Source organism: Sinohyriopsis cumingii, chromosome 18 (assembly GCF_028554795.1).
Source record: "Sinohyriopsis cumingii isolate HCF-2022 chromosome 18, ASM2855479v2, whole genome shotgun sequence".
Lineage (NCBI taxonomy): Eukaryota > Metazoa > Mollusca > Bivalvia > Unionida > Unionidae > Sinohyriopsis > Sinohyriopsis cumingii.
The window spans coordinates 26,181,754-26,253,842 of record NC_142978.1 but is presented as its reverse complement, the minus strand read 5'-3'; the positions used below and the strand labels follow the sequence as shown (position 1 = coordinate 26,253,842).

General features: G+C 35.7%; 1 protein-coding gene across 1 annotated transcript; it reads left to right on the top strand.

Moving 5' to 3' along the window:
- Positions 1-33,252: 33,252 nt before the first annotated feature.
- On the top strand, positions 33,253-46,758 carry LOC149776257 (lecithin retinol acyltransferase-like). Its single transcript, XM_089942668.1, has 2 exons — positions 33,253-33,510; positions 39,313-46,758. The coding sequence occupies exons 1-2, from the start codon at positions 33,452-33,454 to the stop codon at positions 39,767-39,769; spliced, it is 516 nt and encodes a 171-aa protein (XP_089798794.1). The 5' UTR covers positions 33,253-33,451; the 3' UTR covers positions 39,770-46,758.
- Positions 46,759-72,089: the final 25,331 nt, after the last annotated feature.

Here is a 72,089-nt window from a genome sequence, read left to right as displayed (position 1 = left end):
TTAAGAACGTCATCAAATAGTGGAAAAGTCGAAACTGAGAAATTAACTCTTTGAGATGTACTATATAATGCAAATTACTATCAGAACTTGCATTTTCATTTAACAAAATTGATTTGTCATCAGCAGTTAATTTTCTTTAAACTGACACCACGTTTGACCCAAAAATAAAAATAAATAAAAAATAAAAAGTCTTAGAAAGATACATAAAGAACTTCGTCAGATATTTCATGCATGCCCTTTTTAAGAACGACTTGAACACGTTTGTAATACCATGGCATATCGTGTACTACCTAGATAAATTTATTTTTCTCGAAATCAAAGTGACTTGGCTATTAAAGTCCTCTATCTTATATTTAAACTTGATTGATTCCACATCATTTCCTTCAGTTTTAGTCAGGTTCTATTGCACCATCAGGTTTTTCTAAACTGTTTCATATGCAAAAGTCAAATCTTTCAAATTTGGAGACAGTTGCGGAATAGTATTTATCAGTCTTTAATATCACAAACACAGATTAGTTCTTGCTTATAGTTTCCTTGTCATTCATTACTCTACCTGTGTACTAAAGAAATACATACACTAGTCCTGGGAAAATGTTCGAAGGATGCTCATAGCTGTACGACCGGCTACTGATACTACATCCTTTTTCTTAGCATCGGTTTGATTTCACGTGTTGCTTTACATGTCCTTAAAACTGCAACTGTCGGATAAATTATATGAGTTTCACACAGAATGACGACACAATTTAAACTTGTCATCCAGTAATAAAACAATCGAATTAAGAAGGGACATGATACTTCGCGAACACAAAAATAGTTGTATATGATGCACTTTTTTCCTATTTGAACTATAGTACTTTAGCAGCAGAGGGGGCGAACAGATCGACTTTGGAAGCGTCCAAAAATCGAAATAAGCCTTCCTAAAAAAAGGATTAATAACCTTAAAAATCAAAATAACTAACTACAGAGGCTGCTCTCAAAAGAGTCCCTAGAGTCCCTAGGTTAGAGACTCTCTCAAAGAGTCCATAGGTTAGTTCATCTTATTTCTCCAACTAAAAGCTTGTTAAAGGCGTGTATATTACACAAAACGAACCAACTTGAGGTCATGCCCCCTCTACTGCTATTAATTTATCCAAATATTTTATCAAGTCCAATACGATATCTTGTTCTAGGATCGTGTAAATTTATTGTTATAAATCCACGTGGAGTAGCTTGCGCTCGTGAAAAGAAATTTTTAAATTTAATTATATCCATATCACCGCTGCACCAGGTTTGATGAATATTTTTCATCGTGTGTGTATCAACTCCATTAAATACAACTAAAATATTACAGTTATCTCTGATCACTTTTGGTATTTGTGTGTATCGTTGAGTAACATAAATAACATCGATGTTTTTCGAGGTCTACCTCGAGTAAAATTCCTAAATGGATTTGATTATTTGTCCAGCATCACATCGTCGTATACAACTAAATTATTAATAAATCCGTCTATAGAATCAACTGATGGTGCTTCATCAATATCGGTTATAAACTCGATAACATAATTATCTTTATTTACGCGTTTTTATTAAAATCCTTGAGCACATCATAACATCGTTGATCATCAACTGACGGGGCTACCAAATACAATTTATCCCACTTTAACCATCTCATTATAAGACTGAGTAACAACTGTGTCTTTCCACTTCCAAATACTCCTATTATTATCATTCTGATTGAATTCGGTAACGCAGGATGGTGCTTGACAGGTTCTAGTTTTCTTGTCGCTGAGAAATCAATTATATCCATGCTGTATAAAATATCCATGGATTTATATTGTGTGAAGTGCAGGACGCGCACCCCGACGGATACACTAGCAACTATTACCACAAAAAGTAACAAGTCAGCGGTTACGGGTAAGTGCACGCGGTGTGGTACAAAGAAATTTAAATTTATTCCCGGTGATAATTCAGGGACAAAGTCAGCGTAAAAAAAAAGCAACGAGGAGGTGATATTGCAGCAAAATTAACAAAATTACCGGGAACTCCGTGGGCTAAATACCCAGGAGAAAAACATCTACCAGGATATAATTATTGCGGTCCTGGTATTCGACTCGATATCAGGCTTGATAATCAAGATCAACCGTAACCAGGCGAGGAACCAATAAACGCTATTGATAAAGCATGCCATGCTCATGAAGTTGCGTATAAAAGCAATGATCTAGAACATAGGCATATTGCAGATGTGAAATTAATTCATGCGCTAGATTCTATAAAAAATAAAAATATCAAAGAAAAATTAGCTAATTGGTTAGGAAGATCCGCGATGAAAGGTAAATTAGAGCTTGGGCTGGTAATATATAAATGGAATCGATTTACTATTCCCCAATTGGATACTGGAAAGGTAAAGCAGCAATTAGTAAATTTGCTGATGTAGCAGCGGTTAAACATTCTACTGCTAAAGCGTGGTTATCCAAACAGGCAATATGGCAAATTTACCTACCACCACCGAAACAAATTCAGTACGCGTATTTCGATGCTAGTGTTCCTAATGAAGTTGATATTCTGTTTTTACCACATGATACTGTACGTAGAAAAACGTACAAATACGCGCTAACCGTTGTTGATGTTGCAAGTAGATATAAGGAAGCGGAGCCGCTGTCAACAAAGACAGCTGCTGAAGTTGCTTCTGCGTTTAAACGAATTTATCAACGAGGTGGTCTACAATGGCCACAGCTGTTACAAGTTGACCCTGGCAAAGAATTTCTTGGTCCAGTATCGTCGTTAATGAAGAAACATAATACCAAAATACGACGAGGACATACTGCAATTCATCGTGATCAGGCAATTGTTGACCGATTTAATCGAACGCTAGCTGAGCGGTGATTTGGATATCAATACGCGAAAGAATTTATTCAAGATAAAAGATCTCGTGAATGGGTGCCAAGATTACCAAATGTGATAACTGCATTAAATAATGAGATTACTCGAACAACCAACATGAAACCTATTCATGCAATTACAAGCGCGCACATACCAATACAACGACGCGATTTTTCAGCGCAACCATTATTAGGTAATATCACTGTCAGGTATTTATATGAGCCCGGTGAACTTGAAGGTGGTAAAAAAAGAGCGACTGATCCTATTTGGAGTATTACGACGCACAAGATATCCACCGTGACAAGATCCTCAGGTGGACCCGCAATCTACAGACTGGGTTCAACTGCTCCTCAACGTGGATTTGTACGTGAACAATTACAAGTAATTCCCGAGGATACACAATTACCACCCAAATCACTTAACTAGCACCTCTACGTCGGTTACATTCAAGACAGGTCAACATGATATTTTCTCGTGTATGACCAAGATTGTTATTTGTTCTATCTACGGTAAATTGTCTTTGATCATTTTTCAGATACCGCCATAACATTATGCAATTACAACTTGCACAATGTTTATTCTGTTGTTGTTTCAGCGCATCAATAAAATCAACATCAAGATCAAAATTGCGTTTGTTTTTTTGTCACCTTGTTTATAACCAGATAATTTTTTTCTTATTATGTCGCTTCGATATTCGTCAATATCATCACTAATCACTGACGAGTCCATGACGATTCATCTCAACTGAGATATTTTTCTAATTCGAGACACCGCAAGATAAACTAAGTTCGACCATTCGATACGATCATCAACGATCCAAACAATTGTATCAGTAATAGTTAATCCCTGAGATGAATGAATCGTCATCGCGTATACAAGCGTCCACGGGGATTTATCAGCACGTAGAGCATCTTCAACAACATCAATATCAACTGCAACAATATCATTCAACACAAGATTCTGTTTCCTTGACTCGGTCTGTCCTGGTATATCAATGTCAATATTTTGCCGTCGCGTATCTGCTGGTCGATAACATAACGGAACTAGCAACATTGGAAACTTTTCTCGTTGTAACTGAAACAACTCCCGTTGAAGTGTATCACGAACTATGTTTCTACTTGCAACTAGCAAATCGTTTGGTCGCCACGTTTGTAGAAAGTCTTTCTTGGGTGTTTCTGAAATTATCTCGCGCATTACTTCACACTGAATTTTATTCGGTTGTAGTCTGATTAATTCTTTAAATTCCTTTAATTCTGCATCAGGTGCTCTATGATCATCAGCCACTTCTTCGAAGTGGTCAACGAAATCTTTCAGCCAATCATGTGGTCATGGTCCAACTACGGGTGGTGGTTGACCGTGATCGCCGCACATTATCACGGCAGTATTTCTTGTTAATAACCAATCAAGAAAGATTTTTAATGTTTCTAGCGGTACAGTGCATATTTCATCCCATATTATGATTCTTTTAATATATTTTTTCCCATCCTTAAAGATGTCCATGTATCACCCTTCCATCGGAAAAAGCTGTTATAAGTACATGATTGTACTCCTCGTTGTTTCATTTCTCGCGCGAGTCTGTGTGTATGTGTTAGCACAATCATATCTGAATTCTGAAATAGTTCGATAGCTCGAGTGGTTTTACCAGAACCTGCAGGTCCGTTTAGATAAACCGTTTTGTGTCTAGTTATTGGATCGTATACCGATGGTGCAGAAGATATCTGATTATTTCTGCCTGATTTTATCAGGTAAATATCTTTAACCGCAACACCAGCAGATTGGGAATAATCGAGTATATATTCCTTTTTTATTCTCCACGAACCCCACGATGCACAAGTGTCTATGCTTAATTTTCTAACAGTATTGAATGTTTTTTACTTATATAAAAGGAATCCGTAGCAACTGTGAAAGCGAACTTAGAAACCTTATTTATCATCGATAATAGGTTTATTGAAACGTACGCGAGCATTGAAGATCTTAAATGAGTATAATGCGGTGACTCACCGTCCATGTAGCTCACAATTGTACCTAGTTTATTTCCATTTGACAAGAAAGCTGTTTCTTGACTTTTAAACGTATTTCTGTTCGTTGTATCAGCGATTATGAAATCTAACTCAGCATCATCTATAATCAATCTTGTACAATGTCGTCTGTGATCATATGCTCCTCCTTGGGTGAACTTGCCAATTATTTTTCTACCAAGATCTTTTGTAATTTTATTCTCGTAATCGGTTACATCCGAATACTCCTTTTGTTGTGGTAACCAAACTTCGGTTTGTTTCCGATATGATATAATTGCTTCACTTACTATCAACCGTGTTAACATCGCACAATCGAGCATATACCGTAATAGTACTATTGGTGTCCACATTTTTTCTGAAAAATGTTTTCCAAACCAAACATAACAAATTGGATGAAGTCCTTTAGACATTTGATCGATACGAGCAAATCCAGTCAGGTCAAAATCTGGTAATGGTCCATTTATCGATACTCGCGTCATTTCATGCGTCGGATGACCGAATCTTTTAAAGTATACAGAACAATCTCCGTATCCAAGAAAACTTTAGGGATAACACGCGACCATATCAACTGAAATAACATCTCTGTGATCGTATTTAGTATTCCACAATCCGCCGTGTCCATATTCGACACAACTGGATACTGTGTCATCAAGAAAATCAAACCGAGTTGGTTTCCACGAATTTTTCTTTCTAGCAAAATGAGCGCCAACTGACAGAACAGTAAAACAGTTGCTCAATAGTTCGTCAGTATCATCAGTATATTGCAGTGCAAGATTTTTCATTTTCTCGTAAAGAAGATCTGTTCGATAAATAAGCCCATTTGGTTTCACAAACTGATCAAATTATTTTTTTCTTCCACGCATGATTCGTCGTTAGAACTCTGAAATAACCATATTGACACAGGATCGTTTTTACTTATTTCGATAATAAAATCAAACATGTCTCTGCGGTAAATTTTAACAGTTCGATCTCGTGGAAATATTTTTACTGCGTTAGTCCACGCGTGTTTATTATGATCAATAATTTCAATCGAAGCTCCTTTTGATTTATATTTTGATTCATACAAAATCTCTCCTGTTATCATCGCTACGGTTATTGGAAATTTTAATTTTTTAATTATTTTCCTAACTCAGCGACATCTTGGATAGACGCACCGGTATCTTTAACCATTTCTCCTCACGTGTTTATTATTTTACGTCTTTTATCCGTTAGACCGCTTCCACGAGTCGAAACGGTAAAATGTTCTATTACTCGTTCAGCCACACAATTTATTTTTGAAAATTTCATCGGCGCCAGTTTATCAACGCTAGGTTTTTCATTTATCACATAGATTCCATAAATAACCGCGGTCACAGGATATGCTCGTTCATAATACGGTTTGTCAATACCTGTCAATAGACCTGGTTTGGAATCTTTACTTAGTACGACAGTTTTTTATTACCGTGGACAGGATTATATTTGTCACGGATAATCCAATCATCTGTTTCTGTTAGCACGACAAATTTTATTCTGTAAAGATACTTTCGATTAGCAAGATAGTTAATGATAGTTGTCGCTCGTTTGTCATTCATCATAGCGTCGATGATATCTTTGTTGCGTATAATCTTGAACGTTGACCAGACATGAGATGCACCATCTGTGTGAAATTCTTTCTTGCCGTCGTGAATTTTATTAATCAAACCTTTATTTTTCGGATCAACCAGATCTTGCATCGGTAGGTTAGGAGATATTCAGTCGAGGTTGAATTTATCTGCGCTCGAGGGCTTTATTCGGGATAATCTATCGAATTCGTTCATATTATATTTCAATCAAGTATTTAAATTAAAATATGATGTATACAATGTCTCAATGCAAATGGCTCATGGTGGGTTCATTGATTTGTTGTAAAACATCCTGTAAAAAGGAATTCTGCGGACAACACATGCGAAACGTTCACCTTGGAAGCTTAGGACCAATACCATGTCTGCGATGTGGTGCTGGAGTACGAGGAAAAACACAAATGTGTGCGTGTTGTAGTGGTAAACGATACAGAGAGCTTAAAAGATATTATGACAAAAAAATATGATGTCAGTGACGGAGCTATAAAATCCTTGGAGGATTATCTAACTACGTTTTCAGACAAATTATGATTTAAACAAATAATATTATTGTATAATGGAGCAAAATAAATTTATTCCACATTCTATAATTGTCAGAAGAGAGTACCTGTTGGTTTTATTAATAATCATGGTTATCTATTATTTCCTGTTGGGAAGTAAACTTATCTCTGTCATCATTTCACATACGAGTGTCACAAGAGGTTGATCAAAGATGGTCTTGTAATCAATCATATCAACTGGGTGAAAATTGACAATAATTTATCCAATCTTCGAGCTGTTACACAGAGCGAGAACTTAACATGTGGTAATACTGGGAGATGTAAAACAATTGTAAGGATGGCGGTAAAGTCTACAAATACAGAAACCGGTGAAGAAATTATATTTCAACCATGAACGCGGCTGCGAAATACTTTGATATCTGCATGCCTTCAGTACGTTATATACAAATCCACTTTCTCAAAACATATAAACAGAAAATCACCTTCCAATATTGTTAATGAAATAAACTATCATCACTACCTTAAATTGTATTTATGAACCATTTATTATTTTGGGTGGCAACATTTCCCCCATGTACTACTTATTTTTCGATCATGCGAAAGGAAGATAATTCTCTCAATATAGCTTTCTTCGTAGATTTCCGATTTTTATGGTCATAATTAGTTAATTAATCATCTACGTCGTAATTAATATCAATAATTATACCAAAGAAAGATATTTATACATTTTTAATTCACAAAATAGAAAAATAACGTATTTCACATCGTACAATATAGCGAGTTATTTTTAGATCTCTTATGAGAAATCGAGGCAAAACACGCTGTTTTTAATGCAGATATTTACAGTCTGTTCAGAAATAAGCCGATCTGCAGGTAGTAAAACGTTTGATGGTGCAGTGGTAGTATGTACAAGACAGAACACGCTGTTAGTGCAAGATATGTACAATCTTTTACGAGAAATCTTGGTAGAAACACGCTGCTCTCATTTACAATCTATTCACGAACCGCTGTTTTAATACAGAATTATTTATAATCTATTCAGAAACCGCTGTTTTAATACAGAAATATTTACAATCTATTCAGAAACCGCTGTTTTAATACAAAAATATTTATAACCTATTCAGAAACCGTTGTTTTAATGCAGAAATATTTAAACCGATCTGTAGCTATATAATAACTTCTAAAACATATAGTGTTAGTTGATTCGATAGCTCAGTTGATAACGTATCTGGCCGTGATACTCGAGGCCGTAGGATCGAATCCCATGACTGACAACTGGTCGGTGGTTACGCATATTAGCGATTTTTATAATTAATTGGGGCACCGCCAGCCCCCCTCCGATCAACAGAACACCTCCAACCACACGTCACTGGTGGTAGATACATGTTTTGTATCATCCACGGGCTGATTATTGGGGTGTGTGTTCTGTTGAGAGTAGAAAATAGCCTCATATATGTCTGTGCCGTCCTTAATTAAGATTTCATTCATTGTATATATTTCATTTCATTCATTCAATGTATATGTTTGTGCCGTCCTTAATTAAGATTTCATTCATTGTATATATTTCATATGCCTAAAACACTCGAATGTCATTCATTGTATATATTTATGCCGTCATTCATTCATTGTATATATTTCATATACCTAAAACACTCGAATGTCATTCATTGTATATATTTATGCCGTCATATCCCAAGGAATACACACACTATCACCTGAATCAGTCATTGTATATATTTCATATACCTAAAACACTCGAATAGAGCTTCATAGGGGATATTTTTTATTATATATATATATATATATATATATATATATATATATATATATATATATATATATATATATATATATATATATATATATATATATATATATATATATATATATATATATATGTATATATATATACACCGTATACTAATGAACTACGAAAATATTAATGATGTAATTGTTGCTATTAAAAAATTGGAAACAGATGGAATTAATATATCTGAGGAACGAAATTCTGAAAAAATAATTTCTGATTCTGAAATTTTACAAGAACGTAAAATCCAAGGAATACACACACTATCATCGGAATACAAGTTCATAAAACGGATTCAGGCGGCGATGTTCCGGTCACTAGCTACTGTAGAAGATGATCAAGTGAAGGAATTCGTTCCTCTCTCTGCCGTTTGTAGAAAAAATTAGATCAGAGTTATCCCATGAATACGAGGCAAAGGAAACGATTAGTACTCGTATAAGACAATTAAGAAAAATTATGTTAGATCGTGAAACGATCCAAAGTAACTTCGTTGGTGAAACAACCGAGCACGTGTAATATTTTATTTATTCTGAAATATTATATATTTATTCTGAAATACTGTATATTTATTCTGAAATATTATATATTTATTCTGAAATATTATATATTTATTCTGAAATATTATATATTTATTCAGAAATATTTTATTTTTTCTGAAATGTTCCAACGTTTTTAGTCAAATTTGTTATTTTTTCTGAAATATTCCAACGTTTTTAGTAAACTTTGTTATTTTTTTCTGAAATATTCCAACGTTTTTAATCAAATTTGTTATTTTTAGTCGATTTGTCAAGGAAAATTGATGAATTTTACAATATCATTCGGGTCAATCCTCAAGCGGTTCTCTAATTGATTTATCAATAAATCGTTAAAAATCAGTAAAATTAGCTCAAAAAATGAGATTTTTCATGCGATTTTTATTAATTTTTCTGGTAATTTTCGAATAAAATGAGGATTTTTAACGATTTATCGATAAATCAATTAGAGAACCACTTGAGGTCTGACCTGACGAAAAACTAATTTGACGAATTTTCCTTGACAAATTGACTAAAAAAAAATTGACTAAAAATGTTGGAATATATCTGATAAAATAAAATAAAAATATTTCAGAAAAAATAAAATAAAAATTTCTGATCAAAGATCTATGATAAAAAATCATTATGATAAAAGTCTTTAAGACGAAGATCTTAAGACTTTGCATGTATATTGACAATCAATTCCTCCCCACGCAGGTCAATTAATCGTCCTATGTGGTCTGTGAGTTTAAAATTTATTCGTGTTAACATATTATTATGACACCGCAGATAAACAGGATTGGTTGGTACTTGCACGATCAAATCCCCAGGGGGAATTTTGGTGTGAACGTATATAAAATGTATCCTTGTTGAGCCTGATTTGATTTTCCAAGATCTATTTGATAACTGCCATCGATTACGTCACAAACTAGATTAACCGCGATTGTCGATGTTATATTAACGATTCCCGGAGATACGTGTCTACCGCCGCCGTGTGGATCATTATTATATCTAAGAACAGTTGCTGGTGGGGCTATTTTTTTCACGCATCGATTATTTTAGGAAAATATTCATCAATGATTTCGTTCATGGATTTTATTAACTCAGCTGTACTATACTCGGGAAATTTAAAATTTGGTATATCGGCTTCTGTTAATTTATATTTATTAACCATTTTTTTTTGTATCAGATCTTTCAGAAAATTTTGAATTAACCATCGCTTGAACTATTCGGTTGTTAAAATATTCCATATCTGATACAAGCTGATTTAATATTTCCACACGTGTGATGATTTTTTCACGTGATGACGCTGATATGTCAAAAATATGTTCGTTAAAATATTGATTTAGTTGATCTAGTTGTTTTTTTACATTCTTGATTGATTTCCTGAAAATATTTAATAATATCACTTCGATGAAAACCTAAAGTAGTTGTTTCCCCAGGATTTTTAAAAGTCGATACCTCATTATCACCGATAATAAATATGCTAAACAGTGATTTACTTTTTAAATTACGTAGTAGTTCCCGGCATGATGGATAAATTTCATGATATGATTGCCTATCCGTGACATAATCAGACCTTTTCGGTTCTGGTGGTATCGGTGTTATCGGTGGTGCTATTTCAGGCCAACCTAGTACGGATCTTATCGTGGACTGATAAATATCAACGGCATAATCAGGTGAATGTATCTCAACCGCAGAAGATAACGTCGGTTCATGAACATTAATTGATATTTTTGATTCTTTTCCTGTTATTGATTTTATTCTGCGAGCAAATTCATCATTGATTTGTTCGATCTCATAACTGCCAGTTGGTATTCCAACAACGACCCAATCAGGTGTTCCATCTGGTTTGTTTTTATTAGCAAATACAAATGAATTATTTGCTGTGTACCATTAAATAATCTCGATCTGATATTTGGCCAGCTGTGGTATACTCGTAATTGCGCTAGTGCATTTTCATTAGCGCGAACTGCAGTTGGAAAATTGATGTTCAATTCAGGATTAATCGAGCTTACCGAGATCATCGTGGTCTTGTGCGAGTTTTGTGTTTGTCACGATCTACTGGAGTAATTCCGTCATTATTAATACTCGTACATTTAATACCAGTGCAGTTGTATATTTTAATCATATCTGAAAACTCAAAATCAGAAATTATTCCATCGCTGAGGCTTGCTGAAAACAATACTTGCTATGTGTAATTTTATCATGTAATCGGATAATTTTTCATTCGTGCAAGTACATATTTTTTCGCAATGATATGGAGCACACCTGCAATCGTTGTTGTAACTGAAATACAAATAGTTACAGCTACTGGTGCCATCATTGCCATTGCTGATAATATCACACCGGTTTCAGCAACAACAGCGGAATAAATGATCACGTCGACGATAATTAGTCGTCGTCGATATTTCTTTACTTTTACCGTGTATTGTTCGACTCGATCTTTTAAGTTCGTTTGACATTCACGCGCTTGATTGTACCTAAATCGATTGAGGTACTCATTATATTTTATGCAGTAAATAATTGAGGTGTTTCAGCTACAAATTCTAGACACCACCAGAAAGATGTTGCGGTTAATTTCTTATCAGCTGCTTCCAGAATAAATATTTCTTCGTTTCCGCTATTTAATATAACAGATACAGCCCCGGAAAACTTATCAGTTGAAGGACGCCATGGATACGTTGTAAATATTTCAAATTTTGCAGCACTGAACACAGACAGCCTGTACACGCCAGTGACTGTTGCGGTATATTTGATAGTGTTATTTTGCTGCGACCATGTTGCGAATCCAGATGATAATGTGTATACGATATTGGTAATATGCCCGGGAGTAACCCCGCCGGGAATTTTAATCAAACTGGTTTTATTAACGATCTCAGGAATCCCCGCTACGACATCTTCGAGTGTTTTTTCAGTTGTGTCGATGTTCGTCTTGATATCAACGAGTTTTAAGTCAACGGCGTGCGGAGTGCCGAAGAATTTATCTATGGATTCATCGGTGTTTTGAAAATTTCTTTGAAATCTTCCAAAAGCGCCTACGTGCACATCATACTCGGCCCGCAACGTGGATAATTTATCATCTACGGTATTGTAATTGACGTCAACGTATCTTTTTGTTGCTGCGTCTTCGTCGGATGTTGGATCTCTTAAAACTACTATCTTATTTCCGTTCATGCTGAATTCACCAGTCATTGTGTCACCGGTATTTTTCACGCGATTAGCAACACTTACTGTAATTTGATCTCTGATGGTTGTAAACGATATACTTGAATCCTTGATTTTTCCGCTGTCAGTAAACACGGATATTATCCGAGACCGCACCGAGTACTCGTCGAATTATATCATTCCATTTAATATTGCTCGTTTTTAGTTTTCCGTATCGGTTCTGAAAAATAACAACCTCATCTGGGTCAACTGCAGCCAGGTTCATAATATCAGCGAGGTCATCCTTAGTCGCGTAATTCGACAGATGAACGTTGCCGGACTTTTTCTTAACTGTAGAAGATCTTCTTCCGTAAATATCAACCATTATATAAGATCTAAGATCCAAGATCTGTTTAAAACGAATTGGTTGCTTGTATAATCATGTACGAGTTTATGTGGCGGTTTGGATGATTTTGATATAGCGTTTAGTACATTAATTACTTCACGGCGGCATATTGGCAGATTTGTCATTGTTTGTGTGGGCAGAGTTGAATACCAAACTTGCGCGTGAAGTGGCGCGACATACTTGATAAATTCAATGGGTGGAGCTAACCCGTATGAATCAAAATAAACGATTCCACGTGGATCAACCGCGTATGATGCCCAATGAGTACCAGGTCCTAAATTCGAGTCAAGATTAATAAAACCTGTTTCGAGTTTGTTCGGTTGTTTTGGTAATTGATCTCGCATAAAAACACCTCTGAAGTTTTTTATTTTTAATCGTTTAGCAGCATCAAGTAAATCAAAATTTGATGCTGGAGCGTCTAACGAAGTGATCCTGGAAGCCTAAGAACTCTTCCCCAACGAGATCCCGGTAATCTTAAGCCGCGTACCTTTTTATATCCATTTCCTGTTGCTTTCTTTAGAGCCATTGCAGCAGCTGTTCCAACAGCACCTAACGCGGCTGCTTTTGCTACGGCTGGAGCGGCAGCAGCTATTAACGCTGAAATAGCCGCGAGAAGTGGAAAAATACCACCGGTTTTAACTCAGTCCTTAATCGCACCCGCAGATAGATTAAGTCTGACGCCTGTTTTTGATTGTTTAGCGCCATTGAAATGTTTAAGTTGACGTTCTGATAATGATAATTTATGTTGACCACCCGTGATCTGATCTCACTTTAGTAATATTTTCATTCCGCAGTTTTTTGCTGAATTTTATTGAAGGTTTTTAATCCGACCAGGAGTCAGACTGACACTAACGTGATGATATGGCATTTTATGATAAATAATTGCAACGCTCCAAATAATGATTAAAGATTTTCCACTGGTGCATCAGTGACTCTCATTCGACCACTACCACCTTCAAGTAACATGGCTTTATCGCTGAGTATAACCGCGATTGCTCTGCAATCAACATCACCTGTATTTAATATTGCTTTAAGATGTATATCAACAACAGATTGTTTTGATAGATCAAGATGCTCCAGTGAAAAATAATAAATCGGATACAAAGTTCTGAAATCATGCTGTGATATTTGCAATCCAGTATCTACATTTTGATCACGTCCCATGAATGACATCAAACGATGATATGCAAGTCCTATATGATTTTGTTCATAATTTAGTTGTAAATTTTCTGTTGGTTCTTGTTGTCCGTTTATCCGTAAAGAAATATCTGTGATACCTAGTTTATCAAATATCATACGAGAGTGAACTTGTGAGTTTAAACGATTATGGTTCTGAAACGCAATAAAAATATGCCGTGGTGCAGAAACACCTTGTTGTGATGCTATATGCCATGTAAATTGACCGTTAACGTCAGTTTGTATACAATCCGTGCTTGTTGTTAACCATGACAACAAGGATTTACCACCTGTGTCCATGAAAAAAATCAATTTTTGTTCTACTGCGATCGTTGGAGTCATTACCGGCATCCACAGTAAAAGTTTCGATAATACTACTTTACCAGCATCACCAATAGGTCTCCACAGAGCATCGTTATCATCACCCTTTCTTACAAGAGCAACCATGTGTCTAGCTCCAAAAATAACCTTTTTAACATTCCTACAAAATCCAAAAATATGCGATAGTGGAATTGTACATGAAAATCTTCTATTGGCTTCTACGCGTTGAAAATCCCAAGTTGAAATCTGGGTTAGCGCCATGAACCACTGGCCACACATCAGCATCGGCGTTATTGAGATTGTTTCTTGGTCGTCTTATATTATACTGATCGCTTTCAGGGTTACCAGAATTATCTTTCACAAACATCATTGTGGAACCTGCTGATCTTGTATAATCATCAGAATATCTTGGTAGACCAATTATTGTTGTAGCAACGTCGACATCTTTCTGAATTGATTCAATATTTTTTCCAGCAATCATATATGTGGCGCTATCAAATAATGCCATGATCCCGTTGTTGACAAAACCAACTTTTACTGCATCTGCGTGATTAGTATTATCCATTTTTATAACTGTACCTTCTACCTCAATAAAAGCTTCAGCGGGTAGAAAATATCTACTTGTGTCATGAACTTGTTGTTCAATTCTTCCACGTTGATCTGGTGTTCGTGCGTCATAAGAATAAAACTGATAATCACGTACCGATTCATTTTTAAGGACAGGTGCTTCCATGTCAAATGCTGTGTCCGACATGCGCTTGAACATTTTATTGTAATTATTTTCGTCTAACACGTTGATTACCGCGTTCGGGAAATTCCACTTCGGGAAGTTCCACTTCCTGATATCAAATTGAAATATTATTTCCCGATTGACCGAGTTCCCGATTTGCTAACGCTGCTAGTTTTTGATTTGCAGCTTGATTTATTATTTTGCTGACATCTGCCGGCATCACTTCAGTACTTGGTAATTTTACTGGTTGATGTTTTCGTTTTATTAATCGTGCTAGTCTATCGTTGATCGCCGAGAGCGCCTTACCAGCAACATTGACAATTGCACCAGGAGCTTTTCACGAACAGTATCAATAGCTTTCATCGATAATTGTTTTGCAATAGGTGCTGCTTTTGGGGCTAACATTGTAAATAATCCCTGAATAACAACACCAAGTCCATCTCCGTAAATTACTCTATAGATTGGTAATCGTAGTTTACCGCTCTGATCGATACGGATTTACGATGATTATTGTGTACTATCATCTTAGTTTATTTACCATTTATCTAATCGCGGTGACTAATCATCAACGAGCTCATCAATAAGTTTCCGGTAAGCACTGATATCCATGATGCCGCCGCGAAACAATCGTTGGCAAATATCAGCTGCTTCATTGGTTATTTCTGGTGAGTTATTTCCGGCGCGTTTTCCCCCTATGAGAACTTCTACCCGTGATACGTCATTGAGGATATTATTACAAAATTATTTTCTCCTGATGCAGTCAGAAAACCACTTCCTACAGCGCTCGGAGGATCATCATCATCCTCCCCTGCAAACATCCGTTCTCTTTCTTCTGTTGTTTTCTTAAATAGTCTTAAGGGCGATTTTTCTCCTTTTGCTTTTTTAAGTAGCTCCTCATACATCTCAAGTTCCGACATCAACCTTTGCTGCGGTGAAGAAGATTGTTGTTGTTCTATTTGTTGCAGAGGTGGAGGAAGTTGATATGAAGGTTCCTGCTGGGAGAGTTGTTCTTGTTCTAGTTGTTTTATTCTCTCTCTATAAAGTCTTTTTACTTTTTTATCAAGATTTTTGCATTCTAAATCACTATCTCTGACTTGTTTTTTGTTTTTGTTTTTATATACACGATATATCCATTTAACAAGATTATCATCACTTACTTTTTCATGACGGGGTTTTAAAATATTAGATTTATAAAATATACAAAATAATATTGTTTCGGGCAATTTTTCTCTTTTAGTATTTCTAAAATTTTGGACAAACCCTTTCTTAAATCTTGCAATCAATTCTACGTTTTCTTCTACTGGTTTGGGTTCAGGTGCAAGTTCTTTTCTCACGTCGGCGACTTCAGTTCGAAGTTTTCCAATATCTTCAAGTATTTCTTCACCGACAGGTGGAGGCTGAGCCGCAGCTATATCAGTTGGAAGATCTCGTAAAATCTTTTTTGTTTGTTTGGTTCTTTTTGTTATTTTTCCAGTCTGCACTGCAGTTTGGTATAATACTGGAAAAACACCCTCTTTCCTCTTCTTATCCTCCTCCTGAATATCTGCCCATATAGTTTTTTCAACAGCCGCTGTGGCTTTCTCAGTAGCTGTAGTGACGGGTTTAAAGAGTTTTTTAGTGTCTTCTTCGTACTCAACTTGTGCTTCCTGCTGCTCTTGTAGTTTTTTTCTGAATGAATCTCTAACAGGAAGAAATTTTTTGATTGCTTCTAATCGTTCTCGAGCTATCCTTGCAGTATGAGATTCCGGATGTACCATTTTATTGTAACATAATAATTTAATTATAGCAGCAGAGGGGGCATGACCTCAAGTTTGTTCGTTTTTTGTAATATACACGCCATTAACAAGTTTTTAGTTGGAGAAATAACATGAACTAACCTAGGGACTCTATGGACTCTTTGAGACAGCCTCTGTAGTTAGTTATTTTTATTTTTAAGGTTATTAATCCTATTTTTAGGAAGGCTTATTTCGGTTTTTGGACGCTTCCAAAGTCGGTCTGTTCGCCCCCTCTGCTGCTACTTTCTTTTTATATTATAATCATTCGCCCATAAAATGTCGCATTCGCATTGAAATTCCTCAAAGTATGTAAACGATGCTAGATGCAGGCGATGTAATTTGTCCTGTGTTTTATGCACAGGTCTCGAAATAATTTTCAAGGAGTGTCTAACATGTACCAAAAAGAGGGGGAAGATCAACAACAAAAAAGACCGTCGTTTCATACATGACTGGTTTGCTTAGGATATTTTAAATGTCATTATCATTGCCAAGGTGCAGAACTGTGTCAGTCTTTTAAACACAGTTATAAAGTTACCTCCCTTATAAGACACCATCCTCATGAGTGACATAAGATTGTTGTCAAAATTATAAATGAAAACAATGATCTTTGGAAAAACAAACGTATTATATTTAGAGAATCATGGGTATAATAAGTGCCACAAAAAAAAAAAAACAAAAAAAAAAAAACATTAAAGAAAGATCATGCATCGATATATTCCTTGTTACAGATACATTGTATAAGACAATCGGTTAAAAGCAAAAACAATCATCCAGTCACTCACAAAAGATTGGTACTTTGAAACGTTATCAAAGAAGACGCGAGTGAAATATTGCATGAAACTTTTTTTTATTGTGAATGAACCCGTAGGAAAGTATTCTGAATGATATGTCTCGCTTGAGCTGTAAATCGTATTTTCCAATCACTTTTAAGGGCCAATTCATCAAGATATGCAGGTCATTACAACAGCAATTAATTTTTTTATGGGTATTAACATAACTCATAAATGTAAATGTATACATGGAACTGCATGTCTATACATTTAGAAATAAATGATAAACCGATGTACAAGGTATACAGATTGATTAGGGTACTTTTATAGCTGTAGATAAAGCAGATAATATGTTGTGCAATTTGATCGTGGGGGTCATCTCAGTAAATGTTTCTGCCATAAATCTCCCCTCTCTCTCTCTCACACACACACACACATAGCCCCCCCCCCCCGTGCACACACATTATTTATATATATATATATATATATATATATATATATATATATATATATATATATATATATATATATATATATATATATATATATAAAGTGTGCATTGGCGCGGGGGTGTTTTGGTGTGTGTGTGTGTGTGTGTGTGTGTGTGTGTGTGAGAGAGAGAGAGAGAGAGAGAGAGAGAGAGAAATGTGTAGCGGAAACTTTCACCTGGCAGCATATTGAGATGACCTCCACGATCCCATTGCACAACATATTATTTACTTTATCTACGACTCTAAAAGAGGCGATCAAACGTTTTATTATGATGTTGCAATAATGTGCATTAAAAAAACTGTTTTATCCCGTCGGTAACAGCAGTAAATAATTGTCACAGAAATGAACGTGAAAGTATAAAAGAACACTAAGCCGCAGTGTACCTGCCATGTCCGACTTAAGATAAATGTAAGACTAAAATATGTCCAGCAACATTATTTCCTTTTAGAGCATACATTTGGTCTAAAATACAGTTCTGCTAATTCCCTTCACCATCCCCACATTGCATGCACAGGAAACGGAAAAGGGACATATTATCATTTATACAAATTGATTATTGTCATCTACACACCGTCTTTTTGGCTTTTTGTACTACATGAAAGCAGGGTACACTATTCTCCCATTATAACATAACTTTGTTTTGCTACTGGGTGAGTAAGACAGTCCAATATTGCTCGGCAAACGATTTTGCTTATACTATTATGCTATTGTAGTAAACCTTTTATATAACGTTTGGAAAAGTAATCCAAGCAAACGATTTTGCTTATACTATTATGCTATTGTAGTAAACCTTTTATATAACGTTTGGAAAAGTAATCCAAGCAAACGATTTTGCTTATACTATTATGCTATTGTAGTAAACCTTTTATATAACGTTTGGAAAAGTAATCCAACAAGGAAGAAGTCTTAACTCAATAAATATAGAGTTTGCATTTAATAAAACCGAATTGTCACAAACAGTTCATTTTCCTTCAGTGAAACCACATATAGTCAAAGAAACGAAACTAAACAGGCAGAGTGACATAAAAGACTTCGGCATATTTTTAATACAAGAACATTTTGACCATTTTTCTAAATTGATGGTTTTTCACATGCTAACTAAATTAATTCCATAACTTTTTTATTTTTAAAAAGGACATGGCTCTAGCGCTTAAAGTCATCTGTCGTCTATTAAACGTGATTGTGTTTACATCCTTCACTTTATCTTTTATTCACGTATAGTTCCTCCATCAGAACATTTCGTATCCAAAAATCAAACTTCTGAAATGTTTCAAATATATACTGAACGATATTAGTCAGTATTTGACATTACTAACGCAGAGAAGTCTTTATTTCTTATAGTTTCCTTTTCATCCATTATATACCTGCATACTTAAGAAAGACACGCATTAGCCACAAAAGAATCTAAGCCTGCAAAAAATGCTATGCCTAATTTTCCTTCACCTATTTCACTGCACTGGTCTTATTCCTACATGTTCTTTTATCTGCAGCTGTTTGATCAGTTACGGGAAACATAGCGACGACATAATTCAACCTGCTTTACAGTACGAAAACTATATATTTTAGAACGGACTTCATCACTGTTACTTTGATAACCAATGAAAAACATTATTGGCGTGTGAAACACTCTTTTGATAACCAATGAAAAACATAATTGGCGTGTGAAACACTCTTTAGATCGTGTCTTAATTAGATCAACTTTTATATGCAGGCCTCTAGAATATATTCACAGATATTCTTACATTTAAAAATAGACTAGTATACGTGATTGGTTTGCTTTCGAAATTTTAAATGAACTGTAAATAATTTGACCTATTAGTGCATTCTCGTTGAACACTCTTTCACGTCGAACTCTCTAATGAATACGAATTAGATTAATTGACACACAAAGAAGTATCACCACACATGAAGCTAATATTTTCTGGATTTCTTGTCGATAAAGGGCCTTTATCATCGAAAATTAAATTTATGTAATTTAGCCGCATAAAAGAGAAATTATCTAAGGGCAGGATAGAATGATAGGATATATAAACAATTCTGCATTTATAGTCTGAAAGTTATAGCGCATGACAAGAGAGGGGTGGATATTAAATCATGCCTCTTCAGTATTTTTGCTTATATACTTACATTTCTTGAACATAATTGCATAAAATTAGATTGTTCAATATAACATATTGTAATAAATTTGGGATATGCGCCATTTATATATACCTTTCTCTTTTAAGGATTTCTTATATTTTTGTAATTATTTGTTTGATTATGGGAAGTCAGTGCTATGGAGATAGATAGAACAATTAGCCAGTTATTAGGAACAAACGTCAAGGAGTTGGTGAAATTTCATGATGCATTGTTTAGTTTTATTGAGTTCAGGTCAGAGCGCATAAGTGAGCCAAGTAGTCCCTATTACATCCAATTGAGTGGATCGGTTGTGTGACTCCATGTGCAGTATGTATGATTGGGGACTTGTAAAGTGTAAATGGAATGTAAAGTGCAAAATGGAATGTAAAGTGTAAAATGGAATGTAAAGTGTAAAATGGAATAATTGAGAAGGGACTGTTCGGTCATCTGGAGGCACAGTTTATTGTTGCTATGATGGTAACTATGGTGTAAGGTTAGAGGCAAAACGAAGCTTAAGATAATAATAATAATAATAATAATAATGAGGACTTTCTATAGCGCCCAGTCTTTAGAAGTTCTAAGCGCTTTACAACATTAGACAACAATTATAACATAAAAACATATATAATATTATGATTACAAAAACAAACATCATGACATTAGAAAACATAAACAACATGATGAAAATGTTTAAGGAAAAAACATTATTAGCTCTTTAAGTTTGTTCTTGCAGTTGAAATTAGTGAGTTTTAAGAGCACTCTTGAATGGGATGACTGTGTCTGTGTCTAGGTTCAGTGGGTAATTCATTCCACTTTGCTGGGCCCCGTTATGCAAAAGAACGTTGTCCATATCACTTTGTTTTCATAGTGGGAATAATGAGTATACGATTGTCAGAAGAGGAACGTAAGTATCTTGCTGGTGTGTACACATGGGTGAGGTTGGATAGGTACGTTGTACTGGAGTCAGTCAGTGAAACGTAGCACAGAGAACAAATTTTGTGTTTGATTCTGGATCGAATGGATAGTCAGTGTAGGGTACAGATCAGAAGGGAGGTGTGTTCTGATTGTGGTACTCTAACTATGATCCGATCAGCTGTGTTTTGAAATTTTTGAGGTTTGTGGAGTAGGTATTGAGATAAACCAGACAGAACTGCGTTACAATAGTCCAGTCTTGAAAGTACTAGTGAACACACAAGCGTTTTAGTGGCATCAACTGAAAGATATTTGCGAATGGAGCTGGTGTGTCTCAGCTCAAGATATGCAGCCTTACATATGTTCATGACATGTTGGTGCAATGTGAGAGTACTGTCCAGAGTAACACCTAGGTTTCGTACTGATTGTGTGAATTTAATATTGGTGTTGTTGATATTTATTGTCTGAGGTAAAGGATGTGAATGAGAACGTCTTTGTGTTGTGATCGGAATGTCCTCAGTTTTATCATCAACGACAGCGGCTCGTTGATAGCTCGTCAATAATGGTGAATGAACTGCTTTGTTTTGTACAAAACAAAATGAACACATTGCCATTTGATGATATTTTAAAGCTGTATGTGGAAACATATTGTGACAGTGACATTTAGGGTGCAAAATGGACCCTGTTATCATTGGTACAAACAGCTGAGAGAATGATAAAGAGAAAGGGTACGGATAAATCTATAAATAATATGAAAGATGTTTTGAATCTATTTCTGTCCACAGACCCAAATGACATACCAAGTTTTTGTGCATTGGATCTATCAAAGTTGCCACCTGTATCTTACAATTATGTGGACATGTCAATTTTATTGAAGGACATGGAAAATTTGAAACATCCAGGTGACATACTTAAGTCAGTCCTGGCGGAGACGTTATGTGCAATGCAACACGTATGTGAACAAACCCATCCATGTTCGACGGTCAAAAGTAGATTGGCTCCCCATGTTGACAATTCAAACACAGTTCAGTCGGACATTGTACTTACTGAGAATTCATCTGTAAACCGAGGCTACAGTACAACAATTGGTCAGACCTTACTTCTGATGAAAAACTGAATTATACTCGGACATCTGCATTCTTATTAAGCAAGATTGAGATCCCACATTGTGTTGTGATCTGTAATGACCACGGTTGCACTAACCAGATGCATATGAAACAAATAAATGGATTATACACTGATACAGTAAAAGCTTTGTCGAATAGCTTGACTAGTAAATCCAAGCGCGGTCACCCGGTTATACCAGGCTTAGTTTGGTTTTAAAAAGAAGCATTCAACAGATTTTTGCATATATGCCTGTAAGGAAACTGTTAGCTATTATATAGAACATGGCAGCCCAGTGTTTGCATGCTAGCAAGGCATAGGATAGGGTCAATCACTGGACACACTTTTAAAAGTTGATTGATATTAAAATAGCTGTCTACATAGTTCATACTCTAGTTAACTGGTATGACAAACAGTTGCATTGTGTGCTATGGGGAAGTGTAAACTCCAGCGCTTTCCATGTAACCAGTGGGGTGAGGCAGGGGAGTATTCTTTCCCCTTTGTTAAACGAGTTAAATCTTAAGTTCGATCAGTGTTACGTGGGGTTACGTCTGCAACAAATGCGCTGTTTCTTAACAATTTTAGTTTTGCTGATGATATGTCGTTGATAAGTCCTTCTATCACAGGTTTAAGGAAATTATTAAAGATTGTGTCAAATGCTGCAGACAAATCAAGGAGGGTGAGGACTAATCTTTCCGCTATCCAAAGCAGAGAGAATGTCATTAATTACTTTTAGAAGACTAGTTTCAGTACTGTGGCAGGGGCGATATGCAGATTGTACATTGCTATACAGACTGATTGTGTTCAGATGAGATACAAGCGGGGATAGAAAACCTTTTCCAAGATTTTTGACATGAATGGGAGATTAGAAACTGGGCGGTAGTTCTTTAAATCGTTATGGTCTAGTGTTGTTTTCTTCAGCAGAGGCTTTACAATGGCAGTTTTGAAAAATGATGGGAATTCCCCGGATGAGAGAAAGGCATTAATAACATCAATTATTAAAGGCAATACTGGATCTAAGCACTCAAGCAGCAGTGATGTTGGAATTGGATCAAGTTCACATGACTTTGGTGGACTCTTCATCAGGATTGTACGTACGAAATCCATAGAGACAGGTTCAAATGCTGATAATAGTTGCTGCTCAAATTCTGTATCCCAACTGTATGGTGAAAACGAGTCAATTGAAATTGTGGTGTCAAGCTTATCTCTAATGGTTTTTACTTTGTCACGGAAGAAATTTGCAAACATGTCCGGAAGGTCGACTGGAGAGAAGGTAGTTGGAAGTGGTGTACATTTGTTCCTTGACATTAGCTTATTAGTAATCTGGAACAGCTCTTTGGAGATGGAAATTGCCATGATCTTAGTAGTACAGTGGGCTGATTTCGCTGCACGGACTATATTTGTGACATTCTTCTTAGCGACTTCATAGATTTGCTTATGAATAGTGAGTCTGTTGGAAAGCCAAAGACTCTCAGCTTTACGGCGGTCTCTTTTAGCAGTGCGAAGCTGGTCCCTAACACTGCTATACCATGGAGAACACTTTTGAATTAATAATCTGCACTTGGTAGCTGGAACATGTTTGTCTAGCAATGAACGCAAGCAGTTATCGAGTTGTTCTGCTGTAGGAGGTAAACAAGTTGTTAGGCTTGCTCGGATGTCATGCATTAATTTGGTTCTATTTATCATACGGAGGTTTCTCTTAGTAGCAGATAAAGGTGGAGGGTTAGGGACTAATACGTCACTATGGCATATAATGCACAGGTGATCTGATGAAAGTTTATGGGATATCAGGGAGGATCGTAGAATGTTATCATCAGGTCCATGACGAATCCAGTCTAAATGTGACCATATTTATGCGTGGAATGGTTAACTGACTGTTTGAGGCTGAATACATTAATGGAATCTTGGAGTATTGATGTGTTTGGGTTCCGGGATAGTCAAGGTGAAAGTTGAAATCTCCAAGAATAATCAGGATGCCACCTATCGAATTTCCATACTCCAGGAGATTCGGAAACTGCTCCAAAAAGAGAGATTCAGTCAGCTTGTTTTTTTCTACTACGAGGAGGGCGGTATAGGCAGAAAAATGGACTGACCTTTGCTCCAGTTGGTTTGGACTAGTTAAAACGATGTGTGGTCGAAATTGAATGTTGTGGTGTGGAAAAGACGTTTGATCATGGAGTTCTTTTGAGATGACAGCAATTCCACCTCCGCGACACTTACGTTGGAACGAATTGATGGAGTAACCAGTGGGTGTTAGATCCGCGCATTTGGGCTCATCGCCTGATGTTTTTAGTTATGTCTCTGTCAGAAAAAAGGCGTCGATGAATAAACTATTTCTGTGCGCTTTTCCGGTGGTCCTACTGACTGGGCATTGAATAATGCAATACGCAGAGGTATCTCTTGGATAGTTGACACAAGGGTTGACGATTTAATAGGGATTTGAATTAGGTCGAAATTTTAAATTGTTGAGCCGGAAAGGGCATAAAGGAGATAACTAGAACTCTTCCTGTTCTACGCTGGCCAGTTTTGAAACAACGTTTCTTTTTTCGCTTCTGTTTACATTTAGGTAATGATGAATGTAGTCCCAATTCGTTTAGTGAAGAACACAATGTAGTGTGGAAAGCCAAGGAGTGGTCATTTAAAACAATTAATGAGGGTCCATCATAGTATAAACGTGTTGACTGGCGAGTATCACGTGATTGCGGTTTGTTCAAAAATAAATGAAGTTGTAGCAGTGGAGCAAGAACGTTGAGAAAAAGTCTAATTGTTCTCGTTTCCAAAATAAGGAGATGAAGAAACACATACGAACTGAACAGCCAATAGATGATGAACACAATAACGTAGACAAAGACATGCAACGAGCATATATATTACGAAAACGGCTCAAAAATCGGAACAGATGCTTCAATCCGGTTAAGCGATAGCGGCCATCTTGACATGCATCATTCAAGATCATGATATTTCTTACCTATAGTAGCGTAGGGAAAGTATTTCACTGTATTTGGTGTTTGAGTTGTATATTTTCGTGGCGTGAAATACTGGTGCAAAATTACGGAAATGTAATAAGGAGACACCATGCAGTTGTGAGACTGACAGGAAAGTGAGAGTGTGTGATGTAAATGTATAGTTGTGATATTTTTGGTCATGCATTGATTAGAGAAAAATTATTTATAGTCTGGGCTCGTCGGAATTTCCAGTTTATTACAGTAGTTGTAGGGAAGCCCTTGGGAAATCAGGGGAAGCAAGTGACATCTAGCGGGATTCACACCAGGGTTGAAATCGCTCGGTCAAGAAACCCCTTTAGCTTATTACAATATATACGTCATAAGATCATTTTGTATTTGTTCATAAGAACTCAGGTATATTTCTTTGTATTTCAGCAACAGGGTTTATTCTCTTTTTAGTTTACAAAATAATGACTTATGTAATTGATGGAACAAAGACTCAACACTCTAGTCAGATTAAATTAGAGATGTGCCTAGATTTCATTAACTCAGAAATCTGGATTTTAATCCGATATGACACACAAAAGTCCTAAACATACAATCCTAGAATATATGACACTGAAATATTGTTTGGTTACAATAACAATCACTTATTGCTTGTACAGGTTATGTGTAGCTGGATGGTGTGCGTATCCTATGACATGGTTCACTGTTTCACAAGTCTTAGCTCCTGAGCAAACTTCGTAGAACAGGGTGTGACAGTTATGGACCTAACTGAATTTTAAAAACTAAATATTATAAGTAATTATTTGTAATAATAATATTTTCTTTTTGCTTTCTGTGTGTAGAATTTTCTCGAAAACCCCATAAAAGCTTACAAGGGGAACAAAATATGAACTGACACATCATTCGGAATGTTTCTTTGTACACTCCAAAGTTCAGACTTATAATAAACACAGTTATAAAACCAACATCGTAAACAACCCATCATCACAACATCCCTTCACTAAAATAAAGCCATGAGTAACACAAAATTATATTTGAGGCTACAAATGGCACGGCAATGCATGAGTAAATTTTAAAAAATGTCATGTAAGAAAATATATGTATTATATTTAGAGAATATAAAAATAGATGTATTTGAAGAATCATGTATTGAAGACGTGACAAAAAATGAACGGATTAAACAGAGATCTTGCTATGCGATGTTCCTAATTACACTAACAAACACTCAATATAACATGGCAAAATCAATAATCCACTCACTAAGAATAAAATGTACAATAATAAAATTAGTACTTTAGAAAAATATCAATGTGAAATATTGTACGAAACAGTTTTGACTGTGTTTCCGTTTATAAAACCAACCCAAATGAAAGATTTTTTTCTTCTTTCACGTAACAATTGAGTACAAAATTGGAACATCTGTGCTGTGAATGTACGGAGCCCGTGAAGGGACACACTTCACATTTTTTGTAATCCGAGATCTCGATTTTAGTAATCCGAGATGCCGGTTTACTAATCCGAGATCTCGATTTAGTAATCCGAGATCTCGATTTACTAATCCGAGATCTCGATTTACTAATCCGAGATCTCGGTTTACTAATCCGAGATCTCGATTTACTAATCCGAGATCTCGGTTTACTATAGGGAAATTTAAATTGATGAATTTGTCATCTGGGTGCCTCATTTGGACTGGATCCGTTTATTGTGGATAGACTGCTGTAGGTTGGAGGCGAAATATTCAAGCAAATGAGATAAGTTGTAACTGTAGAGTTTTGTTATAAGGGCGTTTATTACAATTAAAATAAAATACTACTCGTGAAGTGACGAGGATACAAAAGAAAGTATTCTTTGCTGTATCAAGTAAGTCAAGCCTTCTCACTGTCGATGATCCTGTAATAAAGCCCCACAGTATACTTCTTCAGTATTTAAGTGTTCATGATTATTACGTTTAAGATAGGGGCCCCGAGTGGCCGAGTGGTTTAAAGCGCTCTCCGTTACGGATCACTGCCATCTCACTTCTGTCTGCGTGGGTTCGAGTCTCGGATTCGGCTAATGTGGGTATGTGAGAAAGCTTGCCAGTTGCTTCTCGTGGGTCGGTGGTTCTTTCCGGGGTTTTCCAGGGTTCTTCCTCCACCATTAATACTGGCCGCCATGTATAGCCTATCGTGTGCTGAAAAATGGCGTTAAACCCTACAACAACAACAACGTTTGAGATAATGCTTTCATAATATCTGCTTCTACGAACAATCAGGTATATTTCTTTTGTCACGGCAGCTGGGTCTTTGTCAAATGGTCCGTCTGCACGTCCATCGTTCTTTATAGTCTCTTGAAGTCCCAATTTAGAGTTTGTAGTTAGGTTCCTTAGGGCTTGTTAATAATATGTGGATTTCGGATTCTAAAGATTACTTGTCTTTGTAAATATTGAAAAGTCTATACTGCGATGTCTTTGTTTTCAAATTAGATGAGGTGTATAGGCCTATGGCTTAATCAGTTATTTCTTGGCTTTCGATTTGACCTCAAGCAATCCATAGAGAGAAGGCACATAAATGAAAAGGTCAAATTATGTTTAATTTAGTACTCCAATATCTCGATTTAGTAATCCGAGATCTCAGTTTACTAATCCGAGATCTCAGTTTACTAATCCGAGATCTCGGTTTACTAATCCGAGATCTCGGTTTAGTCAACTGTCATGCGCAAGCCTCACTTTGATTCTTGCAAATGGCAGGAGGGACGTTTGAGAGATGTAAAGCAGCCGAAGTAAGTAATTACTGTATCTATAGATGTTTTTTGCGGTCAAAGTAAAATCATTATCGCGAAAGTGACGAAGTGAGAAAGTTTATGTGACAATTGCATTCGGTACATTACACAAATCAGATCCTCGCACCGTTACCCAACCTGTATTGAGGTCATTTATACAGATATGCAAAAGTCACGGAGCTTGTGCTAATATTTCGAGGATAACTTTTACGTCGCAATATATATGCCTACTGCACGACAGTTTGTACTGTAACTAAAATATGGTTTAACACTTTGTGTATGTACCATACCTATTTACTACTCGTTTTCTGTTTATGACATTTGTATGATCCACGATGCGCAAACGGTGTTTTTCCTGCATCGTGATACGGACAACAAAACTTATTTAACATGAACATTTAAAATCATATATAGATCACACACACACACACACACACACCAAGACTTACAAAAAATACTTCTTGACATTATTTCTTTGGATCAAAACTGTCCTTTAACTCATACGAAAAACTGTACAAAATTAATGTGAAGTTATGGCTAAACGTCGCTACGCCTATTAATCAAAACATTCCTCGGAATAATCTTTCCTGATTTAAGATACGATTAACTTTTAAGATGAATATGAAAGGGTTGTAATACATATGAGTTACTTTGACTCTAGATGAATGTGAAAGGGTTGTAATATATAGGACTTACTTTGGCTTTAGATGAATATGAAAGAGTTGTAATATATAAGAGTTACTTTGACTGTACATGAATATGAAAGGGTTGTACTACATAGGAGTTACTTTGACTCTAGATGAATATGAAAGGGTTTTAATATATAGGACTTACTTTGACTCTAGATGAATATGAAAGAGTTTGTAATACATAGGAGTTACTTTGGCTCTAGATGAATGTGAAAGGGTTGTAATATATAGGAGTTAATTTGGCTTTGATACCTGGATGAATATGAAAGGATTGTATCCCTGATTACTAGATTCAGATTCATTTTACCTGATAAATTCCCCAGACGTACCAGGGTCTCAAATGGATAAAGCTCAAACATGTGTTGCAGTGCCAGATATGTTGTCTAACACATTATATTCTGGGTCATTAGTCAAGGTAAATGTAACAGAAGCCAGAGATGGATGTGGTACCATTTTTAAAATGGTTACTTTATAAGAGAGAGAGAGAGAGAGATTATACTGAAAACATTCAGTGCATTTAGCACGTAGGATCCGATGATCAAGGTGGAATGAGAAGAATCTGTCATGAAGAGGAATTCGGCATCTTTGCTTATGAAGATAGTATGATTATAAGAGGAAAGTTTTGTATTTTATTATGTACCAATAATTTCACAATAAGTCACTTAATAATTCAGGTACTTATTCACAACATTTAATGTAAGATATATTTTTATTTCATGTATGGTAGATCATGATGGAAGAAGGTAGAGAACTTGAGGATTTCTTGAAGAAAAGAGGACTTCAGCAAGATTTGATTGACAAAATATAAGAGTAGATGGTATAATAGTTTGAGAAATATAGTGTTGTCCATGATTTCTCTTTTCAGGATGTAAGTCACATGAATGATCTGATTGTATGCATAAGGGAACACTCTGGTAGCCTAAGTGGTTACAACGTCTGCCTTGGATGCAGGAGGTCGCAGGTTTGAATCCTGGCTGAGTCATACCTAAGACTTATAAAAATAGTACTAGCAGCTGTCTCACTTTGTGCTCAGCATATTTAATACAGACTTCTTATAAATTTAGTACCAGTATTATATCTGTAATCTTTCGGAGAAGTGTAAAAGACACCACTATCTTGAATATTTATTAGACTTCATTCTTTTTATGTCTTAATTTGCAAATTTTATCTTGTGGTTAATAGTTTAAAAGAACAGGACACAATTAACATCATATCAACTTTGCAGGACGTGGTGAAATTGTTTCTTTTTTTTTCTTTCTAAAGATAAATCCTTACCCTATTGCTGTGGAATACTCAGTTTTCAAACGACCACTCTCCCCATAAAAAACACACTTTTATCAGTTTCCGAGTGCCGTAAGTATCTTGACAATTTCGATTCAAACTCTGCAAACATATTTTGACCTTTTGAGTATTATGCCTTCTCTATGAATTGATTGAGGTCAAATGAAAAACCAAGATCTAATTGTTTAAGCCATACACACATCATCTCATTTGTGTGTATGTCTGTGTTTTGGATTTTTAACATAACTTTGACAATTTTGCAGTCATGTCGCTACGATGTCTGCAGTGTGACAGTTAATAGTGATGTCTAGCACTGGGGCATCATGCCTGCAGACATGTAGCATGATATCCCACCCAGTCACATTATCCCGACCAGTCCCAACACTAAGCTCTTTACGCTGAGCGCCTAGCGAGGTAGCTGTTAGTAACATTTTTATAAGTCATTGATATGATTTGGCGGGAGTTCAAACCCGCGACCTTTTGCATACGAAGCGGACACTCTAATCATTAGGTCACCGGATCGGTCTTTTAATTTGAAAACAAAGCCATCGCAGTGTAGACTTTTCAATGTTAACTAAGACAAGTAATCTTTAGATCTTTAAACCCGAACAAGGGTTCCTTATGATCGAACCCGAATCCAAAATCTACATACTATTAACAACCCCTATACGGAACCTAACTACATACTCTGAATTGGGGCTTCAAGAGACTTTAAAGAACGATGGACGTTCAGACGGACCAGTTGACAAATACTCAACTGCCGTGACAAAAGAAATATACCTGATTTTTCGTAGAAGCAGGTATTATGAAAGCATTATCTCAAACGTAATAATCATGAACACTTAAATACTTTAGAAGTATACTGTGGGGCTTTACTACAGGATCATCGACAGTGAGAAGGCTTGAATTACTTGATACAGCAAAGAATACTTTCTTTTGTAACCTCGTCACTTCAAGAGTAGTATTTTATTTTAATTGTAATAAACGCCCTTATAACAAAACTCTATAGTTACAACTTACCTCATTTGCTTGAATATTTCGCCTCCAACCTACAGCAGTCTATCCACAATAAACGGATCCAGTCCAAATGAGGCACCCAGATGACAAATTCATCAATTTAAATTTCCCTATAGTAAACCGAGATCTCGGATTAGTAAATCGAGATCTCGGATTAGTAAACCGAGATCTCGGATTAGTAAATCGAGATCTCGGATTAGTAAATCGAGATCTCGGATTACTAAATCGAGATCTCGGATTAGCAAACTGAGATCTCGGATTAGTAAATCGAGATCTCGGATTACTAAATCGAGATCTCGGATTAGTAAATTGAGATCTTTGATTAGTAAATCGAGATCTCGGATTAGTAAACCGAGATCTCGGATTGGTAAAGTGTGAAGTGTGTCCCTTCACGGGCTCCGTAATGAATGCACCAACAGGAGAATTGTTTTTAAATATGTCTCAACTGCTTTCTCTGTACAGTATACAATCAAAACAAAATTGGCATTGCCAGTTCAGCAAGACATGAAGCACGCTACAACAGCAGCCTACATCATGGGCTTTAACACTGATAAATTTGAATGCACATATGATATTGCACAGCCATCCATTTAACATTGTCTAGAAAACAGAGTTACAGGTAATAATGACCGCTGACCGTGTGTGTGTGTGTGTGTGTGTGTGTGTGAGAGAGAGAGAGAGAGAGAGAGAGAGAGAGAGAGCATTATAAACTTTTACCCGCTAACATAATGAGATGGCCTCATGGTTCCATTGCACTACAAATTATTTGTTTTATCTAAGAGTGGTTCAAAACTGCTTTGCTATTATCATAATGCAATAATCTGCGTTAAACCCATTTTATCTCGTAAGCAACAGCAGTAAATAGCCTTTTATTGCCGCAGAAAGTAACGTAAAGGTATAAAAATACAACCGTTCGAGGTCTACAGGCTAATTCTGCCTAAGAGTGTACATAGAGGCATCACGTGTTCATATTACTCGCAAAGTGGGAAATCCCAAAATTCCTTCTTTTTTCTATATGGAATCATCGTACAGGGAAGATTCGTTGTTATCGACCAGGAAGTACTTATAACTTCCAATTCTATCCTTTACGCGAAAGAATTTGTAACTGGTTTCACTTTAGCAATTAGGAGAATAAACGCTCGTTATGAAAATCCAGACTTACCTTAATATGACTAGGTCGATTTCATGGAAGAATTCGAACTTGTGTCGTGGGATGGCGCGTCTGTTCTTCGCTTCTATACTGCGATTACATAAATGTATATGGCTGACTGTAATAAGACAGCAAGATGGCCGAATAAAACGGCATATACAACGTTAAGCTTCTGTTCAGTCATTGCTGTATAAGTTATGATTTTTCTTTGTCGCCTTGCAAGATTACCGATATTCAAGACTCAGTTCGATCCTTACTGAGAGATGCACGACTAGGAGAGTGGTTGGTGCGTACATGATGCGAGACGATGGGTGCCCTAATTCGAGGACCCATGTTCAAGTCTATAAATAGACACACACACACACACACACACACACACACACACACACAATACTATCATACAGGTTAGATAAATATTTAATTCGGACTCTACGGAGATTTAAACCCAGGTCCGCTGGTGAGCAGTTCATAACTTCTTCGCTTGTACGCACCAGTTCATATACCATCACGACTAGGCACAAGTCACCGAAAGAGTAATCGCACAGTACCTAAGGAGAAAGTTGGAGCAAATAATTAACAAATGACTTACATTCCAGTATTACTGTCTCGATTGTGTATTCGGTATCTGTTCTAATATATGTATGAATGCACACTAAATCGTCAATTTGCAATCCATTATTCCTGTCCGACGTAACCACATGTTGCTTCGGTGGCGTTGCATTTTTTAAAATTATTGATTTTAGACCTGTTCCGCTTTTTTTTTATAGCTATTTTGAAAGATAAGGTTCTTTCCATGAATTACTAAGGAAAAGAAACAAGAAAGATTAATTCTAAAGAAAAGATGGATACTTCTTTTCTATGACTTTACTTGATTCGCATTAACCAGTGATCCACTAAATATCCATTTTAGTTGCATATTTCAGTAATGAAAGTGCCAATATAATTCTCGAGAATTACTCGCTAAAATGGGCGCACACATTTCCTGGATACATATGCTAAGAAAATTCTACTTTCACTTTGAATGACGATAGGGCATTCCATTTTGGTACAAAGGGGTCAAAGGTCGACAAATCTTTATTTTTAAACAATGTAGACAATTATAAATGTTCAGTATACTTAGTAATACATGATTAAAATCTGTTTATGATAAAGACCAATCAGTCGAACATTATCTGTCTAGTTATGTTTGATTGTCTGATTTATATAGAATTTGCGTACACTATAGCTGTTAAGATATCAGACCGACTCGACATGTAGATGACTCACGCCGCGTCCCATGATATTAAGGGAGGTCCTTGTTTCGAACATAATACAGTCAAACCGATTTCGTGTAATAAACAAGTGTACGTATATCCAGCACGATGGCAAGTCTACAGTCTATGGAATATGGAATAGAGTCAGAAGCTATAGAGGACTATAGGTAAGTTTTCTTTAATTGAAAAAATCATCGTGGAAGATTGTCAGTTTAATATTTACCTAATTTGACTATCAAATAAGGCATGAAGACACTCTATACTCTGTATAAAATAACTGGAATGCACATCAAATAGCACATATGTTTCATCTGACGATAGAGTAATAACACAGCATATTAACACTAATGCATTTAATGTTAGGGGTAAACTCCGTGTCTGGAATACATCTTAGTCTCTACAGGACGCATTGACTCAGAAGTTTATGCAGTGGCAAAAGGCGGCCAGGGGCATGTGGCGTAAATGAATCGGCTGTTTTGGCACTCCAGGACCTCTGGCGCCCGGCGCGACTGCCACGTTGTCTCCCTTCCCCCCACCGTTAGTACGCTACTGGATTTATGTACAGATTTCGTGAACCAAATGGTGCGGGTTCGAATCCTCCCAATAAGCCAGACCCTGCCTACTACCATGGTGTGTTCTTTGTTCCATTTGCTGCGAATCACCAAACTAAATCTTTGCTAGCACCCAAATTAATGGAAAATGACGCTAACGCATTTAGAATAACCAACTAATAAACGTGTTTTAAGCAGATGATTATTTGCAGAATTTATTGCGTACCAATTCACTTCTATCTAGAATCAAAGTTAAAAAGATAGTTTTATAAGGAATACATTTATATTTTATGTTACTATATTTTATAAGTGTTGCTGCGACAACAACTAAAACTTCCCTTTGCATTAAGTTTGATCCAACTGCCATCTTTCTATATATCTGATCAGCATAATTCCATTCTCACTGTCCAGATAGCGGACAGTACATGTGTGTTTTCATGTTCTGATATTCAACATTCTCAGTTATTATAAATATAAATATCGCTAAGTCAGTGGATGAATTTGAAAAAGTTGGATTGAATTTTAGGCATGGGATTTATCCCGGGTTGTCCAGTTTTGACCCAAGACTCCTTTAATAAACAAAAATTGGAAAACGATTGTACAATTAGTTCATAAAGTAGCATTGCCATGTTGACTGAATATTGTGGTAACGTCGTATTGCATAATAAAATATATGTGGATTGAGTTGCCATTCCAGTACCTTGTGTCAATAAAATACAAATATAATATATACAGCGGTGAAGAGTACTAAGTTTTGTAATAAAACACGTTAATTTGTTTGTTTTTAGTATTGCATGTATTAACCTGACTTCGTTTTATACTTTATGTTTGAGGTACATAACGATTATGTGAAACGAATGTTGCATGTCGACCTAGCTGTAATTTGAAATCGTATCCCTTGCACAATCCGATTGATCGTATCTGCATATCTAATGTAAGCATCTTGCGAACGGGATGGGAGTATTAAAACCTCGAGAAGGGAACAAAAACCCATGTTGCCAAAAAATCAGGAACGCTTTTCATGACAACATTTGCAGACTGAATGCACAAAACCTTACTTTTTATATTAATTGTATTTATTGCTTATGAGGAGGAAACACTGATAAATTGGAAAGTATGTATTAAAAATATAATCCTGATACTTCAGCTTTTAATTTATTATATATTTATTATATTTGAATTTCGCTTTGAATGTTGTAGCTTTGAAATATGGTTACATTAGATAAAGCCTGATGTCTTGTGATGATTATTATTTTGTTAAAAATCTCTTTAGCAGCGTTTCTAATTTCAAAGGTTTATTTTTAAACTAATTTGTTAATTTAATTTACAAAGAATTGCTGGCAAGAAACAAACCTAAAGCAGGGTTAAATAGCATGCAGTTAATGTCATTGGATTACTGTCACTATAAACCCAATCTTCAAAACAAAATATAGAAATTAGACCTATTGATTGCAACATTGATTTGACCTAATAACACAGAAAATCCAAATACTTTTGTGACCCAAATATTTACTTGCGTCAAACACATTAGTAACACAAAACCATTCATATTGGGTTCTTGACTCAGGCTCGGCCACGTGGGTACTTGAGAAAGTTTTCTAGTAGATTCTTGTGGGTCAGTGGCTATTTCCGTGATTTGTCCTGTTACTTCCTCTTCTAAATATGCTGGCCACCATGTATAAAATATATTGTGCTGAAAATGTCGTTTAATCCACAACTTCAATCACAACAATGGCTATTCAGAAGACAGTCCTATATTTCATATCGTTGCAAATATTGCTATCGCTGAGAAAGAGTGCAAGCAAACTTTTGTCGGAAAGCCATATTAGTCCACGGAAATTAGAATATAGCAAATATATAATATACACACGTAAAATAACATTTTAATAGTTTGTACGCTCAGTCATTTAGGAGCTTATATCGTCTTGGCATGATATTCTTTGAGATTCATTGAAATACTTGCGACTCATGAGTTTCCAGTGCACCTAAACCTTAAGAGTAATTTGCAACTCACTTCAGACTGATTAACCTTTGGAGTTTCAAGGCTGATTTAAAACTAGATTGCTAGCAGGATGGTAGCAGATTGTGTGTATTGCACAAAATCGAATCTTCATATCACCCAGTATGATTTCAGACAGCAAAACTGATCCTGTCCAGAGGACGGGAAAGTGCAACTATATACTTCGGGACTGTCAGACTAAGTGTGGGCAGATGGGCTCTTGAAAACCAAGTTTTAATAATTGCTATAAAGCTTATCCAGCTTTAATTTAGTTTAATTGCAGCGAGGTCTATTTGCACAAAGAAAGAATAGTATTTATGTATATAAACACATTGTCCAGGCAATATATAACTAGTTGACTAACAATGAAAACTGAGAGGCTAGCCAAAATGTGTACCGGGTGCTTTCCTTTTGATGCCTTCATGCCGTTGGCAACTTTGACTTCAGCAGTTTTATGTGTGGTTGGTTTAGGTATGTACGCATCAATGCGCTATCCTGTTGTAAAGAAATGATATATCAGATGAGGGCGGAAGTTCGTGAGGCTTTTTCCTTTGTGTCATATTTACCCCAAAGCAAGCGAAATCGCAAAAAATGGACCACATTTGCATCACATTGTCCGTCCGTCATTAAACGATTGCTTCGTAGGGTTGTGGTTTTCTGGGTGTTGGTTTACGCAGATACTATGAAAGTTGTATGTATTCCTTGATGTTGTTTACTTATTTTTGTGAGCCATGCCAATTCTCTCTCGTCGGTCGATGGATTTGCAGGCGGCACAAATGATTCGTATTCCGTGTCTACGTTCGTTTCTACCCATCACCCATTGTATATATTGTAAGCTTTATGGATTCTCATTGCGATAACCAAAGGTGATTGCAGTGGTTTAGAAATTCGCCGGCAGTGTCTTGACGTTGAGGCCTTTTACCTACTGGTGACACTGATGGCACAAAGCTAATTTTAAGGCTTTGGTGTTAGGTGTTGGCCGGAATGGCAGTATTGTCACTATATGTTATTAAGGCACCAGTTACACGGATTGAAAGTGAGACCACGTTCTTTCACGACCATGTCCATAGAAGTTAACGAAGAAAACCAGTGACGGTGATAGTGTTGCTCTTGCTGAGTGTAAAACCACGATGTTTTGAATGTTCTGTTTTGAATCCCAGTGATAATATCTAGATGCTTTTCTTTCCGTAACCCAACCAAGTAATGTGATTTTGTCAGCCGTTACGTACACGGCCGGGATATCACGTGCCTCCCCAATAAACATAATTGTGGTAGCCCACTAAACCGGAGGTATAGGCTACGGAAAACCCACGTTTCAAAGCCGATAATGCAGGCCACATGTCGACGAAGGATAATAAAACGTACAGCCTGGCCGCAGTATCTGTTGGTGCATCAGGTACTCGGTTATTGATAAACAACACCGTGGAGGTATCCCTAGGGTCGACTTCATCATGCGCCATTTTGATTAAGTTGTTATTCATTACTAGCAATCCGCTAACTGTATCGCCGGGCTCTGAGACTCCGAAATGTTCCGTCGTAGTCAGTGTACGATTCGATATTTAACACTGACATACCACCGTCGCTTGGTACAGCTTTGGTGTTTAAAACTGTTGCGTGGTCGACCAAGATGCCGACTTGTTTTGTGAGGAGTGCTGAAATGTCAGCTGTAAAGTTTCTAGGTACCCCGTTGCTTCAGACAACATGAGCGCTCGCCGAAACGCCCGAAGCACCACGTTTTCCACAATTGCTGATAATGAATAGCATAAAGGGGGACCAGACTACTTAAAGTGAGATAAAAGACAATACCACATCCATCAGTATGTCCGGTGTTGGGTCCTGCTCAAAGACAAAACATATTTTAGAGGTGTCTAACGCTGTGTGAGTCAAAGTGGAGAAGTTGGATGGCGTCGCACTGAATGCTGCCTACAATTGTTTGAAGAGTCGAGGTTGACGATGCGAGCTTTCTGCCCGCTGGGTCGAGGTAGGTGCTGAAAATTATCGTGCATGCAAACGCCAGAGCAGTGCTTTCCGTGCAGGATAATACATTGCAGGTCAGACTTAGAGTTTTTACCGTCACCATGGCAGGTGAGGCCTCTTTTTTTTTGATCATTGACACCCATTACAAGGACTTTCTTTAAGGGCATCGCAATCAGCTGCTGCAGTCGTGTCAACTGCTGATACTTGCCTGGCAGCCATAGCCAGTAGAGCAAAGGCAAGCAGAGGAAAATGCCGTTGTTTTTGTATCTGGGCCAATACCAAAAGTTTGAAGTCGATGCCGTTTGGTGCTTGAGCTGAGTGGGCACTAGTATGAGTGGGGCACGTCTAAAATGACTGCCACAGCAACGCCGCTGTGAAACACCGTGCCATTTATTTAAGGCTTTGGACTTTTGAGATGGACACCGACTGAGCTTCGTACAGCATTGTTTATTCATTTTGCGTTCATATGACTTTTCGATGGAGGCATTAGTAACCTTCATTCTCCCGCTGGCCCTCACGAGAAGGAGCTTTTCGTCTGAGGGGAAGAATTTATCAGAAAGTTGGTATATGCGCACAACAAACTGCTTAAGTTAGTCGTGGCGTTCCAAGTAGAAGTATTAAATTGGGTAGATGCCGAGGAAATCCTCATGGTTTATCAGGCGGTCCTAGTGAACCTTTTGGCGAGTCGCAGCTTTGATGACGTATTCTAGAATAATTTCTTCGACCATCTTTTGGTGGATATTGATGCGTCGGTTCACCTCAATGGCGTTCAGCTTGTGAAAGATTATTTGGTTGTGCTCTTAGCTTTTAAACCGTTACACTTTCTGGAAGTCAAGAAGTGTGTGCTGTGGGGCATTGATGCCCTACCAGAATATTGACCGTTGACTGCGCTTTTCTGGGTGTCTGTAGTCATGGCCTGAAAGGCTAAGGTGTTTCATGTCCTCTTGCAAAACATTAGTTATCAGATTACTAATTATGTAACAGGTTTACTTGTCGGGGAAAAAATAGAGTACTACATGTTTTGATATACACACATTGAGTAGTAAATCGAATTCATCTTGAACCTAATTAATTTCACAAATTTCAATCCATGAGCTATAGTTGAAAACCAAATACATAGTTTTCTTTCCATATCCTTTATTTCATTTCCGTCATGTTAAACAACGTGAGGTTCAATCAAATTCAGCGGAACAGCTGTTTAAGGCCTACAAAGATTTTCTTAACAGGAATTAGTTTTATATTTTAATATATTAGCATTAAGTTCTATGGGAAATACATTTGCCGTCCGATTCTGTTAGCACTTAGCATCCTAAAAGGTTGGGAGCACCCCATAGAGATATATAAATAAGTTATATATATATATATATATATATATATATATATATATATATATATATATATATATATATATATATATATATATATATATTCTTCCTCTTCAGATCACTGATTAGAGGTGACCAGATCGCCGTTGATGGTAGGGTTAAGGGCGGAAATTATTACCATCATGGCATTTATCTCGGCGGAGGAAGGGTAGCTGATTTTGGAGGAGACGGTAAAACAGATGCAAAGCCTAGAATAGCGAGTATTGAAGAGTTTACCGACAATGGGAAACGCAACCTGGTGCGTATCAACTACAAGTTGGGACACTGTCTTTCTCATGAGGAGGCAGCAAGGAACGCCGAAGAATTAGTGAAGAAACCCGATCGCTGGGGATCATACCATCTTCTCCGAAACAACTGTGAACACTTTGCAACGAGATGCAAAACGGGAATTGCCACATCAAAGCAAGTGATTGACAAGGTCACTGAATGCATCAGGAATCCTGCAAAACTGATAAAATATGTTTTGGTTCTAACTAATGCAGGATCAAAGTCTGCTATTGGTTTTACTTCCTAATGAAAGCGTAATTTTCCATAACATAAATTAAGAAACACTTTTCCACTGAATTAAGTTCAGAAGATACTAGAATAACAAACTTAATAAGCCACATCATCAAGCCGAGTATTATCTGACACTTATTGTGATTATGTACTTACGTAATTTTAACAAATTAACCCGTGGCATTAATTTCCTCGTGCCTGTAGGTGAACGGCTTTACAGTTTCATTGTAGACTGAGTTTGTTATATAAGCAGCACTCACAATACCTGTTCGTATGCACAAAGAATTAACTAGCTACATAGCAAAGTACGTACGTATGAACAAATACTTTAATGTACTTGTGATGGGTACAATCTGGCATGACCTGGAAATCACACCTTATCTTTCATGGCATGCGTCCGTTACGTTAATATTATTGATCATCTTTGTGCAAAGAACTATTATAATTCACATTTTCTGCTTCTATAGCTTTGCTGCATGTGAAACAGTAGTTAGTTACATCCGTGTGGTTTTATGCGTGGCTGTGGCTTCTTTCATTAACCAAATGCAATTAATATTCTGCGTGATGTAAATAAAGTTGCTTATTAAAAGATTGATTCTTCTGTCTAACATTTTATTGCGTCCTCTACATCTCCAAGATATATTAAAAACTACATTCTTCTATGAGTTGTAAACATTGTACCATCTATTTATTATTGTCATTCACGAATACATTTTATAATAAGCTGTAAAAGGAATTTTATAGACCGCTAAAGCACACTTGTATCTACAAAGCTAGCTTTTGAAATTTTGATATTAAACTTATACATATAAGAAACATATTTCCACGGGAATATCTTTCCCTATAACTTGTGTATAATATATAGCCAGGCGAATGCAATGAATAATTTTTTTTCACCATAATCGAATATCCCGCAGACCTTTAGTCACTGTGCGGATGGCGTCAATGCGACTTCGACCAACCCCAACAATGTCGAAAACAGCGGGTTGGGAGAGTCCACAACGTCGAATCAGCGGACTAAATGATGGTGCCACAGGAAGTTGATGTCATCAAGGTTCATCAATGTGACGTTCGTCTGATAATGCACGAGACACCATTGCTTTGGTACTTTATGGTCAATCCCACTTTTGTGGACACACTGCTGTAACAAAATCTCAACAATCGACTGTGTCGCGTTCTCATCGTGACAACGTATAAGCATTTAACCCATAGCAACATCACGTTTACAAACATCAACTATTAGTCACGGAGTAATACTCAATATTCAGCCTCATTTTATCGTGCAAGGATAATTCAATTATATGACGTTTAGCTGGTCGTTCTGACATGTTGTCATAAGGGTGAAGACAAATGGTAGTGAAGGATATCGGATTAGGCTAGTGTCAACCATAATATATATCTGCGCTTTTCACGTATTGTTTTAACCTCTCGCGCCCGTGAGACATTTTTCTGGTCTTTCTCGCACAGATATATTCGCTACAGTACTTTCTAAACAGTATGTGTCAGGAATTTAGAAGCTGAAACACATTTCCCAGCTTGAAATGAGTATCGTTTGTACACTCTGTTTTGTTTAGTTTTGGATCAATTAAAATTGATTATTCGGAGTCGCGGTTATTCGATGCTTTTTACTGGGAAATATAATGATACTAAAGTAGGAAAAATTAGGAACAGCCCCCAATTTAAAAAAATGTCGATCTTGCAGGTACTCCGAAATACAGAGGTTTCGGATTTGAAGTTTAAGTGACATACACGTACCTGCATGTAAATTTCAGTAAAAGGTCGTTATTCAACATATTCCACGAGTAAATAGAGATGATGGAAATTGTGGTTCAAAGGTTGATAGAAACAAAAGTTATTTTACTTAAGAATGCAAACGTTATTTGAAATTGAGAGAACATTATATTAATCCTTATTATTAGAAAAAGTCTAGTGCTCAAAAAATTAACGTTTATAAAATATTAAGCAGGTGACTAAAACGTCCGGAAGTTATCTATATTATGGTTTTCAAGTAAGAATATGAACTGAAGTTCGAACATATTATTTGTGTTTACAACTACTTTTACGTCTCGTAATATATACATCTGCTGAGTTGCCACTTGCATGCGCTTTTCTTATTTTCTTTTCTATGCTTTCGTAAGTTGCCAAACTTTTCTCAATAAAGACCGTCTTCGTAGTTTAATTTCTGCTATAGGTTTGTGCCTTATTTGCTCAAATATGTTTAGAAATTGCCAGTCAAGTTACATGTGGTAAATCTATTCGATTTTGCATTTCATAGCGAACTATCTAGCTCAGTTGCATAGACCAGTCGTGGCTAAATTATATATTAATCATGTATTTGTCTTCCTGTATTTCTTGAACGAAGACAAAACTAACAACTCAGATGTTGCACCAGGGCTTTAATGATGATATTGCATTGAGCAGTGGAAAGGCCAAGACGTTTTGTTCAAAGGAATTCAAATCTCAATGAAAATAATATTGTTAAAAGTTTGGTGTTATGAGTGGATTACAAGTGTCACCAGAGCTATGAAATTAAAGGAACTGATTTGCCAGGTGTTACATCTTTATGGTCTTAAACTAAGTATATGCATGCAATAAACTGACAATGAACAGTGCGAAACTATTATCTAGCTAGCCTGAGCGCTTTAGACTCTTTAATGAGTCTTTTTCAAAGGCAAACACAAAACACATACAAGATAAACAAATAAAACAGAAAAACGGGTATATTTGCGAAACTTTGCATGTCTTGTTCTACAGGAATTCAACCAGTTAACTTTATTCTGTATCAACTAGTTCATTTCAGCTTGTTGCTTATACTGGAAAATATTTGTATTGACCTAGCAATTGATGAACTATGACGACATCTGTCATTTTATGTATATTTATGTAACCGCAAATTATAACCAGGATATTTCATTGTTATAGTAGTAATAGGCTATTAAGCAAATTTAGAGAATTATTTAAAAGAAAATCTGTCGGTTGCACAATATAATTTTATTTGTCCATGGTTGTCTTTTCCAAGTCTTCTTGGTTTACACCGTTTGGTTTCAGTGGAGTACAGTAGGGGTTGTAGCAATTGCAATAAGTGTTTTATCACCGAAAGTGTAGCCAGGGGAGGAGGAGTGTTCTGTGATCGTGCCTCTGTACAGCTTCTTGGTCATTCAATCACATCTATGAAGGTTGATCTTTTTTTACGTAGCTTTTAAGTTTCTCCGACGTATTGAACGATACAGATCTTACATGTGATGAGATAAACGATATTCCCTGTTTTGCATGGTTTATTTGGACCATGTGTGTTTAATTTTTCTCTTGTCATTTTGCTGGAAAGTGTCCTGGTCTCTATCATATTTTGACTGGTTTTGCACCTTTTTTCGCCACAGGAACCAGATTGAATGTGGTAGTGTTGATTACTGATTGTCGTTAGCTTCGCCCTGACTAGTATGTCCTTGAGGTTTTTCGGTTTCCGGTAGGCAACTAATGTTTTTTTTATAGGATAGATTAACTTTAGCGCCTTTGACGATTCCATGATGGGCCAGTGTTTCCCGATGATTTTTACCAACTTTGTGGTTGTCTGGATGGTAGGTCAGGATCCTATCCTATCAGCATTTTCCTTCTTTCCTTATTTTAGTAGGTCATCGCAATTTGTTTGATTAGCCCTTGGGGTTGCCTTCATAATCAGGTCTTTGTCGTAGCCTCAGTAAATTAAATGTTTTGATAGCTCCTCAGACCTTTTTAATTCTGCTTCTCCTCAGTGCCTGGTTATACGGGATGTTCTCAGAACCTGTGACTGTCAAAACCGTCTCTGTTTTACCCATTGAGGGCAATCATTTATTACTAGGCAACGCCCTAGCTGGAGACAAGGTTGTGGTTAATCCACGTATAACTGACAAGCCTTGCGTGGATCAGAAAGTCGATCAAATTGAAAAAGAATTCCCTGATATATTTCCAGCTTGTGCAGTTACCAGAGCTATGGTAAAGAAAGCTCTTGAGAATGATGTAGATAAGGAAAGTATTCCTTCAGCTGACACATGTATTGGTCAGGCTTTTTAGGAGGTCTTTTCACTTCTTGTTTGGATCAATCAGAAGGTATTGACCATACAAATAATCTTTTAACTACTCTTTCTCTTTATTCTGATCAGGGTGATAAACGACAATCACTTGTCGTCGAACAGAAAAAAGATCCTGAGATCTCCTGTTTGTTTCAAAGGGCCATTAGTGAAACGGAAGCCACCTAAGTTCTTGTCTGTTATTTCATTAAAAATGGAATTCTTTTGAGAAAATGGAGACCTCCCGAGGTACCTTCTGATGACGAATGGTCAGTGAACTATAAAAATTGTATTTCCAAAACATTACTGACAGGGAAGAGTTAGTCTGGCCATGAAACTCCATTGGCAGGTCCTTTAGGGATCAATAAAACGTATCACACGATTTTAATTCACTTCTATTGGCCAAAAATCAAAAGTGATGTTGGTAAATACTGTAGATCTTGTCATACCTGTCAAATGGTAGAAAAACGAAACCAGAAAATTCCCAAGGCTCATCTACAACCTATTCCTGTCTTTGACGAACCATTTAGTAGAATTATGGTAGATCGTGTTGGTCACTTACCCAAGACCAAGTGAGTTAACCAATACATGTTGACCTTTATGTGTGCGTCAACAAGTTTTCCAGAGGCAATTCCCTTGAGGAATATAAAATCTAAAACAATAGTAAAAGCTTTGATAAAGTTTTGTTTTACTCAATTTGGCCTTCCCAAGTCCGAACACTCTGATCAAGGCTCAAATTTCATGTCTAGAATTTCCAGCAAGTTATGTACGATTTAGGCATTCAACAATTCAAATCTTCTGCCTATCACCCTGGAAGCCAAGGGGCATTAGTTAGATTCCATCAGACTTTGAAAAATATGGTTCGATCATAGTGTTTTGATACGGATAAAGATTGTAATGAAGGCATTAATGTACAACTGTTTGCTGTTAGGGAAGCGGTTCAAGAATCTTTAGGTTTCAGTCCCTTTGAACTGGTTATTGGACACACCGTACGTGGACAATTCAAGTTATTGAAAGAGAAACTTCTTGCTAATGAAGATTCTGAAATTAATCTTCTTGATTATGTTTCTAATTTTAAGTATAGGTTGTTAATAGCACATGTGGTCGCAAGAGAAAATCTGCACTCTTCTCAATCTATAATGAAGTCAAGATATGATAAAAACTCGACGGAAAGGAGCGTTCGGCCTCGTGATAGAGTTCTGGCTCTCTTGCCCATACCAGAACATCCTCTTCAGACCACGTGTTATGGTCTCTACACAGCTGACAGGAAATTAAATAATCTAAATTACATTATTAATATTCCCGGGAGACGTAAACAAAAACAACTTTGTCACATAAATATGCTAAAAGAGTATATTGCAAGAGATAACCTTTTTGAACATGCAATTAATTTAGTTGTGCCTGTCCCACTCAGTGAAGATTTATGTGAAGGAATATCATCGGATTCTACTGATACTGGAGTGACATATCTTGGGAATTCAGAAATTATGAACGATCTGGACCAGAAACTTTCACATTTGCAAGATCAAGAAAGAAATGAGCTTAAACAGTTATTATTTGAATATGAGCATTTATTTCCAGATATTCCTACATGAACAAATACATTTTTCCACGACGTTGAAATTGTAAATTCTAAACCTGTCAAACAACACCCGTACAGGATGAACCCTCACAAACAGGAATACTTGAGAAAAGAAATTTAATGTTTGCTGGAGAATGATTTTATAGAGCCCAGTAAAAGTGATTGGAGTTCACTATGCATACTTGTTCCAAAACCAGATAAAAACTTTCATATGTGTACTGTTTATAGGAAGGGGAATAGTGTGACAAAAAACAGATTTATTCCCATTTCCAAAAATCGATGACTTTATTGATAAGATCTGGAGTGCCAAGTATGTCACCAAATTTGGCATTCTGAAACGATTTTGTCAAAATCCACTAACGGAAAGAGCAATGGGAATTTCGGCATTCGTGACTTAGGATGGATTTTACCAATATAAAGTAATGCCGTTTGGGACGAAAGGGTCGCCAAGTACATTTCAACGCCTCTGGTCACAATGTTGATGCTTATTTTGATGATGTCATCATCTACAACGCCACCTGGAAATGAACATTTAGCAACAATTCGGAAATTCTTTGACAGTCTCGCTGATGCATGATTGACAATTAATTTATCTAAAAGTGAGTTCTGCCGTGCTAATGTAACGTTTCTAGGACACATCGTGGGACATGGACAAGTTAAACATACATATATGCTAAGGTCAACGATGTCTCTGAAATTCCCGTGCCTGTAAATAAAATGCAACTGATTTTTAGGTATGACCAGATGCTATCGAAAATTTTGTTCCAAGTTTTCTATAATTGCTGAACCCTTGCCAAATGTATTGAGTAAGTAAAACAAGTTCCTTTGGACTGAAAAAATGTCAGGATGCTTTTGACAAGTTGAAAGCCATGCTTAAAAGCGAGCCAGGTATTACAGATCCAAATTTCATCCAATCAATTAAACTATCTGATAATGTAAGTGATGGTGGGGTTTGGGCAGGTTTAATTCAAGAAGATGAAAATGGTATTGATCATCCAGTGTGCTATTCTTCCAAGAAATTAAATAAGCACCAAAGGAATTATTCAAAAATCGATAAAAAATGTTTGGCTTTGATATTTTCATTACAACATTTTGAAGTTTACCCTAGTTCAGCTCCTTTTTCGAATATTGTATTTAGTGACCACAACACCCTTACTTTCAATTGCAAAATGAAAAATAAAAATCAAAGACTAAGGTGGAGGTTGCTTTACAGGAATATAGTTTTGACATTAGGCACATCAAGGGAAAATATAATTTAATAGCAGACGCACATTCCCTTGTATAGCAATGTATTATTTCGTGTACACTGTAATTTATGAGTTCCTTTAAACCTTATGTATAATTAGTCTGTGGTCAAAATAAAGCTTATTTATAAATCTTTCTTTTTCTTTATGGGGGAATTGTTATGTATATTTGATTTAGTTATATCTGATTTGATATGAGTTTATTTCGATTTAATTGTTTGTCAGTTTTATTTTATTTTTATATTTCAATACATGCTATTGTAATGTAAATTTATTCACTACAGATGATTCTTTTTCCAGAAAATAATTTGACCTTGAATGTTCGTTGTGTAAACAACCAGGTGTTGGTCTAGATCCTGACCTTGATTCAAATATAGTAGCACCCACGTAAATAAGTTCTATTTTTATTTTAAAATAATTGGTTGTTGTCATGGTCATGATGGGACCTTTTGATTAAGATGTAAACAAATTTTTTATTTTTTTATTTCTTAGAGTAAAATGATTGGATTTCGTCAGGGCCACACTGGGTGTACGTAATCTTTAACAAGTACCTAATTTCTACTGTGTTCTGGAACATGATCACGTGACCCTTTTTGCGTTTTAGAAGAAGATATAACCTTCGTTTTCGAGAGTTATTATCAGTAGAAGCTTGTCGTTTTCTTACACTGGAAGTTGTATGTTGTGTTTTTTTTGGGTTATTTCAAATTACTTGGATTGGAATTATTCTAGCTTACTTGGATTCAAAAGGATTAATTCATTTTTCCTGGAAAATAAGTGTGTTCATGTGAAATTGTTGAGTAAGGACAGCTTTTATAACAATTTATTCAGCTTTCCCAAATTGGAATGATAATTCTCGTTTCTACACGGAACTGTAGACTTCAATACTACAAGTTACAGCATCGTCTTCCATGCTGGATTCTTCGTCGGGATTCGAACTTGAAATCAGTAGAACATTTTTTTATGAGGACATTAGCCTGTTCGAGACTACATGCACATCAGCACATTCAATCTCAGAATTTATTTGGAATAACAATTGAATTCAATTGGAACATCACACCATAGTACATGTTATCGAACCTTAATGACTATGTGGGATATAAATCATAATATTGTAAGTTCTATTTAAATTTCATTTTGCAGCTATATCAGGATTTAATAAGCACACATTTTCTGTCAAATAATACTTAACATTTTACCCGAATGTGTTATTAAAGGTTTACACTTTATATCGTACGCCTCAGCTTCAATACACCAAACCTTTGTTATATGCTATTAGCAATGCTAAAGAATGATTGCATTTAAATAAATATCCTTTGACATTTGCTCTTTACTCGATATATTTTGTCGTCGGTTGAACTCATGTCATGTACAAATCAATAAAGGGTAGTTTCCCTTACAGTTTACTGTATACGTTGTCTAAAATATAAAGCTATGAAGTATTGTGTATATATCTAGGCAGGTAAGACGTGATGATCAAGTTTCAGTTGAAGGTGATACGTGAGGTTTTGAATACTACCAACATGGTATCACTCTTTTCCAGGTTATATCTATATGCTCTGAATTTGGATGGGTTTGGTAATTTGAGAGATAGTAATATATGTCATGGGGTATACTGACCCTGCAGCAAAACGTCTATACCATATTGCATCCAAGGTAATTCACTCTGACATTACTGTAACATATAGTGGATTATGGGTGAATGATGTACATCCAGATCTAGATAGCAGTTATTATGGTTGTGTGACCTACAAACACTGTGCGGAAGCATTATAACTACTGAGAGTGAACACATATTTACGCTTTGAGAAGTGACACCAATAAAAGCAGTCAAATATGAATCCTTTTGTTGTAAGGTGATCATACTAAACTTAGGCTTTAGATGTGAGTTTGTAACCAAAAATGTTGTGCTTATGTGATCTAAACCTTTGGGAAATATTATGTGGAAAGAAATTTCTCTGGTGAAAGATTTTTGAAACTTATGATAAGAAAATGAATTGATTTTCTTTAAAGACATTTCTCTGAATATATCTAACATGGCCAGCTAGTAATTAATGAGGTTAATGGGTGATTTAAGGTGCTCATTATGACGCCATTTTGACAGGTAAAGATATATCATCAACGTTGCCTTGAAAACATCTGTGTAGTAAGTCGATGAACGGGTACTCTCCGTACTCGGTTGCCGGAGAGTTTCAATACGTTTCGTTTTCAGAGGCATCACTGGAGGTAAAGATTGATCACACAAGTCTTTATACCCCATTTTTTAAAATTCTCTCTTCTGAGATATGAGTCCATACCTAAACATATTGTTTAATTGCTCCTACTACAGGTTTTCCAGGATTTTTGTTAAACTTTTTATTATTGTTGTCTACCTAATAAATAAGCACACAAAATATTAAGTTTTCAACTTGCTTTCTTAGTGTGACTAAACAAATTTAAGGTCTCAAGTTTCATAACTCCATGAAAATTGTGCTTGCATAATGGAATGATTTTTGTGACATCACATAACATGCTCAAAGAATTCATTTTCATTCCTGCATGACTATGATTGATTTGAATTTTAATCATTGGCAATTCTGGTTCTTTATCTACGTCATCTATGTACATCAACACTTTATGTGAGAATGTTGAGTAATATATTGTTTGGAGAACGATGCTATCTTAAATCATTGATCGGTTGCCTCAACGCTGCTCGTAACAATAGATCTAATAAGAGAAAACGGAACCGCGAAATGCCATCATAATTTTCCACATCTAATCCACCCACAACCATCCCCTATCTATTTGGTCAGGCTGAGTAAATATTAAATATTAAAAACGTAAATATTAATTGAGATTTTGAATAATATTAAACGTTTTTTGTTTTAAAATGTGAAATCAATGAGTGCTTCCTGTGCTGTTGCACCGCTTACTTTCATTCAACGCTTCAACAACAATATGACCGCACATTGGTCGAATCAACCGAGTTCATACTGGTATAGACGAATAAACAAACTGAAACGACTCTGACGTGGACGTCCACCGCAATTAACGCCAGAACCCTTCGTTAAATGATCAACAACTTCAACTGTAGTGGTGCATGTCCATTTGAGTTAAAATATCAGCAATGTTGATGTGTCACAACAGATGCAACTCAATGAATGCCACATCATGTTGTAAAATCTAGGTTGACAGTACCGGTTTCGCTTGTGCGTAACACCATCGATGTAAGTTCATTTTGCATAAAGACACCACGAAAATGCTTGACTAATTTTACCATCGCAAGAAAATCAGAGGATTTGATAGTGGAAGCTTCAGAAGTTTCGCTTCCATCAATGGCTTTCCCTTCTGCGTGTTGTACCGGGAAATTGAAGACTCTTCACGATAGAAGTCGACGAGTTGTTCCGGATAATCGAAGATCATTTCCCTTTTCTGTTCGTGTACGACCTCCATCCCGGGTGTAGTTCCTAAAGCTAAAAGCAATATAAATATTTCAGCAGATAATTTTAGAATGTTTTAATGTGATCCAATTTATTTAGTTCCTTTCTTTCTCAGCTGATTTTTACTTAGTTTCCTGATATTACGTTATTATTTAACGATGTATCAGTTTCATTATGAATTGTCCGCAGGTAAATCGAGGACCCTAATTTGGCCACCAGCATCCTCCAACAACTTAGTCTTGCCATAAAGAATTACAGCATGACTACGATAACCACAACCAGCGTCTCCAATAAATGTCGACAACGGACTGTCTAAACAACTCCAGATGTTCCACAAAAAAGTGTTAAATCGGGTCCAGTGTGATGAAATCATGGTGGGAAATTTGAAAACCAGTTTCAGTGTTTTCATGTCGGTTCGTACACGACCAATTCTTGTGATATGCACGTGGAATATGATTTATTGTAAAATATTATTTGACGACTTAGAAGTGAAGTAAAGCTTCGCGTTCGCTTATCTCCATAAGCATATCATATTCAACGTTTCTTTTTACTAGTCCATGATTACTTTATTTAAATGTCAAAATTGCATGCAAGGTGAAGTATAATGTGTTCAAATTAGTCGCTTTCTTGGTCTGGAGTGAAATCAAATTTTCACGAATTATATCCGCCTTGATGATCGTATTGTGAAATGCCATGGATGATATTGGTACCTAACTGTTCTGTGGTTCCAAACCGTGTCACGCAAGATCTCAAGTAATTTTGTCTGTGCATAGATAGGTTCAAAAGTCTGGTAAACAATATTTGACCATCTCGGGTGGCTTCTATCTTGGACACATTGAAATGCTGAAACTAAAAATGATTCGGATATATAGCTTCATTAAGGGCCACATTGCTGATAGTGCCATTGAGCAAGCGTTTAGGTAGATCCCTTGGAAAATATAAGATTCCTTCTAAAATCGGAGTCCAGAAGTAATTCTGAACGTTTTTGCTTCCACTCGTCGTACTAAATCAGTCCATTTTCAGACGTACATCCACTCCATTATCCATGATTCTGCTGACTAGTCTCTTAATGAAGTTGAAATTCAATTATGTCTAAAGAATGAATGCACGAAATTGCTGACGGGAGTAACTTTGGCGTCTTCTCCTGGGTTGATGTTTATCTTCTTGAGAACTTTGACTATCAGTGTTATTCAGATCGACGTAATCTCCGGATTGGGGCACTTGGAGGAGTACGTAATGCTTTGATCGGTAGTCTGAAGCGAATTTAGAGTGATTTCGCGGCAACCCCAAAATTCTTTTTCGTCGGGAGGAAGCCATATTTGCAGGCTTTCATGAAGTTTTTTTTTTGCACATTGCGGATGATGACAGTTTGGAGAAGTTCTTTTGATTGCATCAAAAGTACATCTTTTGCATTCCTCGGGTGACTATGGATTTTAAGATGGGCACTACCTTACGAAAAGGTCCAAAATATCTGCTAATCCATGTCCTCATTGCTGAGATAGTGCATAGAATACATCTATCGAAAAGTTAGGCTTACCGTGACTTTTCCTTTCGAATATAAAATAAAATATATTTTCGAAGATTGTTTGTTTTAGAATATTGACAATATCTACGATTTACAGATAGGATGATAATAAGGATGTACAAATTTTTGATCGTGACATTTGTTTCGTCACTCGTATGCAGCTATGGTATAAATACTTTAAATGAAATGACACTCAGCAACGGAGTGTCATGTTTCAATTACATTCCTCATCGGATTACACGAGCATAATTTTTTATCCTTTGTTTAATTCGACATTGAAGCAAAAATCCTCGTAGAATCAATATTTGCTTTGAATATAATTCAAAGGAGCAGGTGTTATTTAACAATGTCGGGATAAAAAGTAATTCCCATCTTGTTGCCGTAAGAACAATTCATTTTTAGACGGTGGGAATCGGAATGGTATTGAATAATTACACTATATCGAGATTTATTCAGTGCTTTGCCAAACGGATCGTAGAATATGATTGAATTTGTATAGACGAGATTTTAAGCAACAAAATAAAATCATCTAGGAATTCTCATTTTATATGTGTTCAAATGAGGGTTAGTTGATGATTGGCTTTCGGATTCGTAATGGCCAGGCTCGCATTTATGAAACTGTTCCTTAACATGTCGGTTAATAATATAGACGACAAATGTGTTTTGACCTTCGTCGATATTGGTCGCTTGAGTAGGATGAATGACTTATACCAAGGCTACATAACAAAGAGCTTTATCACCCAACAGTATGGACCGATGTAATTTGTCCTTGAAACAATATAAGGTGTTGTTGTATAACACATTCAAAGAACTGTCCTTCGGCAGTGATAAACACAATTGGTTTTTCATAGTTCGATGGTCCTGGTTTCCTAGAAGTTACTTGTGGTGAAAGGACAATGATTTTCCAAACGTTCCAAAACAGGATTGTTGTTACTTTGACTTGAAGAATTTCTTTTTTTGTGTATTTTTTTTTTTTGTTTTTTACTACCGTTGTTGCCGTTGTTACCGTCAGTATATCTCCAAGATGCACTGGAAAGAAAATAACAAACACAAATGCGGAATAAAACTGTTCAAAACTCACTGTCTCCTTCTTTGAAACTGACCTTTATTATGGCTGTTCTGTTGACACAATAAGCCATAAAGACAGGCAGAAACATCTATTTGATTTTTAGGGACACATTCTCTACACCATACCCACAAAGGTTGTATTTGTATTTTTTTTAAAGAGAGACATTCTGAGAAAGAACTGTATTAGATGTTTCTACTTTTATAGTATGACTTGTGAAGCAGCAATCCAACAACAAAGCTAGTGGGATATCCTTTCGAACGGAATTACATTTCTTCAGGCCGAAGTTTGCCCACCTGACGTTCTCTTTGATTTAGAATGTTTTCGATTACATGTTCTTTCTGGTTTCTAGTTGTAGCTCAGACCTGTAGAATGTTACTTTTTATACCTCGGCGTACATATCTTTCAATTATAGACAGGATGAGCATGTACACTTTCTTGCTTTGTGACGAAACTATTTTGTCTTCTAGTTAGGCCAATAACTTTTACCAAGAGTACCTTTCTTTCCCAGTGCGAACCCAAAATCCGATCTTCACTACAACTACGTTTTACTGGTGGGTGATATTCAAAACAATCTTTCAAACACTGTAAGCTTTGTCGAGACGTGGTAACACGTCGATGTATTTGAGAGTATGCTGAGGTGAACAATATTTTCACATACATTGTGTTCATGTTCTTTTAGAAGAAAATGGAAATGCTCTATCAATTAAGTATAGAAGGGTCAAATGTCATGTTGTGGTGTTCTTTAGAGCTAACATATTAGAACGCTGTGTCAGTTTCGTTGCGTGGTTAAACTCCCAGAGAGAAAATTTTTAAGTGTACTTTCCTTTAGATAAATGTGGTTGCAAATGGATGTACAGTGTCACTTGTGTGAGTAAACGAATATCATCGTTAGTAACATACAACTTTGCGCGTATCGGATCCTGCAAAACTAGTGTATATTTTCTTCAGGAAAATGATGTTTTGCGAATTTCCTATAAATTTTATTTGAAGAAAGTGGAATGATTTGGGACACACGACAGTAGCTAAAATCCGGTGGTGCAATTCAAACCCACACCATTTCAGGATTCAGCACATAGTATCCACGGTTCCAAATAGTAACTGACATTACTAAAGTTAATCATGCAACAAGCCATTAGTGGTCAGGTGAATGTTACTAGTTGAGGAGCTGTATTTTATAGTTCGCTGACGTTTGTGATCTTGTCACAATTGTGTTTGGAGGTTTAGTGGATCAGGGGGCAAACTACACTAGCAGACATAGAACAGCTCTATTTGAATTACATCCCTTTGATATTGTTATGCTTAACACTTTTAAAGATTCAAGAATTTCTAATTTTGTAAGCAATTATCTTTTTCTTCTTTTAACTTAAAATTTAACGAATTCTGATGAACTACTACTATACCTTTTTAGAGACGATCATATTATGAATATGTTTGCATTGTTTTGTTTTAGTTTGCATACATCGTAGCAAAAGATTACAGTAAACTCGTATATTTTGAATATACAATACCAGAAGAAGCCATCAAGTAGATATATATATATATATATATATATATATATATATATATATATATATATATATATATATATATATATATATATATATATATATATATATATATTCTTCAAATTACATGTTTATACTGTTATGTTTTCTACATAGAGCTTTTACACTGTTTGATTATTCAAATTATGTATGGTAAGTGTTTGTTCTATTGAAGAAGAGAGTTCCATCAGTCAAACTATTGTATATAACAAAAGCTAATTTGAATCAGTCATATGATGTCGACAACCTGCAATACAAGGACCAAATAAAAAGTCACGTCGCCGGAATATTTCAATAAGTCAAAAGTGTGATCTGAGTGTTGGCTGTAATTTCTTCTCACAAAAGCATTCAATCTTGAATATTTCTACAAAAGAACAGAGATAATATCAATTCAAGTCATTTAAAGCACAGATTCTGCTGAGTTCAAAAATAGGCTTTGCCGGTAATTAAAACTCATCTAAACGCAGTCTTGCTGTGATATATCATACGAGATACTTTGATTCAGTCGAACTGTTTTTTGTAAACGTACAAACTTGAAGGAACCAAAGATTTCTCCCTAATCGCAATTGTGCCGTACTTGAGCAATTGCGTTTTAAATTGGATGTATTGTGGAAGTTTGTATTTGGAGGGAAATAGAATCACGTTGATATAAATGGGACAAACAAAAAACAAACAAACAATCATAAAATAAATAAATAAAAAGCTCCAGTAAGTTCAAACTCTGTTACGGAAAGAATTTTAGTGCAAGGCTGACTAATTGACTAATGCTTCGGATTTACAAGCATGGAACTCCAAACAAAGAAGGTAATTAGAAATTCATCATTAATGAATGCTAGAAACAAGAGTTAACATTGAATTTGCGTGTACTGAGTCATGAAGCAAAGTATTGTAGTATAAAAGTGAAAACCGAATTAACCCCCATCCCCCAAAACACTCACTCATTATGAAATTCTTAAAGGCAATTAAAAAATTGCATGTACTATTTTGAAGCTCACACAGATAGTCTAGGGCAGGTAACAGATTCACTCCAGCTAATACGCCAGCAGAGAGAGAGAGAGAGAGAGAGAGAGAGAGAGAGTTGTAAAAAAAAATAGAAATGAAGCCAGTTAAAAAGCACCGAGCAACATAACTGATAAATGTTAGCTTGTGTATCACAAAAAGGTAATGCATCATCAATTTCATATCAGTGCCAGTGATAATAGCACATACATATAAGTTCTGGCAAATATCTGGAATGAAATAAGTACTCTTGTTTTGTAACTACATGAAGCTTAATTTGCATACTAATTTGCATACTAATTTGCATTGTTACTTGTTTCTGCTCTAAATGTTACTATAACAATAATTCAGTGTCTCGCATTTTCTCGTAAATCAACAAATGCCACTAAAAGGAATGAATTGTCATGGAGACAAAGTCTACATCCACCCACAAAGGATTGTATCCCTAATTCCTTTGCAATAAAGGTTAGAATAATTAAAAATAAATTAATATAATTTCTTCGGTATGTTGGCAGTCAAATCATAATACTTTCAATCGTTATACAAAATACATATGTTTCGAATCTTTATTTTAAGCTTCTTGCTCCTAAATAAGGGTATTCCTTGGTCTGCACTTAAACGCATATTGTCATAGAGTCCATATGCTATTTTGTCAGTAGGAAATTAAAAAGAGGATATCAGAAGAAAAATCCAGAGTATGTAGCCAACTGAAGTACACAGACTGAAGTATATGACATGTATAATGGAAGCAAAGCGAGCTCATTTGAAAACCAATGGGTGCATCGTAAAATATTTAGTGCTCTTTTATCTCCCACTCGACCCCACTAGTAGACTGGTGCCCGGATTGTAGAGTAATAAAAAATTGAAAATATTCAGTTTTGTAGATATTTGTTATAACTGCAGAAATAAAAATAAACTGTCGCAAGGCATATCGCGTTATCTGTTTCAAAGTCAATAAGTACGAAAATAATCAATAATCCGCAAAATAGTAATGTTATTTACATTATTGCTAAACGTTTACTCTTATTTTCATCCCTTGTCTGTATATACAGTTGCATCATTGATTTTCGTTGTGGCAATTAGAGGTAGCGAATTTTTTCGGAAAAGGAGACATTAGCATGCCGTTGTCTTTGTTGCAATTATCAGCAGTATAAAGAATGTGCCCTTGTATACTTAAGGCAATTATTTTTTTTTAAATTCTCACACGGCAACAATCCACAAAGTGTATTGTTTTATACATTTCCGAAATACCTGATATCCATCAACTAGAGCCTTATTGATCAGAATGCAAGACATGATGTATTTACACACCTGGTTGCCATTTAGTTTCTCATTTCTGTTTGTATCAAACAGTTCTTGAATTGGAAGTGTAAGAAATATATGATATTGTTAAAATAAATCAAATGATATAATTTATGCAAATGCAACTACTTACGAGAGTCTAAACAATGGCTTACAAAGGTAATGTTGATTCGTTAACGATAATCTTTTCAGTGACGTAATTCTGTCCCAGGAGTTATTTGTTTCCTTCTCCGAATGCTTGCAAGCTACTTGGTCTGCAATAAAGTTTCTCTCTGTGTTTATATAGCGGACTAAATCTGATAACCGTCTGTTTTATAATTATTCCTTTTTCTTCTCAAAGAAACATGATTTAAGTTATTGGCGGAGTTGATAAATTGCTAATTAACGATTTCCAAAGTAAATGTAAACTCTGGTATAGTGGGAGATGAAAATTTAAAAATCATCCGCAGTGTTTGCTTTTGACGAGGAAAACATATGTTAAAACAATTACGTTTCCTAAAGTTAGTTTCTATTTCCTCCTTATTTTAAGCTTACTTTTATCATACTTTTGTATGTTACAGTAACTCAGACACATAATTGTTTTGACTTAATTAAAACCCTGATTAATGAGGTAATAGGAATCAGATTATAACACAATTTTCATACATAAATGAGTCGACACTAAAATCAATGAAAGTAAATATTTAGACTGAATAAATTGACCACTTATGTCATTAGGATAATTTTTGCAAAAATAATTATGCAAAAAGTGTGTTTTCTTTACAGGTGTTTATGCTGTATTCAAATTGTGAGCTACTTTTCTCTTGTATTCTATCATTCTGTGTAACTCACTTGAGTGTTATTATTTAGCCTTGATGAAGACTACAGTGCAATTGAAGTTTATCAATAACGTTTATAAGAGAAATGCCGATCATTTCACAAAAATGTTACAATTCCTTCAAGTCGAATCGAGATTTAGTAGCGTCTGACTTTTCTTCCACTATTATCACTTATAATTAAAAGTAGACTTTGAGACAAGATGGCCGCTATCGCTTAACCGGATTGAAGCAGCTGTTCCGTATTTTAGTGCCGTTTTCATGATATTTGTGCTTGTTGCCTGTTTTCATCTTCGTTATTGTGTTCATTATGTATTGGCTCTTCAATTCGTGTGTGTTTCTTCATCTTCTTGTTTTGGAAACGAGAACAATTAGACGTTTTTCTCAGCTGTCTTGCTCCACTGTTTTTGAACAAACCGCCATCACGTGATACTCGCCAGTCAACCCGTTTATGCTACGTTGACCCTCATTATTGCTTTAAATGATCACTCCTTTGCTCTCCACACTACATTGTGCTCTAGACTAAACGAACTGGAACTACATTCATAATTACCTAAATGTAAACAGAACCGAAAAAAGAAACGTTCTTTCAAAGCTGGCCGGCCTAGAACAGGAAAAAGAATCCTAGTTATCTCCCTTATTTCGGAACAACCATTAAAAAAATATCCGACCGTTAATTTAGATAACCTAATTCAAATCCCTATTAATTCGTCAACCTTTGTGTCAACTATCCAAAAAATATCTCTGCGCATTGCATTATTCAATGCCCAGTATGTAGGATCACCGGAAAAGCGCACAGAAATAGTTAATTTTATCAAAGAACAAAATGTTGACATATTTTTGCTGACAGAAACATGGCTAAAAACATCAGGCGATGAGCCAAAGTGTACGGTTCTAATACCCACTGGTTACTCCATCAAATCGTTCCCCCATAATTCTCGCGGAGGTGGAATTTCTGTCATCACAAAGAACTCCATGGTAAAACGTCTTAACTACACCACAACATTCAATTTCGACCACACATCATTTGAACTAGTCAAAACAACACTCACACTGGAGCAAAGGTCAGTCCACTTTTTTCTGCCTATGCCACCCTCCTCCTAGTAGAAAAAACAAACTGGCTGACTCTCTCTTTTTGGAGCAGTTTCCGAATCTCCTGGACGACGGAAATTCGAAAGGTGGCAACCTGATTAATCTTGGAGATTTCAACTTTCACTTTGACTCTCCCGGAAACTCAAATACATCAAATCTCATAGATTCCATTAATGTTTTCAACCTCAAACAGTCAGTTACCCAACCCACCCATAAACATGGTCACATTTCAGACTGGATTCTTCATAGACCTGATGATAACATTCATCATTCCTCCCTGGTATTCCATGACCTTGCATCAGATCACCTCTGCATTATATGCCATCTTGATATATCAGTCCCTAACCCTCCACCTTTATCTGCTAATAAGAGAAACATCCGTATGATAAAAAGAACCAAACTAATGCACGACATCCAAGCTAACCTAACAACTTGCTTTCCTCCTATCGCATAATAACTCGATAACTGTCTGCGTTCATTGCTTGACAAACATGCCTAAGCTACCAAGTGCAGAGTATCAATTCAAAAGTGTTCTCCATGGTATAGCAGTGTTAGGAACCAGCATCGCACTGCAGAAAGAGACCGCCGTAAAGCTGAGAGGCTCTGGCTTTCCACCAGACTCACTATTCATAAGCAAATCTATGAAGTCGCTAAGAAGAATATCAAAAATATAGTCCATTCAGCGAAATCTGTACACTACACTACTAAGATCACAGAAAATTCAAGTTGCAAAGAACTCTTCGAGATTACTAACAAGCTAATGTCAAGGAACAAATCAACACCATTTCCAACTACCTTCTCTCCAGTCGACCTTCCGGACATGTTTGCAAATTTTTTCCGTGACAAAGTACAAACCATTAGAGATAAGCTTGACACCACAATTTAAATTGACTCGTCGTCACCATACAGTTGGGATACAGAATTTGAGCGGCAACCATTAGCAGCATTTGAACCTGTCTCTATGGACTTTGTACGTACAATCGTGATGAAGAGTGCACCAAAGTTATGTGAACTTGATCCAATTCCAACATCACTACTGCTTGAGTGCTTAGATCCAGTATTGCCTTCACTAAATGATGCTGTTATTACCTCTCTCTCATCTGGGGAATTCCCATCATTTTTCGAAACTGCGACTGTAAAGCCTCTGCTGAAGAAACCAACACTAGACCATAACGATTTAAAGAACTACCGCCCAGTTTCTAATCTTCCATTCATAAAAAAATCTTAGAAAAGGTTGCTCTATCCCAGCTTGTATCTCATCTCATTTCAAACAGTCTTTTTAGCAATGTACAATCTACATATCGCCATTGCCACAGTACTGAAACTACTCTGATAAAAGTAGTTAATGACATTCTCTCTGCGTTGGATAGCGGAAAGATTACAGTCCTCACCCTCCTTGATTTGTCTGCAGCATTTGACACAAATAGACCATGATATATTACTTCACCGTCTCCAGAATGTATTTGGCATTCATGATACAGCCTTAATGTGGTTCAATTTATACTTGGTCACCAGGACACAAATTGTATCTGCAAATGGAATACACTCCATCACTGGTGATCTATGTTGTGGTGTTCCACAGGGGTCTGTTCTTTGACCTGTTCTCTTCATTGTGTACACTCAGTCGCTCTCAACTGTCATATATCATCATTCAGTGTCTCACCAACTGTACGCTGATGACACCCAAATATACAAATATAGTCACCCAAATGAAGTTGATGCTACCATCCAAGGTGTAGAGAGGTACGTTTCTGAAGTGAAATCATGAAGTACATGTAACAAGCTGCAGATGAATGATGATAAAACTGAGGCCATTTTGATCACAACACAAAGACTTTCTCATTCACATCCTTTACCTCAAACAATACATATCAGTAACACCAACATTAAATTCACACAATCAGTACGAAACCTTGCTGTTACTCTGGACAGTACTCTCACATTGCACCATGTAATGAACATTTGCAAGGCTGCATAACTTGAGCTGAGACGCATCAGCTCAGTTCGCAAATATCTTTCAGTTGATGCCATTAAAACACTCGTGTGTTCATTAGTACTTTCAAGACTGGACTATTGTAACTCAATTATGTCTGGTTCATCTCAATATTTACTCCAGAAACTTCAAAAAGTTCAAAACACAGCTGCTCGGGTCATACTTAGAGTACCACGATCAGAACGCACCTCCCCGCTGCTCTGTGCTATATACTGGCTATCCATTCTATCCAGAATCAAACACAAAATTTGTTCTCTGTGCTACGTTTCACTGTCGGACTCTAGTCCAACATACCTATCCGATCTCACCCAAGTGTATACACCAGCAAGATACTTACGCTCCTCTTCTGACAATCGCATACTCATTATTCCCACTATGAAAACAAAGTCATATGGACAGCCTTCCTTTGCATACCAGGGCTTAGCAACGTGGAATGAATTGCCCACTGAACTTAAACAAAAATACACAGTGATCACATTCAAGAGGGCCCTCAAAAGTTACATATTTAGACTGCAAGAACAAACTTAAAGACCTAATCATGTTTCCTACCTGAAATATTCTCAGCATGTTCTTTTTTAGTTATTTTTTATATAATGTTTTTCTAATTTCATGGTGTTTGCTTTTGTAACAATATTATTATATGATTTTTATCTTATAGGTGTTGTTTAATGTTGTAAAGCGCTTATAGCTTCTAAAGATTATGTGCTATACAAAGTCCTCATTATTATTATTATTTTTATTTGGCAATGCATTGTAATACGCCAATGGTTATTTTTACCGAGTGATGTCAACCATGGCTTGAACCCCGCTAGAAGTCAATTGTTTTTCCTTGATTTCCAAGGACTCCTGTGCAACTACTGTAGTAAACTGGAAATTCCAAAACGCCCAGACTATAAATAATTTTTCCCTAATTAATGCATGACCACCAATCTCACAAATTCACAATTGGCTGTCAAGCTCACAACTGCATGGTTTCCTCTCATTACATTGCCGTAACGTAGCACTAGTATTTCAAACCTCGATAATATACAACTCAACCACCTAATACAGGGAACTATTTTTCCTACACTACATTAGGCCAATCAAATCATAATTTTACGTCTCATTTCGCCTGTAAATCTACCCCATATTTACAATAATAGCAAATATAAACGGCGCACCCAGATAACGAAACGGTTCCTTCTCAATTATTCCATTGTACAATTCACTAGTCCCAAATCATACATAATGCACTTGGGGTCACACAATGAATTAATGCAATTAGATTTTAACAGGGATTACTTGCAGATCTGACCTGAACTCACTACACTTAAAACATGACATCATGAAATCTCACCAACACTGCGCTCTGTGACGCTTTTTTCCCCTAGTAATTGGCTAATTATTCGAGCTAAGGACTATTCCACAGCACTGATCTCCTATAATCAAACAAGTGATCAAAAAATCTAAGAAATCCTTAAGTTGGAGAGCTATGTACCAATACACAGACCCCAACTTTATTGCAGTAACATCTCGAAACAGTTTAAATCGAATCATAATTAATGCTGTTGTCTTTGAATTTTACTAGAAATTGCCTGTACAGAATATTTGTAACACAATAAACTGTGTGTTTCGAATATTAACATCCATTCGACAATTATTACTTTGATTGGCGCCATTCCTTGAAGAATGGCTGCAAATATTAATGAAAATCAAAGTACTTTAATTCTGTCGTTTTTATATTTTTCATTGAATGTAAACTGACAATAATTCATTATTTAATATTTGATTTGTTTCACATTCAAGACCCATAAAATTACCATTATTATATTCTTATTATTACAGCCCTATTTATGTTATGAATTTCGCTGTTATCGCCTGATCTATAAACATGCGTCAAAGATGTATTACTGGCATGATATCTGCTTACCGTAGCATTAAAATGCTTAAGGTAAGAAGGAAATTGTCGTATTAAACACGGCATGCGTTCTAAAATAGCTTGTTTTTCTACGAAGGCTGTGACAAATTTAAGACACATAAAACTTATAAGAGCAGGATAGGAATATATTGGTTAATTATTTGTCCGTTCTTCTGTTATCAGTAGCGTTTACGCAAAACAAGTCTGGTAACGTTATGATTAACATTTACCAAATATTGTAGATGGCTTAATGCTCAGGCAAGGAAGATACCTTTTGATTTCGGGGTCAAGTATTCAAAGGTGAATTTTGCTATGAGAAATGCAGAGAAATGGTGTGCACACTATAACATTAATCCTACATCACATGCTAAATAAAACTTTGTGCTTGGCTTTCACTTGAGATAAGAACATTTAATATTAGCCAGGCAGAATGGTTCCTGGGAATTTACATTTTTTTTTTACCATGGGTCATATACAAGTCTTGGAAGTCTCCTCTTGGTCAGAACAATTACATTAGTTACCCATCAGTATCGGTGTTCTGCCTTGTATGTTACAAGATTTATTCTCATGACCAAATTCGGAGTAAACTCAAACGTCTGACCTCTAATTGGAATATCTACGAACACAGAGCAACTAGACTTAAAAAGCTGAGTGAGTCTGAATTTGGGTACTAGAATGTTTTATAACCGTGGGTCTGGATATTGTTTTCTTTCATTCCAGCGTCAGCTGTCACAGAATGAAAAAAAACAACATTTCTACGGCAACGTTAAAGGTTAGCAGTACGCAGTTTTTGCAGATACACAGTGAATATCTTTTTTAATTGGGCAAAGTAATAATTTCAGGGCTATTTGATTTTTGTAAAACCCCTAATACATCATTCGACGTTATTTACTGGGGCAGACCCTATTATTATGGTGTTTGATTTTCCTAATGGTGTGTTCGTAAAAAATGCTAGAGGAGTTACTTTAAAAGTCTTACTCTATGATATATAAATACTACCGTTCTTTTTATGTACCGGGTTATTTTTGCAAAGAACTAATTCAGGTTGAGAAGTAATTTCTCCTGGAATTTACGACTAAAGTTAGCCAATTTGCGTCTTCTTTGATTTTACCATGTTGGTTTTGTGGACAACTGATTCGTGAAACTTTCATTAAAAGACAAAATATAAACCATGCTGTATGTCAATTTGCACTGAACAAATTTAAGAACAATATTATTTATAATTTTATAATTAAAACATTTCTTATGTGTTTTGTACGGAATGTGTGAGGGCGAATTTTAAATTTAATTCAGCAACTGTTAAACACAGGCAATTTACGGGCAAATGCTGCACATCTATTTTCAGTTAATTACTGTTTGTACGAGCTTAGTTAGATGCCACCTCGTGATAACCTATCGTGAGAGGCATGTAACTGAATGCAAGTGAAGCAGATTGTGTACAATTATATTATTAGAGTTTGTCATCCCAGTAATATACAAATTAGTATTGTCAGAGTTTGTATGTTTATTTATATGCTCTTCGGTTTGCTTGAATATCTAGTTGTAGTTATTGTATATAAGTTTATTGGTGAAAATGAAACAAAGTGAAAAAGGAAACTGAAATCATTGTCAAAATACAAAAGTCATTGGTTGTTCGTTTTATTCCATTCTCAGCGGATTGAAATATACTATATATTTCCGCCATCATGAACCACATGAACAGGCAAAAGAGCCGCTTTATAATAAAAAAAAATGCTGCATGACTACGGATGTTAATTCGAACTTATTTACATGCGGAAGAAAACGGGACGTACAGAAGCCAGGCTTTAAAACTCAAGACCTAATCCAGGCGATGATAACAAGATCCCACAATGGTACACGATAGACTGACACTATATTATCCATGAAAAGCCCTCGTCCAGTATTGGTCTCAGCAAATACGAACATAAATAGTCCAAGAAAACTATTTATTTGACATTTTGCAAATTGATTATTTTAGAGAAGGAAAAGAGTCATAAACACATAATACAATTTGTTTTATAAGTGCTGAAAAAATATGTAAAATGTATCCATTATAACCACATCAAATTAAAGAAAGATTTTCACAATTACAAAGTACTCAAATGATTGTGATAATTATCCAAGATGAAGTTGCAAAAAGAGAAAATAGTGTATACAAATAGTATATTTTAGAACAAACGAAAGACAAGCAAATACTAAATTCTGCATTTTCAACTGCTGAAAAGTTAAGCTATATTTATCCTTAATTGTGAACTTACATTCAGGTAAATATCTTGTTTATACGACATTGTCAGGGTATATATCTTGTGTATACGACACAGTTTGAAACATTTTACTTTCGAAAAACAATGACGTTAAAATTGCAAATAATAGGAAATATAATTAAAATGGCACATATTAATAAAAATACGTCACAATTGAAAACTAATGGATTAAAATCACACATCATACTAAAATACGTCGCAATCGAAAATTAATGAATTACTATGGCACATAATCTAAAAATACGTCAGAAATGAACATAAGTACATTAAAATGACACATGATAGTAAATATACAACTTGAAATGTTGGTGTCGTATATCAATACATTGCAAACCCATTCCACAAGATATCATGTAGGCTGGATAGTGGAATTATTGCGTATATGAAACAAGTATAGCAATGAATTAATAGTCTCATAAAAAGAATCGAGCTGATAGTAACATTATTTTAAAGTTGTATTTTATTTCATATTCAAACTGTAACTTTCTTTACACACATATTAATACAATTTAAAATTTAGTGCCAGTGTGAAATTATTTAGAGTAAAATAAAATTTATTGACACATGTTAACGTTCCACATCAACGAAAACATTTAGCTCTATGTCAGCACGCAACTAGTGTTGTATGAGGTGAAATGCATAGTTGCATTATGTCAAGCAATTTCATGCACTACCTTCTAACATTATGTCAATCAATCTCACCTACTATCTTCTAACATTTTGCTAGTGATCAATAGATGATTTAACAATTATTGCCTGGTGTCTGTACATGTAACCAATTGCAGGATCATCAGATGTAGTCTGGTGTCTTTACATGTAACAAGTTGCAGGATCATACGCTTTTTTCTGGTGTCTTTACATGTAACCAATAGCAGGATCATCAGCTATTGTCTGGTGTCTTTACCTTTAACCAATAGCAGGATCATAAGCTTTTGTCTGGTGTCTTTACATGTAACCAATAGCAGGATCATAAGCTTTTGTTTTGTGTCTTTACATGTATCCAATAGCAGGAGCATCAGCTGTTGCCTGGTGTCTTTACATGTAGCCAATAATAGGATCATCAGCTTTTGTCTGGTATCTTTATATATAACCAATAGCAGGAGCATCAGCTATTGTCTGGTTTCTTTACCTTTAACCAACAGCAGTATCATCAGCTGTTTCCTGGTCATTGAGCATATTAAGTTAGCCAATAGTAAAGTCACCATCTGCGGTCTGGTATCTGTGACCGAGCAGATTTACTTTTGTGTCCATTAGTAATGTCATAGATATAGCTGTGTGCAAACGAGCAGTTTTGCATATGACCAATAGTAAGGTTCCAAGATGTTTCCTAGTATGTATGACCCTGCAGTATTACATGTGACTAATAGCAAAGTCACCAGTTGTTGTCCGGTTCAGGTGATCAAGCACCTTTATATGTGATTAACAGTGTTTCACGAACTGTTGCCTGGTTTGTGTAAATGTATTACACCATTCCGTTAGAACAAATGTGAGCATTAATAAAAAACGGTTAAACCAAATCGGTTAAAATGGATAGATTGTATATTAACATTTTGGGGTAATTCGTATAATATTACTTCGATATTTAATTCAAATTCTGAAGTTAACTTATTTGTGTTTAAAATAATAAAGCTACGCAACATTGTACATTTGTCCCATTTTCCTAGCCTAATGAAGGTGGTGTTGTTTGTAACAAATTATAGGGCTGTTTTTCGTAGTAAATTTGTATGAATATCAACACATGCAGCATGTATTCATATATAGACTTTTAGTTCTTCTGTTAATACGTAAGAGAAGATAAATTTGGTTTTCAATAAAAAAATATTTCTTTAACATTGTGACTCAACTGTATTTTATTTGAATCTGGAATTATAAACAAAAGTGGATTATTAATAATGCTGTTTTGCATGCTGTATCTGTATTAAGGTAATAAAGGATAATTTAATAGTTTTGGTTTTCAATATTAACATTTTGTTTTTAAAGTTCGCTTCTTCCGTCAATAAAAAAAACGGATTGGGATTGAACAATCTCTCGTTTTCTTTATATTGAATTTTTTTAGGGAGGCACAGAGTGCTCGGCCTCGTAATCAAATAGTCGCAGCAACGGTACCTTCCCGGGCCAACCAGGATCTGCTGCTTCTGAGTTTCCATTGGAAATGCATTCAGTTCCCATACGCTCGGCAAGATATAACGCTTAATATGTTAGAGTGCCGTTGAAACCAAGAGAAAACAATTATCTTTTCAACCGTAAATCTGAATATTACATGTTAGGTACTTAATACCTTTTATGATTGAATTTCTTTCCTGATATGCTTAGCGTGACAAGAAATTTAAAGGTTGACTACAAAAAAGTGGAGCTAATAAAATTGATACAACCATGAACCGAACCTTATCTAGTAATGCAATATAATTTCATTGCTCCAAGAAACAATACTTTCCCTTTTTCATAGAAAAAGTAAATTATGTTTGTGTCGTTAAAACGAAGAAAAAAAAGTGAGCATGAGGTTCCTACAGGCAATACAGGAAATTGTCTCCATAGAGGTTCATACAGGTAAAACTCAATGTTGTCTCATAGAGCTTCCTACAGGTAATACACGTTGTTGTCTGCATAGAGCTTCATACAGGTATTACACGAAACTGTCTCCATAGAACTTCCTACAGGTAATACACGATGTTGTCTACATAGAGCGTCATAGAGGTATAACACGATGTTGTATTCATAGAGCTTCATACAATTAATACACGATGTTGTTTGTACAGAGCTTCCTACCGGCATTACAGGAAACTGTCTCCATAGAGCGTCTCTGAGGTAATACAGGAAATTGTCTCCATAGAGCTTCATACAGGTAAAACACGATGTTGTATCACAGAGCTCCATAGAGCTTCATTCAGGCAATACATGATGTTGTCTCCATAGAGCGTCATACAGGTATAACACGATGTTGTGTTCATAGAGCTTCATACAATTAATACACGATATTGTTTCTATAGAGTTTCATACAGATATATACTATGTTGCTATAGAGCATCATACAGGTAATACACAAAGCTGTGACACAGAGCATCATGCAGGATATACACGATGTTTTTTTCACATACCATCATACAAGTAATACACGATGTGGTTTCTTATAGATCATAATACAGGTAAAACAGCTTGCCAGTAGCTTCTCGAGGGTCGGTGGTTCTAACCGGTGTTTTCCCCGAGTTATTCATCCACCATTAATACTGACCACATGTATAGCCTATCGTGTGCTGAAAAATGGCGTTAAACCCTACAACAACAACAACAGGTAAAACACGATATTTTTTCCATAGAGCATAATACAGGTATAAACCCAATTGTTGTTACTAAGCCATTAAATAGTACTATATCTCTATCTCCTGGTAACAGATAGTATTGATCAATTTACGAATCACGATTAAGTAAATATCAATTTTAGCCTTATGAATAGAATATTTGATCTAACGAAAACTCATGTACTAATGAACCATAGCGAGGGCCATTAAAAATTGATAATCTTTATTACAGCTTTCTATCGCTTTCACTATTGATACCAAAACTTAAACTTGTCTTAAACTGTTATTTAATCATTTATTGTTTCTTCCACGTTTCACATTAAATTTATAGAGGCTGTACGCTTAGTTATCTCATTATTTTCATCTCACGCAGACAATAATGAAAAGGAAGTCGTTTATCGCAATTGTATGGTCAAGTATTATGTTTCTCTTCAAGGCTCATACAAATATGATTACCATGGTTGATATATGTAATATAGTCACAAATACAACATCTATCTTTTAAAATTTGATAAACAGTCAACAAAATAGTCACACGTTTCTCCAAGGTAGATATAAATACATGATAAAATGTGTAGTCAACATCAACACCAAAATCTAAACAAGAAATGTATTCATATATATATATATATATATATATATATATATATATATATATATATATATATATATATATATATATATATATATATAGTGAATTTTCTGTATGCGTTCAAGAAATTGAGTATGTCATGATTTTCTACTTGGATGCTGCTCTAGAAATTTCACATCACTCTCATTCTAACTGACTAACGTGTATTCACAGAAATGATGTATCAAGAAGTGATATATCTTTTAACAAGTCCTCCTAAAACATAATAGAGTGATGCTATTTCTTAAACGTTATGTGATAAATAGAATTCCTGACTCTGCCACATGTCGTTCGAGATGATTTTATTGAACTTTTTTATATAAAATTAAATGCAAACGAGCAATTTTGAGAGATCATCTCTGTTGCTAATTGAGATTATTAGAGACAGAGGCAGTGAGTTTTGTTGTTTTTTTATTTACTTCGTCAAACACATTTGATGCAAAGGAGTTTTGCCTCATTCAAAACAATTTGTTAGAGTACAGTCTTTGTGTTGTATTGCATAGAGATTATTCACTCCGTTCTGTAGCTCTACAAAAGGCGCACTCGCTATATATTCAGACTGATGTTCATTCTGAACAATAACTTTTATATTGTACCTTATTGTTCTTTTATAATTCTGTTCTAAGTTCCAAAATCGGGCAATTATGATGAGAGTAGAATTTTGTCATCTTTATTCAATGCTCACAAATCCGAAAATATTTAATAACGGTTACTGCAATGTAGTATCCGCATCGACGCAACGTAGATGTAAGCAGACAACGTTCATATCCACAGTTATCGCTATATTTCTTGTTGAAACTAAACCTCAGAGAATTTGTAATTGTCACTTCAAAGTAACATATGTAATACATTTGTTGTAATAATTACATGTTCAAATACACCCCACTCTTTTTCAAATTAAATATAAAGTGAAATGACAATGTATTATGTTTCTGAGAGGGTAAGGTGGGGTTTACTTTTAAATGAACCGAACGGTTTAGGCCAGTAATGAAGTAAGCTAACCATTTAAATACGATATTGCAGACTAATTATTAATAACTTCAAAGGCAGGAGGATGGATAATCCTCAGCATTTTCGCGCATCGCAGTGCACCTCAGTAAATAGATATATTATTTACAGTCGACAGCTCAATTATTTTCAAAATGGAAATGCAAGATAAAATGAGGAATGTTTAAGGAAAATTGATATAGCTAGGAATTGAAAGTATTTAATAACAGAACTAGTGCATCAATCCAGGAGAGTGTTGCCAGTTACTAAATTAGAATAAAAAGAAAGAAGGATCTTAACAAGACCATTTGTTAAATTCAAACGTAGAACTTCTTGCTGCACTTAATACCAAGAAAGATCCTTGATTCCTTAGTCAAGAAATTTTCGCCAGATTCTTTTGTTAGCAACTGGCATTCTCGGTCACTAGAATTCTTTCGGCATTTAACAAGGTTGATAGGCGATCTCGGCATTTTTCAGCACTGCTGAATAATATACATCGTACAAGCGACGATAATAATCGTTCCAACGACCGTAATAATGCCTGTTTTGAGGCTGAAGATGAATTGTTGGTTGTCGTGCATTGTTTTGTAAAAGAATTCTACCCTCGTCAGCAATATTTCTGCTTCATGTTCCCTCATTTGTCCTACAGCATCCATGTCCGATAGCTAATTTCGTCGCAATAAGTAGGGTTTGGATAACGTATATTATTAAAGTAAAGTCATAGACTAAAACACTGGGCAGCACACTTTTCTCTGTATCTTCAACATTAAGGTAACGAATCATCAGCGATTTGTCTTCTTTTACTCTTCCATATGGATTTAAAATTTAATTCCATTGTTTTATCCAAATGCATTTCTATTCAGTTGTCAAGTCCCATGCAAAACATTGATATAGATACCGTCAGACTGAAATACTCAATAGAACTAAGAGGTAGAAATTATTTAAACTGATATGAATCTTTTTTTTTTAAATAGAATTTCGCAGTTCACTTTTCAACACTTGGAGGGGGGATTTATTTGAAATATTCTGAAAAGAGAAAGCAAATATGTATTGATAAATAGAGTTGTTTAGAACCAATACAGGATTCTACGTTTATACTAAACGATTTAATAACGAATTAAAAATTTAAAATGTTCTGGTTTGATTCATTGAAAGAAAGCATGGTGTTTTCACTGCTTATTGTTTTCTACAACCTTTGGGTTGAACATAATTTCGGTTGTCCTTTACACATCATGACCGATGCAAAGGCAAAATTCATTTTATTAAGGATATGATTGTTATTTTGTTATTATAGAATCCAAACTAATCACAAGTGCTTTGCAATCAAACCTTCGTTCTTCTGGTATGTGAGACTATGCGATATTTGGTGGAGAAGTGAATCATATATACCTAATTATTCCATATGTTTTCCAATCGTCCATAAGCAATAAATCAAACATATTAAGGTATAATTCAACTTTATTGAAAGTAAATTAGAATGTGAACAAAATACGCTATAACGAATTCTACATAAATTCTCTCAGAAAGTCGTTCTAAAGTATCCAATAATCGATATTAAAGAGTTATTGTATTATTAGCTTTATATATCACCAGTCTGTTTTGTGAGCTGGTAAATAATGAAATAAAATGTGATCTTCAATTCATATTTAATTAGGACATTTCAGTTATTATCACTGTCAAAGAAAATATACATTATTATCACTTCCTCTGTTACATATGAAATGACTGTTGCAATCTGCTTTCCATAACAGGTACAGTTTGGTTTATGCGTTCTTCTTCTATGTGTGGTTATAGATGTACATGTAACGGAAGAGATATGAAAAATGTCCAGCTGATACAATCTGCTTTCCATAACATGTACAATTTGGTTTATGTGTTTTTCTGCTATGTGTGGGTGTGTATGTATATGTGAGGGAGAGATGTCCAGCTGATACAATTTCGTTGCTTAGAAGAACAAGTATCGTGTGGATGAAATTTCGTGGGGTCACACTGTAGAACTTATCCTCCAACACAAATTAATGTGTTGTGGTGGATTAATTGATAATGGATTCTTAGCAATTATTGAGAAAAGAATGATATATCAGATGTTATGCATTGTAATTAACTCTATGACGCACGGACGAATAAGATCGTTTAATATAAAGAAAGAAGCCTAATTTCATATCAATTAGGGTACACCTGTGTTCCTTATGTCAATATGATAATATACACCAATTTATTTGTACCATTGATACTATACGTAAACATTAAATGAGAAGCTTTATGTCGAGGATGCATGTTTGGTTGCACGTGTGTGTTCCGCATCAGTATCATAACGTATTCCTTCTTTTTCTTTACATGATTATTGTAAAATAACCCATTTTATTTATTCACATACTTGCCACAGAATAAGGTAAGAAATAACTTGGTTTAGCCTTAGAACGATTTGATCATTTGCGTCGTACATGCGTAAACTTTACCTATGGTGAATACTTGTTTTTCCTAGGTAAGCAACTGAACTAGCATGTATCTTGTCGCAGATATCTTGCGGCGAGAGTTACTAAATGCACGGTAAGCACGGGTATTGTACCATGATTAATACTCACTCTCCTGTGAATTTAAGGTAAGTTCCGTTTCTAACTGACAGACTGGTCTATT

Excerpts from the sequence above, each read along its gene's own strand:
- LOC149776257 (XM_089942668.1), top strand. The coding sequence starts at position 33,452 with ATGGCAAGTCTACAGTCTATGGAATATGGAATAGAGTCAGAAGCTATA. Across the intron at positions 33,511-39,312 it reads GAAGCTATAGAGGACTATAG|ATCACTGATTAGAGGTGACC; the intron begins GTAAGTTTTCTT and ends CTTCCTCTTCAG.